The 55,078-nt window shown below is 47.1% G+C and overlaps 1 protein-coding gene across 1 annotated transcript; it reads left to right on the top strand.

Moving 5' to 3' along the window:
• The first annotated feature begins 13,608 nt into the window (after positions 1-13,608).
• Positions 13,609-51,308, top strand: CES1 (carboxylesterase 1). The gene is made up of 14 exons (XM_037815616.1): positions 13,609-13,765; positions 28,292-28,496; positions 31,045-31,189; positions 33,653-33,786; positions 35,445-35,598; positions 37,072-37,176; positions 40,005-40,109; positions 42,002-42,040; positions 44,257-44,397; positions 45,182-45,262; positions 45,534-45,681; positions 49,475-49,603; positions 50,620-50,692; positions 50,934-51,308. Exons 1-14 carry the CDS (start codon positions 13,714-13,716, stop codon positions 51,115-51,117), a joined length of 1,695 nt encoding a protein of 564 aa, XP_037671544.1. The 5' UTR covers positions 13,609-13,713; the 3' UTR covers positions 51,118-51,308.
• Positions 51,309-55,078: the final 3,770 nt, after the last annotated feature.

Here is a 55,078-nt window from a genome sequence, read left to right as displayed (position 1 = left end):
CACTTTTCCATCAATGCCAGTGTGCATCACGCTTTTGCTGGTGACCCCAGCACCTGTATTGGAACAGGTTGACATCTCTTAGTGTCTCTCTTTCTGACAGATAGTTTGGCACAGTGAACAGGGGGTACACAGCCTGACACTGACCCAATTCACTCACTGCTTTCAAATGACCCCTGAAGGTGTTTAAGTTTGGACCCCTGACCTCTCATTTTATAATAAGCTGCAGGGAGGTTAGGGGATTTATCCAAGTTCACTCAGCAAGTTAGAGACGAGTCAAAACCCGGCCTTGGCTCTCTCGTCTTCCAGAGCAGGACTGTTCCTGCCTCCCTCAGTGGAAGGTCGGAAGCCATCAGGTTGTGCCTGGTTTAGGTGGTTGCGGGAGGGGTGGATCAGCAACACTTGGGTAACTTTATGGTTCCAGGAGGAGGGGCCGAGCCATATGTAAGCAAGCTGGAAATTCAACTGCCTCTGCAGCTGCAGAAGACTAATTTCTACATTGATATTTGGCCAAACTAACAACTAGGAAACACCGCTCAACTCATTTTTAAAAATATGATCCTATTAAGTGACATTACTCACATCATTTATATACTGCTTGCAGTCCCAGGGTCCTTGAATATAGTTCTAATTTTGGCAAATGTCTTGCTGGGGGAGCACATTTCCAAGTCATCCAGATACAGGGCTCTCTTCCCTTCTTGTTTCTATCAACATGCAATTGGATGCTTTATCTATTTATAGTTGAAATGTCAATGTCATTTGGCATCCTGCTTTATTCATTTAATTCAGGGGTTTCTATTAGGAGGGAAGTAGAAGAATCACTTGGTGGGGGGGAGGCTTTCCCAAAATTCACATTCCCAGGTCACTTCCCAGTCCAACTGAAGTAGAATCTTCTTGGTTGGACTCTGGAAATTTGTGTTTCCAGTCTTCTGGCATTCTCACACACACCCCTGATTAAGAGCCAGGTACCAGTATTATGGTATACGTATTTTCCAGGTTGCTAGACGATCTCCAAAAAAACTGTTTTAGTATCTGCCTGATGCAAATGTGAAATAGCCTCCTTAGTCATTTTCCTGATTCTGGGAATTTTGGGGCCTAATTGGATGAGCAACTTTGGGAATGAGAATATAGACTGTGTGAAAAAACATGCACTTTCTCAATGTCTCTTCTTATGTGCTACAAATTCACTTTCCTAAAGGCTCATATCACTTCACATACTCACTAGCAATGTCAGTAGATATCATATTTCACAATCACATCTGCTTTTCCATTATTGTAAAAACAAAATATTTAATCACTTTCTGATTGTAAATAAAACATTTTTACTTTTCACAGAAAATCCGTATATTTCAAACAAGCTTCCATCTGGTTCATTAAACCTAGCCAAAATAAAACTTTTACTGGCAAACCAAATCAGTCTTTCCTGTAAATTTCCTCACGTCCTGCAGAGGGCAGCATTACAACGGGGAAAAAAGCTCTCCACTTGGAGAGGTTTCTGGAATGGTGGTGAAGTGCTAGTGTACAAGAACCTGAAGGAAAAGAAAACTATGCAAAATCATTTACAAACTAACACCATATGCTACTGTCCCTTTTCTCTGCCTGTAATGTTTGAAAAGAGGAAAAGGTACAGCCCATTACCTGAAAATTCTGACTGAAATGACTAAACTCTAGGCAGCATGGAGGTTGGCAGTTTTTCTTTTATCTTATTTCTGTTGTTCCCCATCAAGTCCCTTGGTGTTCGCCTCAGGTGAGCATAGGGGTGCCTTCCTCTAGGCTTTCCTGCCCACTCTCCTCTTCTCGCAACGGCCCTTGGGACTCTGGGCCACTCACCCCAACCCTCAAGGCCAGTTCTGCTCCCTCTCAGCCCCAGCCCTGTAAGACACCCACTTCCACCGGTTCCCTCTGGGCAGAGGTGAGGGAGAAGGTGCCTACCAGGTAACGCATCTGCGAGACCACGCTCCTGCAAGATATTTCGCCAAATATCAATGTAGCAATTAGTCTTCTGCCGCTGCAGAGGCAGTTGAATTTCCAGCTGAGACAGATCCCATTTGGTCTGTGCTCTGCTCAAAGCGTGTGTTGAGTGTGTCTCATTTTGTTCCCTGGGATAGGAAGGGACGGAAAGAGAAAACCCTACCTCAACACATGGTTATATAGAAACATGAGGAAATTCAGTGGCAAAGAGCTCACTGTGCCCCATGGATGGGTTGGAGCTCAAGTTGGGCCTTACAGTGTGGTGGAAGCATGGGCAGCGTGGACGAGGAGCCGGCCCAGTGGGGCAGCGGGACAGGTGTTGGCAAGGCTACTGGGCACACTTGGGATGCCACAAGGAATAGCTTTTACGCCTGGACCTGTAGGAAACAGGTGTCTTGCTTTATAGGGGGGATGATGGGATGAAGGGTGAATTTTATCTGTATCACCTGTCTTCTCTCATCTACCTGTTTGTGTTCCTTTTTATAATTGTAGTTAGAGGTATATTTACCTCCTGGGCTTTTCATATATGAAAGCCAGTGTATCCAGTATATGTTTTAGATCAGCTTGAGTTGGATTTCTACTAGTACGTAAAATAGAGTCAAATGTTTTTAATTCAGTTTTATTGAGATATAGTCACATGCCATACAATCATCCACAGTTTACAATCAATTGTTCACAGTACCATAATGTATTTGTGCATGCATCACCACAATTTTTGAACATTTTCATTACTCCAAAAAAAGTAAAAATAAGAATAAAATAAAAGTAAAAAAGAATACCCCAAAACATCCATTCCCCCATTCCCCCTTTTATTCATTTAATTTTTGTCCCCATTTTTCTACTCATCTGTCCATACACTGGATAAAGGGAGTATGAGCCACCAGGTTTTCACAATCACACAGTCACACTGTGTAGGATAAATTGTTACATAATCGTCTTCAAGAATCAAGGCTACTGGGTTGCAGTTCAACAGTTTCAGGTAGTTCCTTCTAGCTATTCCAATACACTAAAAACTAAAAAGGGTTATCTATATAACACATAAGAATAACCTCCAGAATCACTTCTCAACTCCATTTGAATCTCTCAGTCGCTGAAACTTTATTTTATTTAATTTCTCATCCCCCTTTTGGTCAAGAAGTCTTTCTTGATCCCGCAATGCCGGGTCCAGGCTCATTCCCAGGAGTCATGTCCCACGTTGCCAGGGAGATTTACACCCCTGGGAATCATGTCTCACATAGTGGGGAGGGCAGTGGGTTCACCTGCCGAGTGGGTTTAGAGAGAGAGAGGCCACATCTGAACAAGAGGTTCTCTGGGGGTGACTCTTAGGCAAAATGATAAGTAAGCTTAGCCTCTCCTTTGCAGTAACAAGCTTCATAAGGGCAAGCCCCAAGATTGAGGGCTCGGCCTTCTAAATTGGTAGCCCCTAATGCTTGTGAGAATATCAGTAATTCCCCAGGTGGGGAAATTTAATATTCCCCATTTTCCCCAGTCCTTCAAGGGAGCTTTGCAAATCCATCTTTATTCTCTGCCTAAATTACTTTGGGATGTATTGGTACTTCACACTAACCTCTCAAACCAACCAGATCTCACTCCTTATTCAGTTTCATATAAGTATGGTGTTTGAATAAACTGACCATACAAGTTAAATTATATAGAGTGATACAGAAAATATAGATTTTGCACAAAATATAGAGTCAAAATTTGATGGCAAAAATTGATAATTTATGGTTTTCCTATAATTATAATTTATGTAATCCTCAGTAATTTTATCTGTTGTCTCCTTAATGAGATAGTAAGTTTTAAGACCTGGTACAAATTTTTTGCCTATTTAATTGAATATAATAATCATACAGGAAAGCATGCATGCATACACCTAACACAGATATACATATATAATGTATATTTCAATGAATTTTCACTAACTGAATACGTGTGTAACCTAGATCAAGAAAGAGAATATTACAGCATCACAGAAGGCATCTTCAGCTCGATACTAGGCCCTGACCCTTCTCTCAGTCCTGTCCACCCACAATGGCAAGCACTATCCTGATGCCTAGCAGTAGATATTAACTTTTCTGGACTTTGTACTTTATATAAAGAGAATTGTGTACTCTGGCATCCAGCTTCTTTGTCTCAACATTATGTTTGTGAGATTCATCCATATTTTGTATGTAGTTGGTGGCTTATCTCTGCTGTACAGACATTTTTGTGTGAATGTATCATAAGCTATCCATTATATTTTTGTTGGGCATTTGAGTAGTGTCTAGTTTGAGGGTATTACAAACGTGAATATTCTAGAACATATGTTTTAGTGAGCATCCCATGTATTTCTGTTGGATATTTATCTAGGAATGGCTTTGCTGGATCCCAGGGGATTGCGTATGTCAAATTTAGTAGACACTCCAAATAGTTTTCCAAGATTGTTGTATCAGTTTGCCCTCATGCCAGCAGACAAGGCGACTAAGAGATTTTCATATTATTGTCAATACTTGGTATTTTCTCAAGGACTGGTTCACTCTTTTATTCTTATTCATTACTATACATTTCCTTGCTTAGCTGTACTCTGTGCAACAATTGATTTACAAAAGTGCATTCCTGAAAATAAGTTACATAATGGAAAAGTGCTGCACTGATGATCAGTCAATAAAATAAGGGCAGGACAACCTTGCTCATCATCATGACCACTTGTCAGGTGACAAGGCAATGGCTTCATCAAGAGTCATAGCTACTTCTGCCATTTCCGTGACCTACAGGGAAATGCATCCTTTTGACATTCAGATCTCTAGAAAGAAATTATGTTGTGTTCATACCCTGCCGAGGTCCTTGATGTCTGATTGTAATTAGTGTTCAGACTCCCTGGGTTCAATCCAGTCCTAGGGCTGGCTGAGGCAAAGTGCCTGTGGGACACTTTGGCCTGGGAGTGGGCCCAGATGGGAGAGCTGCACTCCTCATGGGTGTCAGTGGGGGATACCTGCACCCTTACTTCCACAGGCACCTTGTACCTCTAATTCCAGAGAACCTCCTGCCTCTGGTTTGAATTTGTTTGCTTGGGGGCTTCCTTCTCCCCGTGTGCTAATTTCCACTTCCTCTGGTCTGAAAGCTGTTGTCACTCCTCTGTTGTCCTTCCAGCTTCCAAAATGCTATCGTCTCCACTCCCATTCTGTTTGTGCATGTGGGATTTTACCTTTAAAAACTTTATTTTACCATCATTTTAGAAGAATTCGGGGAAAGAGTGTAAATAAATGCATGTCTGATCCCCCTTCTTTAATAGGAAGCTATGAACTGCTTTTTAATTAACATTTAAAAACAATATCAGGTAATCTTCTACATTTTTGATAGCTACATAGCATTCCTTAGCATGCATTCTTAATTTTTTCGCCATTTACTAGTGCTGGCCATTTAGGTTATTTCATATTTTTCACTACTGTCAATATCACGGAGGTGAACATCTGATATGTGCATTGCTGGGCTCATTCAGGATTATTCCTAGTTGGGGAATAGCTGAGGCAACAGAAAAGATGCCTCCTTTAGGTGTTTGGAAAGACTTTGCCAACTTGTCCCTAGGAAACTTGTCCTAGTTTACCACATCTGCAGTTAAAGTTCCTGTTTTTCAATATTCTTGCCAGTGCTTGAATATTTTACCAGCACTAAAAGGGTCCTGGTAAAAATCCTTGCCAATTTGATAGGTGCAAATTGGGTACACCAGTTTTACTTTGCATGTCTTGGTGTGCATGTGTATTGGTATGGTACAATGACAGTTTTGTGTGTGTGTAGCTTGAAGACCCCTTGGACCCTGGGTGATACCAGGGTGGAGGGGACTAGAAGATGGACATGCGGACTGACCCATACTTCCCCCCACCCCCACCTGTGCTCACCTCTGATGTGCTCCTGGCCAGTGTCCACAGAAGGACAAGCAGGTACAGAACAGACAATGATCTTGGGAGTCTCAGAAGGTCTCCAACTGCCCCCCAGCTGCCAACCAGTACACTAGGCCTTCTAGAACTTTTATGCCAACAGTGATCTAAACTGAGCCTGGGGTGCGGGGCAGCGACAACAGATCCTGGGATTAGGGAAAATCTTTGCGCAGTCTAGCTTGTGGGGAAGCTTATGCTATTTATGCTTGCCAAGACCTGTGTGAGCCAAAAGACCAAGCTTTCACACGCAGGGGAGTTAACCATCTTTGGAAAGGAGCACTCACCTTCCATCCTCCCAGTGAGTGAGTTAATCCTTAACAGATTAACTCTCTTGGTCCATCTAAATGGTTTGCTTGCTTTTGCCAGATTCTACTTTCGGAAACACCCTTTCCATCTTGTGCCAGGATTAAAGCCTTTCAATGTTTCCCCATTGTCTGGGGAGAAAGTCTTCTCTCCTTAGCTTGCCGTTCAAACCTCCTGTCCTCTATTCACCCTTCTAGCCCAACTGGCCTCCTCAAGAAGCTCTCAAATCCACCTCGCATCACTGCTAATGTCTTCTCTTCTCTTCCCTCCCTGCCTCCCACCCCAAATCCTGCTCAGTTTTTAATGCCCAGTATAGTCAGGAGAAGTCACTGACAATTTGTAACTGCGCATTAACACATACTACTGAAAATTCTTCGCATAAGAAACCACACAAAGCACTTCTGCATTTAGAGGCAACTCTTTTCACTCAGATGACAATGATAAAATCTATAATAATAATTGGATTTGCTGAACCCTTTCCAGATTATAATTCAATCTTATCTTCCCTGGCTTTAAATTTTTACATGTCTTTTTGGATCACTTTTTCCTTTTTTATTCTTAAAAAGCTTAAGGAAGCCTTTCTAGAATAGCCCTAGCAAGCAGGGACTGGTCTTAAAATAAGGCTGTGGTGATTTGTATTTAGGAAATATAAAAGCTCAGAAATTGCACTTGTGGTATGTTTACTCCTGGGGTTATGCAAGATTATTTTAGATGGTTTAAAAACTTTAAAACATTTATAATGGTTCTGTATTTTGCTGTTTATTAGAAAATAATCCCTGATATTGAATCCACAATTTAATGGATGTTTTTTGTTATAGAGATTTCCAGCTGTCCATTAAAATCTGTCCTACTCTTTTTGACAATGAACCAGACCACATTTCCCAGTCTTCCTTGCAATGAGATTGGCCGTACGACGACATTCTCTCCAATGGAACATACAGCCGTGGCCCATATTCACCTCCCACGTTTACTCTTCCAGTCCCTCTGCCTTCCAGCTGCCTGGAATCAACACCTATGGCAATTTCAGAAACCACGAGCTGGAAATGGCGATGGCCTAAGTCAGGGGTCAGCAAACTATGGCCCACAGGCCAAATCTTGCCTGCTGCCTGTTTTTAAAAATAAGACTTTATTGGAACACAGTCATGCCTGTTTGTTTACGCATTATCCACGGCTTTCTTGCTCCAACAGCAGAGTTGAGTAGCTGCCACAGAGACGGTATGGCTCCTAAAGCCTAAATGCTTGCTATCTAGCCCTTGACAAAAAAGCTTGCTGACCCCCGGTCTAGATCCCTTAATGACTGCGTGGGGGTCAGCCACTCTTCTGCTGGGGACAACACCCCAGTTTCCTAAAAAGGCAAGAAAAAGCCACTGAAGTTCTGGGCCTGTTTGCTACCACAGGTTACCCTATTCTCACTAAATACATTCTTACTTGCCAGGAGGATAATGCAGGCAGTCCCAGAGTGATTGCATAACACAGATGGCCTGAATTCCAGGCGCTCCTATCATTCAGGATGACCATCCATGGGGGGTGCAACTCCTCCCTCTGGACCCCCCCCCCCCCCGGCCAAAGTTCAGACCAGACTGAACCCAGAAGTTGGAGCACCTCATTACAATAGGGCATCAAGGTCCGTGGGAGGTATGAACACAACACGATTTCTGTTCCAGAGGTTGGAATGTCAAAAGGATGCATTTCCCTACCAATCACGGAAATAGAAGTAGCTATGACTCTTGATGAGGGCATTGCCTTGTCACCTAATGAGTGGTCATGATGGGGAACAAGGTTGTCCTGCCCTTATTTTACTATCAACAGCCCACTTTTCCCATTGAGTAACTTATTGTTGGGTACAAACTTTTGTAAATCAATTAGATGTGTTATTACTTGTATTTCCTTATTCACTTTTTATCTTTATTATTCACTTTAATGTTTAAAAATATAGTGACACAGTTTCCACGCTTACATTTAATTTATGGCACATTGTATAAGTCTTCCATTTAAGAAATGATGTAAAATTTCCTTTTGGAATGAGTGTGTTAAAGAAAAAGTTAATTCCTTTAAGGAAAACTGCTAATAATAGTACAGATGGGATGCTGATATGGCAAATCTTATGACAATGATATGAAAATAAGCAAGGTTCCAGAAACATTGAATATGTGTAGGCTACACTGGAAAATGTTGTAGAATTCTAGATTCACAGAGTGTCAGGTCAGGGGGGACTGTGCAACCAGAAATCATTTTACTGAAAACCAACCCCTGCCTCTCCCTCCCTTTCCAGAAAGGCCAGCCAAATGGCACTCCCCGGGTTCCCAGACCTCCGGCGTCCACCACGAAGATTGCACCTGATTAATTCCATGAAGAAGAGGCAAAGAGGAGCAAAGAGCCCAGTCAGACATGGGCTCACATTTGTCCAAAGCTTCTTCTAGATGCACTGTCCAAATATCTGTTGATGAAGGACATTTGGGGAGGTTAATTTGGAGCCCCCAGAGGTGTCTTTTCTCCCAAGTCCTTCCCAACTGCTTCGGATTTAAGTCCATTTCCTGGAAGTTTACTCTCCAGTTCATGTAAGTACATGTGGGAAAACTTAGGAATGTCCCAAGGGAAAAGCAACAATTCCAATCAACTGTCATTTAAACAAGAAGGGATGTATCGCTTACAGCTAAAGTGGTCCGGGGAAATTATGCACATTGAGCAAAAATGAGGTCTGACTTGTGGCTTAATAGACTCCAGCCTCACCCATCACTTCTGCCGAATCATCGTGAGCCAGCAATGGGCTTCAGAGGCTGCACCCAGGCAGCAGGGGAAGGTTTTGGTTTGCAGTATTGATTGGTGTCACAAGTGGGCATGTGATTGAATAATGGGATTGTATTTTTTGCTAAGGCAGCACCCTACAATCTTCATAGGCTGAGATCCAGGGTTATTTCCCTGGTTGCCAAGGCAAACTGACTAGGGCAAAGATCGTGCCTTGACAGGTGTGTGTGTGTGTGTGAGAGAGAGAGAGAGAGAGAATAGTGTGCTACGTGATTAGAAACTTCCTTGTAGTATACTTAGGAAGATCACCCAGATTGTCCCATATGACTAGAGATGGGTGTGCTCTTTACTAGGGTGATCTTTGTGAACTCTGTTTCTTTCCCAATAGAAGTAAGAGAGGATCCCCAGCCAAGGCCAGTCTTTGTAGATGCAATCATCTCTGGGGACTGATTCTAACACTGACACAAAGTCCTCATCCCCACCCCAGGACTCTCCCTCCCCAGTCTGCTGTCGTGGCTAGAATGAGTGCTAATGAACAACCCTTTCTAAGTTCCGGTCTCTAGAAGCCTGTTTCAGCTATAGCTGTTGATCTGGGGCTGCCATGTTCTTCCTATTCTCAATATTTGTCTGGTCTGGACAAGGGCAGGCTTGCCAGACAATACTGGGAAAGCATAACACATCTCCTAGCTCCCTGCCTTCCTCTCTGGCATTGAAGCTAATCTCCTAGCTCTCTCCTTTTACCACGGCCAATGAACTGACAATGCTGTTACATGCAAAATCAAGGGTTTTTACTGTATAAGACTGGCAGTTAGAATGCCTTCCTGCTGCATTAAAGCAAGAGAAATGATTGCAAGCTCTGATATGGGGGGAGTCAGAAGCTTAACATTCTGGTCCTGACTTTGCCACTGAGTAGCTGTGTGACCTTAGGCAAGCCCCTCCCCATCTTCTGGGCATGAAAGGAAGGGATTGGGTTGGGACCATAGGGCCCCTCTGCTGAGGATCTTTTGTCTTAGTTTGGGTTCCCCCAGAAGCAGATCTGAGACAAGGATTTAAGTGTGAGTAGCTTATTTGGGAGGTGCGGGGAACAGTAATGGTGAGTGGGAATGTGAGATAGGGTAAGGAGAGCAGCCAATATAGGATCCATTATCGAGTCAGTCACCACTGTGGGTGGCTGGAGCTTAATCCCATGAGGAAGCAGAATGGAGAGGGAGCTGGAGTATTTATACACCAAATCCCTCTAGTTGTTGATCAAGGGCTACTCTGGGGGAAGTTTCAGAGTGGTCCTTGTTGATTCCAGAGAAATCCATCAGGCAGAAAGGGACTGCTGGCAGTTGTAAGTCATCCAGAGAACTCTGGAGTTGTGAGGCTCAAAGGGGATGGACAGGCCACCTCGAGCCTCTACTACACCATCCTAGTTCTGAATCCCATAAAGGAGGCTGTCTGAGTGAGTGTGTGTGCATGCGTGTGTACGCAACTTCAACGGAGGGAATAGGGACCAAACTGACAAAGTTCTCTATGTCAAAGATTGCAAATTATTGGTGGTCAGGTTATGTTTGTCAGGGTAGGCATTCAAAATGTAGAGTGGCTCAAACATAATAGGAATTTCTTTTTTTTGCTCAAAGAAAGTTCTGGATCAAAGTTGTTCACCAAGTACGGATCTGGGACCCAGGCTCTTACCAGCTTATAATTTCATCATCCTCTCGGGCCTTGCAGACTATGCCTCCATCAGGTTGAAAGGGAATGCACGTGGAGCAGGCCCACTGGCCTCTTTAGTGTGCTAGACTGGAGACACCCTGCATCTGTCTGTCCCCATTCCACTGGCAAGAGCTATCACATGGGGGGCAATGGGGGCATGCAATGCCTGGCTGGGCAGTGCTCCCCCAGAAACAAGTTTGCACTGGGGAGTGGGGAGGCATGAAGTTTGGGGAGCCAGCAAGCATCTCTGCCATCTAGTCATGACCCCTCCCAAGAGCTCTAGTACTCCTGTTCCCAGCCATCCATCTCCCTCAGGATAGCTCCACTCAGCAATCAGCCTCCATCCTTCCAAGCAGCCTGGAGGATCCAGCAAGACAGCAGGAAGGCATCTGGCACATTGCTGGGGTGGAGGTGGAGGAGATTCTGGAAGAGAGAGGCCATGCTAGATCACCCACAGTATGACAAAGCATGTGCTTACGGACGGCATCGGCAAAGTTGGATTGTCAAAATATTTTGGACACCCCTGTAGAGTGGCTAAGAATAAGCCACTGTGATGGTTTGGAGCTGTATATATCCCCTGAAAAATATGTTCCTCATCTTAATCCACTTCTGAGAGTGTGAACCCACTGTAAGTAGGATCTTTTGATGAGGCTAATTCAGTTCAGATGTGGCCCAAATGAATCAGGATGGGTCTTAATCCTATTACTGCAGTCTTTTGTAAGCAGAATGAAATTCAGACACACATAGAGAAAGCCACAGGAAGAAGCCAGAACTCAATGGAAACTGGAAGGAAAAGAGAATCCTGGAGAGGCTGCCATGTGCATTGCCATGTGACAGAAAAATGAAGGACCAAGGATTATCAGTAGCCAGCCCCAGAATGACGCTGTCTTCCCGGAGAAATCTTTATCTCGGTGAGGCTTTAATTTTGTACTTCTAGCCTCAAAATCATGAGCTAATAAATTCCCATTGTTTAAGCCAACACGTTGCATGGCATTTGTTTTAGCAGCCAGGAAATTGAAACAGTCATGTGGGTCTTGTTTGGTCTAGGCTTTTCCTTATTGTGTGAACTTGGACAGGTTCTTTAACCATGCTGAGCCTCAGGAGACAATAACTTCACTCTCACAGGGTTATTTTGAGAATGAAGTGAGATCCTGCATACAATACACTCAGCTCAGTGCTAGACATCCCATAAGCTCTTAAAAGATATCTGTCACATGAATGTATGAGTGAATAAAAGTGGAAAATACAAATAATAAAAAACACAATTTTATAGTCAAGAAATAGCTATTGCAATACTAATTAAGTTTATCACTTTTGAAAAAATTTCCTCTCCAAATAAAGATATATTTTTACCCAAATGGGATCATACTATTCATAATTGGATTTTAAAAATATTTACTTTATTGAAATATAATTCCCATACCATAAAATTCATCTTTTAAAGTATACAACTCAATGGTGTTTAATATATTCACAGAATTGTGCAACCTCATCACAATCTAATTTTAGACTATTTTTGTCACCCCCCCAAATGGCTCCTATATCCATAAGCAGTCACTCCTCATTGTCCCCTCCCCCCAGCCCTAGGCAATCTCTTTCTGTTTCTATAGATTTGCCTACTCTGGACGCTGCATATACATGGAATCACACAACATGCAATCTTTTATAACTGTCTTCTTTTACTTAACGTAATGTTTTCAAGGTTCATCCATGTTGTAGCATGTTTCAGGACTTCATTCCTTTTTGTGACTGAAAAATATTCTGCTGTATGAATCGACCACATTTTATTCATCCTTTTGTCTGTTGATGGACATTTGGGTTGCTTCTGCTTTTGGGCTATCAACATTGGAGTGTGAGTTTTTGTGTGGACATGTGTTTTCATTTCTTTTGGGTGTATACCTAGGTGTGGAAATTGCTGGGGTCATGTGGTAATTCTATGTTTAACTTTTCGAGGATCTGTCAGTCTGTTTCCCAGAGCCGCTGTAGCTGCTTTATACCCTGTTTTTTCCCTTACAGGACATCAGGACTGTCTTTCCTTGTCAATAAACAGCGATAAGCATCACTAGTTCAAGTGAATGCATAACATTTTCTTGACCAGCCATACCAGGGGGTTTTAACTAATTCCCTCATTTTGGATATTGAAGGATCCTATGAAAGAAGCTTTGAGCATCTTCTTTGGGGCCCCAACAGGTAAATGACATGTTCCCAGTTGTGCCCAGAGCACTCTGTGTTCATCTCTTTTAGTGCTTTCACATTGCATTAAAATTTTTCCCCAATCTGTCCTGTCCCCTGTATGGTGAGTTCCTTGAGGAGATGGCACAAGTCTTGAATTCATCCTTGTATCCATACACCTAGCAAAGGGCCAAGTATTTAGAAAGTGTTTGAAGAATGAATGAATAAAAGGATCATTGGATGGTTAGAGACTGGGGCTCCGGGGAGATGGATTTCATTTACTGTAAGAACGGTCTCCCCAAAGATCCCTGCCTTGAAAGGTAGTGAGTTCCCTGGCCCTGGAGGTATGTGACAGGACGCTAGGTCCCTTGGCAGAAATATTGACAAGTTAATTTAGGCAGCAGAAGGTGGATTGGATGAAATTTAAGATTGCTTCCAAACCTGAGAGCCTAAAACTCTGTGAAGCATAAGCCCAGGGAAAGTAAGAGATTCGTCCTAAATTAACCAGCTGAACAGTGGTGGGGCTGGGAGTTGCTCTAAAAAATGTTCAAGCTTGTTCTGAGTCCCCCAGCCGGGAAGCATCTTCCCCCAAGGCATCTGTCTGCCACCCATTGCCTGCCTTTGGAAAGTTCACAGTGCACTAAGGCTGGACTCTAGTCCAGCAAGCGAGAAACCCTTACATAACAAGCTGTTTTGCAAGTGGTGGCTATTTGTAATAGGAGAGCTTGGTCCCCGCTGCGCAGGGGCGAGGTTAAACTCTGGTGAGTGTGACTTAGATTAAACCATCAGGCTCCCAGCTGTCTCCTGCTTTGGCCCCAGGCGGCGGGGCGGGAGCTGGGGCTCGGGGGCGGGACCGGCGCGGCCCCAGGAGCGACGCGGAGACCTCAGAGGCCACCGGAGCCGGCGTCCTTCCACGATGTGGCCCTTCGCTCTGCTCCTGGTCTCCCTCGCCTCTTGCACGGCTTGGGGTGAGTCACTCTGAGGTACAAATATAGGGGGAGCGCATGTGGAATTCTTTATCCTGGGAGGAGGTGGGTATGAGGCAAAGGCGCCTTCCTGGCCCTGGGCCGCAGCGGGCAACTGAGACCGCAGCTCCATGCAAAGAAGTAATGAAGAATTTTATTAGTCCAGATCTGGTCAGATCATGGGGAGAGGCTTAACACAACATTAAAAGCATGGACTCTGGGGTCAGAGTGTGGGTTGGAATTCCAGCTCAGCACCCACTGGCTGTGTGTCCCCAGTAGGGTACTTAACTTTTCTGTGCCTCAGTTTTCCCGTCTCTAAAACGGGGGTGATGATAGTAGCTACCTCACTGGGGCCTTTGTGAGGATGAATGGGTTATTGTATTTAAAGCACGTGCAACGGGGCCTGGTGCAGGACAAATGGGGCAAGGGGGTTGATAAAGAAAGGGGTGCAGCCAAGGCCCCCAGAATGCATCTCTGCCATTTTATAGTTGGAAAAATTGAGGTTCAGAGAGGGAAATTTACTTGCCCAAAGTCCACTGGAAAATCATGCCCTGAAACCTGTCTCTGGCTCCTGAGTCCCAGCCAGTACTCTAGCCACTGACACCCATGCCCCAGCTAGAGTTTTTTCTTCTTTCTGGAGCAATAAGATTTGGTGAGTGTGGTGCTGTGAGAGGCCTGGGACTGAGTGTGAGAGCAGAGGAGAAAGGCAAATTTGGTGCAGAACATTCCTTACCACTGGTTACCCCCAGTGCTACCATCCCACCTCCATGTTTAGAAAGACTTCTGTCTGCTTCCACTGGCTCCGATTTCTCATCTGTAAAAAGGACGTGTTAATGCCTGCCTAGCAGGGTTCGGTGAGGATTCACTTAAATGAGCTGGAGTTACATACAACATAAGTGTTAACTGCTATCACGTTTGTGGTTTAGGACCCAACCCCTTTTCCTCCTTGCCAATCTGGCTTCTATCCACTTTATCTCTTTTGAAGATTATCTTTGACCCAGTAAAAGCCAAGCCTATGATTTCTTTTCAGAATTAACCCGCTGAACCTCTGAAGCACTTGGCACTTTGGATCTGCCCCTCCTCTTTCTCCCTTGGTTTCCAGGATGCCACCCCATCACGGCAGTCTCCTCCCCCTACTCTGATGGATCTCCTCACTCTCGCCTGTCACGGTCCTCTGGGTTTTGTCCTTAGCACTTTCTCTTCTGGCTCACATTGGCCTGCTCGGTGAAATCATGCACATGCCTGGGTTCTACCATTGCGTCATGGGGACAGTTCTGCCCTGCCTCCTCGCCAGCTTCCTTCTGGTCTGCAGTGCCCCTTCTTGTGGCATCTTGTCACCTGGATGTCTCACTGATGTCTCAGCTGAGCTGGGCTAAAACAGAACCGGGCATTTCAGGCCAGCTCCTGGGTCCTCACATTTCCCTTCCATGGCTCCCACATCTGGTCAGGTGCCAAATTCTGTCAATACCTTCTTCAAAACTCCTTATATACATCATTGTATTTCTTCATATTTTCCCCTTCTAATTATAAAAAAAGGAATCTATGTTCAATGCAGAAAACTTGAAAGCACAAAAGAAAAAAACACCTGTCATGTCATTGCATTGATATTTTGACATACGTGTTTCCAAGGAAATTCATCTCAGTTTATTTATAATAATTAACAGCAACAACAAAAGAAGAAAAACTTAAATGTCCACAGTAATAACATGAGACTTGGATACTGTTTTGTAATTTGCTTTTGCATAAAGTGTCCCCCATGCCATTGGATACTTATAAGACCGTGTTGGGATTATTTTCTGTTCTGGGCCACACACATTTTGTCTGTGTCCAAACAGAAGCAACTGGGAGGGCAAAAGACTAGGAACGAGGAATGCTTAAACAAATCGGAGCTACTGAGGCTGGAAAAGAGAAACTTGAGGGATGGGCCTGATCAGGTGTCTGGAAGGCCACCTGCCACGTGAAAGGAAGATCAGGTTAGTTCAGCACAGTCCCATAGCAGGTAGAACCAGGACTGGTGGTGGAAGCTGTGGGGAGATGAATTTCAGCTCAGTAAGGAGGAATCGTCTGCTTTGCAAGGGTGGAACAGATAGGAATCTGACCCGCAGTCTCTCTCCCCTCCTCAGAGCCACCAGAAGATTCTTCACCAAGCTTCTTGGGTCATTCTCCCTTACCCCAGGACTCTCCCCTGCTGCTCATCATTCCTCTAGATAAAGCCCAAGCCTTTAGCCTGACATCCAAGGCCCTCCCTGACATGCACCTCTCATTCCAGGATTATTGTCCACTCCTCAAAGACTCCACCTTATCCAAGCGGGCCACTCGCCCTTCTCCCGGCAGGCATTGCGTCTGTCTTCTCTTAATCAAATCTGACCCCTCCTGCAAGTCCCGGCTCCAAAGCCACCTCCTTCACAAAGTCCCCCAGCAGAACGCGTCACTCCCCCTTCTAAATTCCTTCTTCCTCTGGCCTCTCTCCAAGACATTGACCACTTTCTAACTGGTGTTAGGGTCAAATATGTATGTAGCTCGCTTTCCCTATGACGTTCAGAACTTCTGAAAATAGGGGCCACCTCTTGTTCATCTTCCCAGCCAGCAGCCCAGCACCAGGGTACCAATGGATGGATGTTTCCAGACACGTCTAGAGAAGAAACCAAATGACCTCGTTCATTCCCAGTAGTCCTCCATCTTGCATGTGTTTTTTTGTTTTGTTTTGTTTTGTTTTGCTTTTTTAGTTTTTATTGGGATTGTTCAGATACCATACAATTATCCAAAGATCCAAAGTGTACAATTAGTTACCCTTGGTACCCTCATACAGCTGTGCATCCATCACCACACTTAATTTTTGTTCAATTTTTAGAAACTTTTCATTACTCCAGACAAGAAATAAAGTGAAAGATGTAAAAAGAGAGGGGGGAGGGAAGGAAACTCGAATCCCCCCATACCCCTAACCAACTCCCCTCAATTGTTGACTCGGAGGAGAAACTAAGATGTCGGCTAGGTGAGACAGGGCAAAAAAACACCTCCCTGAAAAACACTAGATAAAAACCAGAAAGTGACCCAGAATACCGGTTACAGCGAGGCGCCAGCTGGACAAGGTCTGCTAGTACCACAGGGGCCATATACTTGGTGAAACTGGGAGTCTGCATTCTGAAATGAGTGAGTAAGCTGGTTGGAAGACCTGTAGCCATGCGGCATTGTGGGGAAGCCAGGAGTTGGTGTTTGGAGACCGACTGGTTCTTTTAAAAAAAAAAAAAAAGGGAAAAACCCAGGAACAGCTGCAGTTGTGACAGTGGGAACCACACAGTAAAACACAGCAAGAGGGGGCTGGGCTGGCCTCTTGGTGTCTGGCCTAGAGGATAGTCTGCTGCAGATACCCTTGGGGCCGGGGGATCGGAGGGGAGAGCTGGAAGCTGAAAGAAACCCCACGGCTAGCAGCTGGCCCCCCGGAGGGCTGGATAAACTCCTGCCCGGGGCCGTGCCCACAGCCCAGAGCCCTGCCAGTTGTCCTGGAGCTGGGAAGGAGGAACTGTGCAAGGAGGGGGAGGTTGAGACGCCCTGTTTAGCCATCTTTGCATCAGGCTGAGAGCGCCCTGTACAGCCCAGCGGCCTGGGGCTTCCCTTGAGGGACGGTGCACACTGGTGATGTAGCACGGCATTCCCTTGGCAGAGGTCCTGGCAGATCGTGGCTGGGAGGTGGGGCCTGCTCGGAGAACCCAGGGTCGCTACGCCAAGTCTGGTGGTTTGTGGGACAGCGAGAGAGAGGGTCTGGGGCTGAACTGAAATGAAGGCTTAGACTTGCGGCGGCCTTGAATCTCTGGGAACCTGGGGGATTTGAATATTAAAGCTGCCCTTCCTCCCTGGCCAACCGGACGCACACCCCACATTCAGGGCAGATGGCTCCAGCAACACAACCAAACTGAGTTTTCCAACTGAACCCCACAAGAATCCTTTCCCCACACACTGCAGGGACAAGGTTGAGAACTGACTTGAGGGGTATAGGTGACTCACAGACGCCATTGGCTGGTTAGTTAGAGAAAGTGTATGCTACCAAACTGTGTTTCTGAAAAATTAGATTGGTATCTTGATTTTACAACTTAAAAGAACCTTATCAAGCAAAGCAAATGCCAAGAGGCCAAAAACAACAGAAAATCTTAATGCATATGATAAAACCAAACAATATGGAGAATCCAATTCCAAACAATCAAATCAAAATATCAGAAGAGACACAGTACTTGGCATAATCAATCAACTACAATTGAGGAACAAAAACATAGCAAATTATTTAAAGGACATCAAGAGGACCACGGCCCAGGATATAAGCAACATAAAGAAGACCCTAGAAGAGCATAAAGAAGACATTGCAAGAGTAAATAAAAAAATAGAAGATCTTATGGAAATAAAAGAAACTGTTGGCCAAATTAAAAAGCCTCTGGATATTCACAATACAAGATTAGAGGAAGTTGAACAATGTCTCAGTGTCCTAGAAGTCCACAGAACAGAAAATGAAAGAACAAAAGAAAGAATGGAGAAAAAAATTGAAAAAATCAAAATGGATCTCAGGGATACAATAGATAAAATAAAACATCCAAACTTAAGACTCATTGGTGTCCCAGAAGGGGAAGAGAAGGGTAAATGTCTAGAAAGAGTATTCAAAGAAATTGTTGGGGAAAACTTCCCAAACTTTCTACCCAATATAAATACACAAAGCATAAATGCCCAGCGAACTCCAAATAGAATAAATCCAAATAAACCCACTCCGAGACATATTCTGATCAGACTCTCAAATACTGAAGAGAAGGAGCAAGTTCGGAAAGCAGCAAGAGAAAAGCAATTCACCACATACAAAGGAAACAACATAAGACTAAGTTGTGACTACTCAGCGGCCACCATGGAGGAGAGAAGGCAGTGGCATGACATATTTAAAATTCTGAGAGAGAAAACTTTCCAACCAAGAATACTTTATCCAGCAAAACTCTCCTTCAAATTTGAGGGAGAGCTTAAATTTTTCACAGACAAACAAATGCTGAGAGACTTTGCCAATAAAAGACCTGCCCTACTTCAGATACTAAAAGGAGCCCTATCAATAGAGAAACAAAGAAAGGAAAAAGAGATATAGAGAATTTTAACAGACATATATAGAACCTTACATCCCAAATCACCAGGACACTCATTTTCCTCTAGTGATCATGGATCTTTCTCCAGAAGGGACCATAAGCTGGGACATAAAACAAGCCTCAATAAATTAAAAAAAAAATTGAATATACTCAAAGCACATTCTCCAACCACAATGGAATACAAATAGAAGTCAATAATTTTTGAATTGTAACTCCACTATTTACTTCCTACATGATATAATGGGGAGTTAAGAAATGAGTGTAGTGTTGCTGTTTGAGGTGAAGGGTAATTTCTAGTAATGGATGGTGGGAAAGAGCATTACAACATTCTAAAGGTGATTAATCCCACTAATGGAATGCTAGGGAGGGGGTGGACTGGGAAGATTTAGGCTGTATATATATTTCTACAATTGAAAAAAAAAAAAAGACAATCTAAATAGATGACAATTGAATGTCAAGGATGAACTTGGATGGGATTGGAGGATGAGGACAGGAGGCTCAAAGGGACACAATTGAGACATAAGGAAAAGGAAATATAGAATGTAAACTTTGTATCATTGTTGAATCTCTTGTACTTCTTAGCCGTGCTTAATGGGATTGCATAAAAGAATGTTCTTGTTCATGGGAAGTGTATATGTGAATTATAATGTTTGTTCATGGGTGTGTGCAGCTAGCTCTCATGTTCAGAACACAGAGCAATAGATGATGGATGATAGATAGGGAGGGAGGGAGGGAGGGAAAGAAATAGCGATGTGACAGCATGTTAAAGTTGGTGGATTGGGCTATCGGGGGAGGGGGGTCAGGGTATGATGGAGTTCTGTGTACAGGGTTAGTATTGTTTTTGCAACTGTTCCTATAACTTTGAATTTATTTCAAAATAAAAAAAAATGTTGACTCGTAGTGTTGGTATAGTACATTTGTTACTGTTTATGCAAGAATGTTGAAATATTACTAACTGTAGTATATAGTTTGCAATAGGTATATAGTTCTTCCCTATATGTCCCTCTATTATTTACTTTTAGTTGTATTGTCATACATTTGTTCTGGTTCATGGAAAAGTTTTCTAATATTTGTACAGTTAATCATGGACATTGCCCACCATAGGATTCAGTTTTATACATTCCCATCTTTTGACCTCCAACTTTCCTTCCGGTGACATATATGACTCTGAGCTTCCTCTTTCCACCTCATTCATGTGCCATACAGCACTGTTAGTTATTCTTACATCTTGCTACCGACACCTCTGTTCGTTTCCAAACATTTAAGTTCATCCTAGTTGAACATTCTGCTCATACTAAGCAACCACTCCCCATTTTTAAGCCTCATCCTGTATCTTAGTACCTGATATATCATGTCTATAAGTTTACATATTATAACTAGTTCTTATCTGCGGTCGTCTACAATGGGGGGGGGGTGGCGGCCGGTTGCTAAATCCTCGGCTCTCGGGATTGTTCGGAGGGTACCGGCGGCGGGGGCTCTTTCCCGGAGGCGAGGGCGAGGCGGGGGACTGGGCCCGGTCCCCGGCGGAGGCGTGCAAGGTGTGGAGGGCGGCGAGAAGGAACAGGCGGGACACGTTTCTTTAAAGGTGAAGAAGCCAAGCCAAGCCAGTTTATTAGGGGTGAGCACAGGTTATATAGGCTGGCATAGAGGGCGGGGGTTGTTACAAGCCAATGCTGAGGGGATAAAGGCTAGGATTGGTTCTGAGAGGGTGCGGAGGTTGTTTGAAAAGGGGCGGGAGTTGCTCTGGCAGCGGTGTCTGGCAACAATGTATGCGCACTGGTGGTGATGGGAGTTGCACTGGCAACGGGGAGTGTCCGGGCAAGATAAGGGGGTGGGGAAAAGGCGGTTCCCTCCGGCAAGCCTAACGGTGGTATTTTGGGTGAGGAAATGGGGCCTGCCTCCGGCCTCACTTTCCCAGGCCTGGGGGGCTGTGGAGGGCGCTGTCACCCGTGCCCACCACCCTCCCCAGGGGCGGATCCAGTCCCCTGGCCCAGGCCCGCCAAGTTGAAGCACGTAATCAGTGTCCCGCATTTCCCCCTTCTTTTCAAATTGAAGGAAGAAGCTTACCGGAGAGGTCCGCTAAGGGATGAGGGATGGGGGAGGCCAGGGAGGGGAAAAGGGGTTGACGGTGGCTCAGCGAGGCTGGAGCTTGACGTTGGTGTGGCGCCCGGGCGCTTGACAGGGGCCTCGCTGCTTGCAGGACGGACGAGGGTGGCGATGCTGTGGAGGGTTAGCTTCTTCAGTGGAGGCAAGTTGTTGATACTGGACTTGCACAAATGATGAGAGGACAGCATTGGTATTGGCCTGGCTTTTAGCAAGTTGGCGAAGTCTGCGGATAACCCAGGGTCCTAGGGTGAGAGCTAGAATAATTATTAGTAGAGGGCCTATGAGGGGGAGGAGGTAAGGGAGGAGGGAGGTAAAGATGTGGGACCAATAGCTGGCAGCTTCACGGTCCCTTTTGCGCTGTTCTAGTCCCTCTCGGACTTTCTTTAGGCTGTCTTCGGCGAGACCCGTGGAATTGGCATAAACACAGCATTCTTCTCCTAGGGTGGCGCAAAGGCCTCCTTCTTTGAGGAGAAGAAGGTCGAGACCTCGGCGGTTTTGGAGCACTACCTCAGAGAGGGAGTTAACAGAATTTTTAAGATGGGAAATAGCGTTTTGTAGGTGACGAATGTCCTCGTCAACAGCTGCCCGGAGGTGAGTTAGGGCGGAACCTTGACTGGCTAGCGCAGCGGTTCCGGTGCCAGCGCCTGCAAGACCTAAGAGGGAGGCGATCGTGAGGGCGGTGATTGGCTCTCGCTTTTGTAGAGGGGCAGGAGCTGCAGTTCTTTCCAGACGGAGGAAGAAGTCTTCCTCGCTGTGGTATAGGACCCTAGGGATAAGGACAATGAGGAGGCAAGTTTCATTAGTTGTATTGAGGGTTTGCACATTAAGGCAGGGGGTAAGTCCTGTAGAGGAGCAGAGCCATTGGGAGGAGTGGGGAATAAGAAACTTGGCAGAGCTGCTGGGAGATGAGTAGTTGGCACAAGCTGTGAGGTTGGGAGAGTTACTTGAGCGAGGGCGGACACACTTTCCTGTAAAGGAGACTGAATGAAAGGTTAGGGGGACAGCAGAGGTATTTCAATTGCATTCCGAGGGGCTGTCCTCTGTGTTTTCTGAAAAGGAGAGGTTGGAGGCAATTGGCTCATACAGGGGGGAGGAAGTGGAGAGGCAAAGCCAACAAGAGGAGGTAAGATAGGGGTGGGAGGAATTCACTGAGGTGAAGGCCACTTGGATAAGGTCGAGGAGGGGAGAGGAGTAACGAGAGGGGGGCAGAAAAGGTTGGGGTGGTGGTGTTGGCGATGCGTTGTTTGCAGCTGAGGTGCGGCTGGAGGGCTGTGGAAAAAGGGGTTTCACTCGGACTGGGGTCCAGGTTCAGGTGTACTGTTGTCATCTGGTGCACTAGGTTGCGGAGACGACGGCGTTCTCGTCTCGTTAGACGCGTGGTTGCTGGTGGCGGGCCGGATTGCCCTTCCTGGGATCCAGATTGGTTGTGCTGCATCATCTGGGAAAACACAAGCAAACCCGCGCCCCTGGGCGAGGAGTGGGGAGGGACCCTTCCAGGCATTATTCTCTGGGTCCTTCCAGTAAACCATCGGGGCCTGGGTGGGCCTATACGAGGGCCCCCAATGTTTATGTAGGGGCGAAAGCCCTTCCTTATTGAATGTGAGTAGATTAAGGTGAATAAGGGCTGCTATGATAAGGTCCCCTGGAGTTGCCTGGGGGAGCATTGCCCTTTCTTTTTCAATTTGTGTTTTTAAGCGGCGATGGACTGCTTCCACAATGGCTTGCCCCTGTGGATTATAGGGGATGCCGAAATGATGGGTGATGTTATATAACTGAAGAAAGGCCGCAAAGGAGGCACTGCGATAGGCAGGCCCATTGTCCGTTTTTAGGTCCCAGGGGACTCCCATGAAGAGAATTCCTTGTCTTAGGGCCTTGATACAGTGTTTGGCCGTTTCCCCGGCAAGGGGGACTGCATAACACATGGCCGAGAAGGTGTCAATTATTACATGCACATATTTGAGGCGTCCAAAGGACGGAACGTGAGTTACATCCATTTGCCATCTAGAATTGGGTTTTAGGCCTCGTGGGTTGACTCCCTGAGGTTGCAGGGGGCCAAGCGGCGCAAAGGGCGCACAAGTTGCACAATTGCGGACAAGATGTTTACAGGTATCTAGGGGGAGGCCACATAGATGATGTAACGACGTAGCCGAAAAGTGAAACCTGGAATGCAATAACTTGGCCTGGTTAACAGCATCCCCCGGAGGGGCTGCCGTGTGGGTTAGCATAGCTTGGGTATTCTGAGTTGAGACCGCTTGGTCTACTATACTATTGCCATTAGCCAGGGGCCCCGGAAGGCCTGAGTGACTACGAATGTGGCTAATGAACCAAGGATCCTGTCGATGCTCCAGGATGCTTCTGAGGTTAGAAAGTGCTTTATCAATGGCCGAGTCTCCTGGGAAAAAGGTGGAAAACGCGAGGACTTGGCAGACCTGATACGTGTAGAGGCTGTCTGTGAAAAGGTTTACTGGGTGGTTGCAGTGGGCGTTTATCGCGTATGATACCGCCAGAATTTCCCCCACTTGGACTGAATGAAGGTTGACATAACTGAATAGGCGGGGTTCCGGGTGGTCCTGGGAATAAGAGAGGAAGGCGAAACGGGTTTTGGAGGCGTCAGTGAAGACGGTAGTGGCACCCGGGATGGGTGCAGAGGAGGGGAAAGGATGGAAGGGGCTGCGGAAGGAAAGCTTGGCGAGCCCCTGTAACAGTCAATGGCTAGGATAATGGCAGCTGAATTCCCCCTGAAATCATTCTAAGAGGATTTGCATGTCCGGGTTATCACGTATAAGCAGGCGGGTTTGGCCTGCGTCCAGGGGCCAAACAATTTTTTCCGGCGGCTCTCCAAATACATGAACAGCCAGAGTGACTAGATCTGAAGGTAGGCTGATCCAGAGCCGCACTGCGGGGCAAATTTTCCTAAGCCGGCTTTTAGCAGGGTGCACCCAAAGCAGAGGGCCTGGCACGGGAGTGGGGGCAGGGGCAGCGCTGTCCTAAGGGTTGCCTTGAGGTGTAGAAGGCAGCCAGGGGTTGTTAGTCGTCAGGGTGGGAGGAGTAGCGGCAACTGCCGGTAGCAGCTCCGAGGGGGAGCTTGTCGAAGGGGGAGGCGGAAGTGGGAGGCCCCAAGCGTCGCAAGATGGCGGCGCGGTAGGCGTGGCTAAGACACAAGATGGTGGACTAGCTCCGCCCTGTGAAAGGGCGGGGCTTAAGGCATAAGATGGCAGACTAGCTCCGCCCTGTGAAAGGGCGGGGCTTAAGGCATAAGATGGCGGACTAGCTCCGCCCTGTGAAAGGGCGAGGTCTAAGGCATAAGATGGTGGACTAGCTCCGCCCTGTGAAAGGGCGGGGTAAAGCGCATGCGGTTTCCGGCCCAGCTTAGGGCTGACGTCATCACTAGAGCACTTCCTCCCCTCAGTGGAAGAAGAAGGAGGAAGCTCGCCATTTTGGAGCAGTCTGGGGGGGCGGTTGCAAAGAGGCACACGGCGCCAAACAAAGAAACAAAGACACAAAGGACTACAGCAAAGTAATGGAGGGGAAGAGGGAGAGCTACTGGAGGAAGAGTGTCAGGAGGAATGGGGGACATAGGAAGAGAAGAGGAAAGGCAGTCGGGGGCAATAGCCGGGTTAATATGGGAAAGGAGGAGCGGCCCGGGCGCGGAGCGGCGAGGGAGAGGCGGCTCCGGACGTGGAGCGGCGAGGGAGAGGCGGCTCCGCGGGGTGGCGAGGGAGAGGCGGCCCTTACCTTGCAGGCGAGGAGAAGGGGAGTTGGAGAGGCGTCCGGGCGAGCGGGTGGTTTACTGGACCGCTGCGTGGAGAGGACCTGCCCCACGTTGGGCGCCAGTTGCGGTCGTCTACAATGGGGGGGGGGGTGGCAGCCGGTTGCTAAATCCTCGGCTCTCGGGATTGTTCGGAGGGTACCGGCGGCGGGGGCTCTTTCCCGGAGGCGAGGGCGAGGCGGGGGACTGGGCCCGGTCCCCGGCGGAGGCGTGCAAGGTGTGGAGGGCGGCGAGAAGGAACAGGCGGGACACGTTTCTTTAAAGGTGAAGAAGCCAAGCCAAGCCAGTTTATTAGGGGTGAGCACAGGTTATATAGGCTGGCATAGAGGGCGGGGGTTGTTACAAGCCAATGCTGAGGGGATAAAGGCTAGGATTGGTTCTGAGAGGGTGCGGAGGTTAGGATTGGTTCTAAGAGGGCACGGAGGTTGTTTGAAAAGGGGCGGGAGTTGCTCTGGCAACGGTGTCTGGCAACAATGTATGCGCACTGGTGGTGATGGGAGTTGCACTGGCAATGGGGAGTGTCCGGGCAAGATAAGGGGGTGGGGAAAAGGCGGTTCCCTCCGGCAAGCCTCCCCTAACGGTGGTATTTTGGGTGAGGAAATGGGGCCTGCCTCCGGCCTCACTTTCCCAGGCCTGGGGGGCTGTGGAGGGCGCTGTCACCTGTGCCCACCACCCTCCCCAGGGGCAGATCCGGTCCCCTGGCCCAGGCCCGCCAAGTTGAAGCACGTAATCAGTGTCCCGCACTTATCAGTGAGATCCTGCAATACCTGTCCTTATGTGTCTGGCTTATTTCACTCAGTACACTGCCCTTGAGGTTTTGTCATCAACCCATTTTTTTTTAAGATGGTTTTGTTCAAATGTGATACATTCCGTCCTAAGTAAACAATCAATGGTTCTCTGTATGGTCACATATTTATGTGTTGACCACCTTCATCACTATCTATATAAGAACATCTACATTTCTTCCACAAGGCAGGAGGGAGAGTCAAAGAAGGTAGAGAGGCAAAAGAAAGAGGAAAAAAAAAATGACAGCTAGGAAGTAGCAAAAGGAAAAGTAACCTTAAATCAAAGTAGAGTAAAGAGTCAGACACCACCACCAATGTCAAGTGTCCAACATGCCTCCCCTATCCCCCCCTCATATCTGCATTTACCTTGGTATATCGCCTTTGTTACATTAAAGGAAGCATAATACAATGATTCTATTAGTTACAGTCTCTAGTTTATGCTGATTGCATCCCTCCCCCAATGCCTCCCCATTTTTAACTCCTTGTAAGGTTGATATTTGCTTGCTCTCCCTCATAAAAGAATATATTTGTACATTTTATCACAATTGTTGAACACTCTAGATTTCACCAAGTTACACAGTCCCAGTCTTTATCTTTCCTCCTTTCTTTGGGTGTCTCACATGCTCCCAACCCTCCTCTCCCAACCGCACTCACAGTCATCTTTGTTCAGTGTACCCACATTGCTGTGCCACCATCTCCCAAAATTGTGTTTCAAACCACGCACTCCTGTCTTCTCCTATCACTCTGTAGTGCTCCCTTTAGTATTTCCTGTAGGGCGGGTGTCTTGTTCACAAAGTCTCTCGTTGTCTGTTTGTCGGAAAATATTTTGAGCTCTCCCTCATATTTGAAGGACAGCTTTGCTGGATATAGGATTCTTGGTTGGCAGTTTTTCTCTTTCAGTATCTTAAATATTATCACACCACTTCCTTCTTGCCTCCATGGTTTCTGCTGAGAGATCTGCACACAGTCTTATTAAGCTTCCTTTGTATGTGATGGATTACTTTTCTCTTGCTGCTTTCAGGATTCTCTCTTTGTCTTTGACATTTGATAATCTGATTATTAAGTGTCTTGGCGTAGGCCTATTCATATCTATTCTGTTTGGAGTACGCTGCGCTTCTTGGATCTGTAATTTTATGTCTTTCATGAGAGATGGGAAATCTTCATTGATTATTTCCTCTATTATTGCCTCTGCCCCTTTTCCCTTCTCTTCTCCTTCTGGGACACCAATGATATATACATTCTTGTACTTTGTTTCATCTTTAAGTTCCCGGAGACGTTGCTCATATTTTTTCATACTTTTCTCCATCTGCTCCTTTGTGTGTAGACTTTCAGGTGTTTTGTTCTCCAGTTCTTGAGTGTTTTCTTCTGCCTCTTGAGATCTGCTGTTGTATGTTTCCATTGTGTCTTTCATCTCTTGTGTTGTGCCTTTCATTTCCATAGATTCTACTAGTTGTTTTTTTGAACTTTCAATTTCTGCCTTATATATGCCCAGTGTTTTCTTTACAGCCTCTATCTCTTTTGTGAAATATTCTCTAAACTTTTTGAATTGATTTAGCATTAGTTGTTTAAATTCCTATATCTCAGTTGAAGTGTACGTTTGTTCCTTTGATGGGCCATAGCTTCGTTTTTCTTAGTGTAGGTTGTAGTTTTCTGTTGTCTAGGCATCTGACCTCCTAGGCCACCCCAATCAGGTTTTCCCAGATAAGAACAGGCTCAGGTCACAGAAGGAGGTAATATTCAGTATCTGGTTTCCCTGATGGTTTTTTTTAGAGGATTGAGACACCTGTGCTTTTCTGCCCGGCAGATGCACCTGTCAGCCTGTCACCGCCTGTGTAAGAGGGTGTGCCCTGTGGCTCTCCTTCCCCAGGCTTTGGGGTCTGGTTCCAGAAAGGCAGGCAGTAGAGCTTGGCCCCTCCCTTTCTTCTTGGGAAGCTATGCCCCCTCCAGAGAGGTCAACTGCGTATCAGTAAGTTCTTTGTTTCTCTGAGTCTGCTGATCAAAGTGTTTTGATTTTAAAATGTCTGAGGCTGTCTTTACTGCAAAGGGTTGTGGGCTGAAAATGGCTGAGGTTTTCTCCACAGAGAGAGAAAGGGACAGAAAAACTCCCAGGTTCACCCGTCAGCCAGAGATAGCACCCGATCCTCTGGGCTCCCCGTCCTGAGACAGATATGTCCTCCGACTCTCCCAAGGTCAGTTGTCACCAAAAGCCTCTGTTTGCTTGTTGAGGATTCGCTGTCTGTATTGAGCGGTTAACATTAAAACCCCAGTTGGGGCTCGGCTGAGAGAGGGCTGCTCTCTAGCACTGTGAGGCTTCCATGAGGGAGGGGCTCTCAGTTCTCGGCTCTCAGCACAGGTCCACAGTTTTACTTACAGATTTTATGCTGTGATCTCGGGCATTCCTCCCAATTCAGGTTGGTGGGTGATCAGTGGGCAGTCACGTTTGTCTCCCCACAGTTATTCCAGGTTATTTACTAGTTTTTTGGTCATTTATGAATTGTTCCCGGGGGGACTAACAGTCTTCCAGTCCTCTCTATGCCACCATCTGGCATGTGTTTTTAACCTGATGCTTTTGTATCTCCAATTCTGATATACTCTTTAAAAAAACAGCTCTATGAGTTAGGAAGGAAAGTTATTCTCGTTCCTATTTTACACAAGAAGAAACCAAGGCTTTGGTGACTTGTAGAAAATGGCAAACCCACCTGGCATCCAGGCCAAACCTTTCATGTCTGATGCAAACTCGTTTCCTCTCTGTGTCCACCAGGGCACCTGTCCTCACCGCCCGTGGTGAACACCGTGCATGGCAAAGTCCTGGGGAAGTTCGTCAGCTTAGAAGGATTTGCACAGCCCGTGGCCGTTTTCCTGGGAGTCCCTTTTGCCAAGCCCCCTCTTGGATCCTTGAGGTTTGCCCCACCACAGCCTGCAGAGCCCTGGAGCTTCGTGAAGAACACCACCTCTTACCCTCCTTCGTAAGTTGGCAAGGGGTGGCTTCGGCATCTTTTAGGAAGAGTTTGTCTCAAAGTGATGCAGGAGAAAGCCAAGGCAATCCCTCCAATTGGCTTCTAGTTTGTTCTGGAATCCTCAAGGCAACTAGATCCTCAGCAATATTATTGATCATAATTACTGAACATCTATCGCGTGCCAGGAGTGTTCTAGGTTCCTGGGATCTTTAAATGGCTAAAACAAAGATCCCTGCCTTCACGGAGCTTGCATTTTAGGAAGGGAGGCAAATGGTAAACACCATGCATGTTAATAAGTAGATTATGTAATATGTTAGAAGGTGATAAATGCTTTGGAAAAAAAGAGAGAAACAGGGTGAGCAGATAAAGGAGTCAGAGGTTCTGACCCTAATTATTCTCCTATCTTGAACCATGGAGTGGTTGGGGGGTAGGGGGAGGAGAAGGTGGGAAGGGGGCTGTGTTGACCAGGTTTCTCTAATCCCAGCTGACTGCTCATGAGCAGAGCAATGGTCACCCTGGCCAGGATACACACAAAATAAATAAATAAATAAAAATAAAAATTAAAAAACAAAAAACAACTCAGCTCTCCCAACTGGCCTCACAGCTGCCCTCAGACAACCACCTGCATCCCTTCAAGCCTTGTCTGTCTCTTCTGGGGGCTGCCAGTGCCCACCCTCTTGCTGCCTTGTTTTTACTTTTACCTTTATTATATATATATTTTTAAAAATATTTACTGTTTTTATTTCCTGATTATAAATGTAATACATATTCATTACAGAAAAGTTAGAAAATACAAAATTAATGTAAGAAAACTAAAATCATATACAATTCCACTACCCAGAGAGAACTGCTATTAATATTTTTGAATTTGCTGTTCCACACTTTTTCTATCATGTTCTTTCTCCTTTAAAATACAGGTAATTCGGCTGCCTGTTCTGCTCACTTATAAATATATCATGAGCATCGTTCTGTGTCACTAAATAGCACAGTCTGCATTACTGGGTGTTTGAGCGATAACTGGTTTATCCAGTTTCTTGTTTGGAGAAGTACATTGTTCTTTTGTGTTCTTGATGATATAAGTAGCACTGTGATGAACATCCTGTAGCTAAATCTTTATGCACACAATATTTCTGAAGGACGTGTTCCAAGGAACAACATTTCACAGTCAAAGAGGGTGCACCTTTTCTTAGCTTTCCCTCCAAATATGTTCCAAGTACCCTCTATTAATACATGAAATTATCCATTCACAAGACCCTTGCCAATGCTCAGGGTTATTTAAAAAAAAAAGAGTTGTGGTTCTTGGATAGGCAAAATAATAATTATTATAATTATTATGTATGTAATTTTGCTATTTATTCTGCAGTTATCTGAATACTAGTGGAATTGAACTCTCTCCCCCCTTTTTGACATTAGAAGTTCTTCTGTTATGAATATCATGCCCATTGCTTGTGGTGATGTGGGGAGCCGTGACCCAGGATGGAAATCAGAAAGTCGTCTTTGCTGGTTTAGCCTCTCCCGCTGGTCAGCTGTGTAATCCTGAAACTTCAGTGCCTCTCTTACCTTATCTACATACTGGGGGCAGTGACACCTGCCTTGTAGATGTCTGGGCACATTGAGATCTGGGAGTGTTGCTTATGAAATACTTAGAGATATAGCCTTGATCTTCCTGGCTGTGTGGCCCTGGGCAGGTTCTCTAATCTCTCTTTGTCTCAGCTTCCTCATCCATAAAATGGAGATAATTGCAGAACCCATGCCATGGGGCTGATCTGAGGATTGAGTGAGTTGAACTGAAAGGAGTACTTTAAAAAGTGCCTGACACACCAGGAGAACTTAATACACGTTAACAATTATAATTATGGTCTATGCTGGATCATCAGGACCGCTCACAGGGCTGGGGATGGCACTTGCATGGGCAGGTTGGTGGTGGAAACTGAGCATGGCAGGGCTGCAGGAGCCTTATAGAAATCACATGGTGGATTGGAGCACACAGCAGGGATTCACCTGAGGTCACCCAGCATTTAGCAGCTGAGCGGCACTAAAATGCAGTTCACCAGGGGTTGCCCCTAAACTATCTCAACCCGACCTGTCTCAGGCCCCAAAAGCTCACCATTTGAGTGACTTCTCATGGTTTATGGAAGTCTCCTGTGGACTAGAACACGGTTACCTTGTGGAGGAAGAGAGCTGGGCCGAGTCCAGGGTACACGGGAAAGGGTCAGCTCCCATGACAGGTCAGCAGGTGCAGGGCCCGCCCCTCCTCTCCTGCCCCACCTCCTTTGACAAAGGACATCCCAGAGGCTCAGGGAAGGGGAGATGCCGAGGCCTTCTCACCATACGTGTCCTGGGATGCCTTCGTGAGTCCCTGCCACCCCTCCCTCCTCTTCTGGGCTCCCCACAGAGCCCCCACTCCCCACCCATTCCAGTGTCTTGGAGTCTGGTAATAAGTCTGCCATTTACAGGCTTAAACCTCCCTGTCCCAGGCTGGCTGGACTTCAGGGGGCATCTCCAAGCTTAGACCCAGTGGAACCTCACCAACTCTTCTTTCCCTCTCCCCTCCCAGGTGCTCCCAAAATGTCATGGCTGGGCAGGTGCTCTCGGAACTCTTTACCAACAGACAGAAGGACATTCCCGTCCAGTTTTCTGAAGACTGCCTTTACCTAAATATTTACACTCCTGCTGACCTGACGAAGAAAAGCAGGCTGCCAGTAAGCAGTGAGAGCTAGGGGTCTAGGCTGGTGAGACTCAGTTCTCCAGGATCCTCTGGTGGAGAAAGGGAGGGGTGAAGGTAGCCCGGGAGAGGGTGTTGCAAGGTGAGGGCATTCCGTGCCAAGGGCCCCGGGGCGTCCTTTTTCCACCACACCAGACTGCATGACCACGGGAGACTCAACAAATTTTCCATGCCTCGGTTCCCCCCCAGTGGCATATGGCACTGGGGGAGTTGGCTGCATCTGTAATGCACATTGGAATTTTTCCAAGTTCGTTTATGCTAATAGGAGGACAAGAATGATCACTCTAAGTTGCTGGATTGCAAATCTGATACCAGAGCAGCTAAGACATAATTGCAAATACAGTTAGAACTGGAAGGAATCTTCTAGATAAGCAAACAACTCTCCAAGCCTTTCTTTACAAAGGGAGAAGCTGAGTTCCAGAGAGGAGAAGGGAGGTCGTACAGTGAGCTGGCAGCAGGAGAAAACAGGTCTCCAGGAGTTCAAACCCCAACTAGGAAACCAAGCACATTGTGCAGCCTTTCCTCAGTGCGCAGAGATGGGCTGTGACTGTGTTACATAATGGGCAGGGCATGGGAATGGAACCTGGGGCAACGTAAGTTGCACTTTACCTTTGGACTTCAGTTCAGGGTTTTATTATGGCTAATTTCCCTTCTAAATTTTCTCTGGCACAGGCTGATGCTCCAGTGAGTTAGCATTTCTGAAATAAACAGAAGCCCAGAGATGGGGCCCCCTGCTGGGACTTAGAACCCACAAGGGCCACTGGGGAAAGGGAGGTGACCCCTGGAGTGGTGGAGGGAGGGATTAGCACCAACCAGCCTCCCAGGGCTGCCCTTGCATGGTGTCCAGGGATAGCGGTAGGTGTCTTTGAACTTATACCCACAAGCTGGCCCTACATGTGCCTTGTAAGGCCAAGCAGGTGGGGACAAAGTTTCATGCATTCATTTTGCCTTCCTTCCATTATGTACTCGGTGCATAATATATTGTAGTTAGGACTGGGGTGAGGGGAAAGGAGGAACCTAACCCCCTTGGCGTGCTATATCTGTCTTCAAGCATCTACCTGGGCTGGACAGACATATTGCTCACCAGGTTTTGGGCTCAGGCTTCACTTGGAGATGATGATAAACTCAGCCCCTATCCTGGAGGTGGGTGGTGATCAGAGGTGTTGGAGAAGCAGGGGCTCTGGAGGCAGACAGCACCTGAGTCAGGGTCACGGGTTCTAGAGCCACAGAGTCAGGGAACAAAGCCTGGCTCTGCCTCCTACTAGTTGAGAGACTCGGGCAATTTCTTAACTTTTCTAAGCCTCAGTTTCCTCTAAATAGGAATAATCCCATATGAGCAGAGCATTAATGCTGGATACAAATCCTTTATCTCAGTGCCTGATGAATACACAAAGCAGGTGCTCATTAAACACTAGCATTGAAGGGAGGGTCTTACTCCCACCCCCACAGCAGACTCATTGTGCTGTGGCCATCGGCTGCAGTGTGCTGGGCAACTGGACATGTGGACTCTGGAGCCAGACTGCCTGGGTTCCAGTCCCTTTCTCCCCCTTACTAGCTGCATGACCTCGGGCAAGGCAAGTGCCTCTGCTTTCCTATCTGGTAAATGGGATGATATCAGTACCTACCTCATAGATGATTTATTGAGTATTAAATGATTTGCAATGCTTGGAACAGTACCTGGCCCAAATGTGTGTTATGAGAGTGTCTGTTATTTTTCTTACGCACAGTATTGTTATTTTAGCCACTCCCACTTTTCCCCTGCTGTGTGAGCTCTTTAAATGCAAGAACCTTGAATTGTGAATTAGTTCCTTCATTCTTAGCACAGTCCTGGTGTATGGTAGGTTCTCAGTTAATATTACTCAAATGATTGAAGATTTCTTGGAGGAAGTGGCTTTTTGGTTGGGCTTTGGAGGCTGGGTGAGATTTGGGAATGCAGAGGAGACAGAGGGAAGGCATATGGGGAAGAGATACTATCCAGAGCTTGTGTGCATCTTGGGGTAATAATCATTCACTCAGAAGTTTAATTCACCCCAAGAGTTAAATCGGAGGCAGCTGAAATACAGGGGCTGCCCCATGTAGTCTCTGCTAAGCTAGACAGGTAGTCCGGGCATGAGGATGATGGGAGTGTTGGGGAGAACATGTGTCCTGAGCTTTGGCTGGTTCCTTGGCAATGTCTATGGCATAAGGAGCCAGGGAAGGAGGTGGCACGTGGGGCTGGAGAGAGAGGCAGGGGCATTGGGTGGGGTGGTGGCTGGGCTCCAGCTGGGAGAAAGGGGGAGGAGGGTGAGTGCCTGCTCCAGCCTGGCAAGGGACTGGTGGACTTTGGGCCATGGTCTCCTTGGGTTGGAGCCAAGAGGAAGGCTGCCAAACCAGGCAACCTCTTGAAGTCCCTCTCAGCTCTGTTTCCCAAAACCAATGTTGTTGTTTCCTCCCTGCCCAGGTGATGGTATGGATCCACGGAGGTGGTCTCTTGGTGGGTGGGGCATCAACCTATGATGGGTTGGCCCTCTCTGCCCATGAAAATGTGGTGGTAGTGACCATTCAGTACCGCCTGGGGATCTGGGGATTCTTCAGGTAAGATATTGGACTCTCCCCACTGCACACTGGCTCTGGCCATGTCAGCCCCCAGGGAGACCTTTGCCAAGTTCCTTAGTAAGCAGTCAAGTCCCTTCATAAGTTGGCCCCACCTACCTTCTCATTCTCCAGTCACACTGGTCTGGTCCACTTACTTCAGATCATTTGCATGTGCTGTTCCCATTGCCTGGAATGCCTACTGTAGCAGACAAACTCCTATTCATCCTTCAAGGCCCAGCTCAAATGTTACCTCCTCTGAGGTTTCTACCCCCACACTCCACCAGACTGGCCCCATCTGGGTCACCAACCACCCTTCAGCCCCCGGACCAGCTTTACATGCTCTCGCGGCAGCACCGACGCAGACGAGCGCCCACGCTTTTTGGAAATGCTCATTTTCTGGGTTTCTGGCTCCTCTCACGCCCCTGGCTGTTCTTCTCAACCCCTTCACTGGACCGTCCTCCCCTTCCACCCTCCAGCCTCCATCCTCAGGCCTCTGCTCACCTTCATCCACCAAATCCCCAAGTGATCTTTCCAGTCTCACTGTTTTCTAGCCCCAACCTCTCCCTGAAACCCAGATGCTCATGTCGAACTGCCTCTTCCATTGCCCTGGGTGTCTAAAGGGCACCCCAAACTCAAAATGGACACACTCAACCCTTGGCTGCCACTATCTCTTCCCTCCAGCACTCCTGATTCTCTCCCTCAGCTGCCACTTTCTCAGTTGGTGGACATCCTTCCAGTTGCTTGGGACAGAAGCCTTGTGGTCAGCCTCAATGCCTCTCTTTTTCTCACCCCACCGCCCCATCCACTCTGCAAGCAAATCCTCTTGGCTTTACCTTTAAAATACATGCAGACACCAACTTCTTCCTTGCACCCATGCTAATCAAAACCCTCTAAGCTCTTGCCTGGATCACTATAATAACTACCTACATCTCCCTGCTACTTTTGTGCTTCAGCTGGACCCACAAGTAGATACAATGAACCTTTAAAGACATTGAATCGTGTCATTCCCCTGCACAAAACCCTGCAATGGCTTCTCATGTTACTTACAATAATACCCAAAGTCCTTACCAAGGCCCACGGGGCCCTCTCCAGCCATCTCTCCTACCACTCACTCGCTTGAACACGGAGCCCCAGGGCCTTTGTTTGCATTTGCTTTTCCTTCTGCCCAGAGTTCCCATCCTGTACACTTGCAAGGCTCACGTGCTCATTTTGTTCAGGTCTCTGTTCAAATGCCACTGTCTCAAGAGGTTTCTGGCCACGCTTCCTGAAATAGCACCCCACTTCCCCACTTCTGCCCTTTCCCTTACCCTGTTTTATTCTTCTTCAAAGCACTTTCACCACCTGGCATTATATTTTATATTTATCTGTTTATTTATAGTCTGCAATGCCAAGTCTACGCAGTAAGAAACTTGGCCTGTTTTGTTCTCTGCTATGTTCCCAGCACTTAGAACAGTGTCTGGCACATAGTAGATGCTCATAAATATTTGCTGGATGAATGAACTTCAAGTCCAACAACAGAAAGAAGCTATAGAAATGGAAGTTGGGTAAAGACCCCTGTGTCAAGGATGTGGAGGCCCAGTTTTATTCCGGAAGGCCCGCCTACGAGCCCTGCCGTGGGGTCTCTGCTCCCCAGCTCCACTCTGTTCTCTCGCTCACAGCACAGGGGACGAACACGGCCCAGGCAACTGGGGGCACTTGGACCAGGTGGCTGCACTGCACTGGGTCCAGGAGAACATCGCCAACTTTGGAGGGAACCCAGGCTCTGTGACCATTTTTGGAGAGTCAGCGGGAGGTGAAAGTGTCTCTGTTCTTGTAAGTGTCCCTGGCACCAGGCCCCATACCCAGCCTTGGAGCAGCTGCTGCTGGAGCCCTTTGGAGACCGGCCAATCCAGCCGTGGGCTCTTTTCCTTGCAACACCAGGAGTTAGGGCTGACCCTGCCCTCCACACAGCGTCAGATGGTGGAGAGCTCGTGACCAGACATGCCTTGGCCGCTGGGAAGCTCAGAGCTCAGCTTAGCACCCTGGGACCAGAAGGGTCTCCAGCCACATCTGACAGCAATGATCTTTCTCCTCTCCTAGCTTGGTTACACACTCTTTCTCTGTCCTAATTTTTGTAAATTAGGACTTACCTCACTTCTCTTGGGAAGTAGGGATAGGTATAGATAAGAGGGGGCAAGGAAAATAGAGCCGGTCAGTGTCATTGTATCAAGGGCAGTGGAACACAGAGGATGAGTCAGGAGCCCCCTCTGAGGTGGTCTGATGGCTCCCCATGCTGAAGCAGGAGGACACAGTCTCTGGGGCTAGGGATGAAGGGGGTAAGTGGAGGAAGATGAGAGGGAGGAGGGACGGGGAGGTGAAACAGGGAGGAATGGGGCAAGGCATGTGGGACACAGACAAAACCTGGGGGCGTGGCTGTCTGGCTGGCATGGCACTGGGACTGGGGCAACACTGGAGGAGGCGAAAATGGAAAGCCAGATCAGAAGGGGTGCCGGCAGCCATTAAGAAACCCTCCTGCTGCCTCACGGTTCAGCGGAGGGTCAGTGCTAATACTGTATTTTTAAAACATGTATTGGTTTCATAGTTGAATGCTCAGAGGAAAATCTTTTTATATATTTTTAAGTGGAGAAAAAGGAAAAGCCCAGAGAAGAAAAAAGTCATGTATCATCCCACCACCTAAGGATATGCATTGTGGATATTTTGACATGTATTTTTCTAGTCTTTTCTCATGACTTTCTCTCTCTCTCTTTTGTTTTTAAACCAACAAAAACTTTCCTTAGCCTTACAGATTCTTACATGTTATTTTTTATGATTGCGTAGTATTCCATGGTAAGAATGAAAATTCATTTGTTTCACCAGTATCATAATCTTGCACATGGGTTATTGCCAATGTTTTGCTATTAAGAATGGTACAACGTGAACACACTTAGACATCTTTGCAGGCAGGCCTCTGTGACCATTTTTCTTCAGATAAATCGTGAGTAATGGAAATGCTGTATCAGAAATGTGTCTTGAAAGTGGTGTAGAAATTACCAAGCAGCCCTTCAGAATACTCCAGATTGCTTATTGTCAGGGTGTGCCACTCGCTTCTATCCTGGCCCTCGCTCCATGCTCCTGGCTGTGCCCCCTGAGGCTCACAGCCCAGGACGGGCGAGGGCTGCCAAGGAGCCGGGGTGTCCCTGGAGCCACAAGGTCTGTGAGCTCCGATGGAGGGTGCTTTGGACAAACAAGCGTGTCATTGACCCTGCCCTGGGAGCATAAGCTCTCCTGTCTCCACTCCCCTCCCAGGTTCTCTCTCCTCTGGCCAAGAACCTCTTCCACCGGGCCATTTCTCAGAGTGGTGTGGCCCTCACAACTGCTCTGGTCAAGAAAGAAGTCAAGTCTATGGCTAAGGTAGGTCTCCCATTGGGCAGCTCCGCTTGCTTGGAATCTCAGGGCTCTTTCCTGCTGTAGGATCCAGCTGTCACCCTCAGAGAATCCCGGAAGTGAGAATGGCTGAGCGGGAGGGACAATGCGTCCCCTCACCTGACCTCCTTCTTTCACAGCGGAGCAGACTGGGGCAGGGAAGGGACGTTGTTCCCGAGGTCGCGGAGTGATGGGCGCAGCGCTGGGACTCAGGCTCGCGTCTCCGGAGACCAGTGCAGTGTGCTGTCCGCTGACCAAACTCTGCAAGTGTGCCAAGGCGGAACGCCAGGCAGGAGTGGCCGGGGACTGTGGTCGTGTCTCGTCTCTCTCAGCGTCTGGCGGACCCCCTTGTAGGATGTGGGGCTGGAGCAATTCCTTGCTGACCGCCTTGCCTGGAGATTGGGTCCTGGAGGAATTGGTTCATCCTTTCAACGAATGGTTTTTTGAACCTCCTGTGTGCCAGACACCTAGCAGCCTCATCAAGCTCCCACTTCAATGGAGGAGGCAGATAAATTATTACACAAATTATTACATGTCAGCTGTGACAGGGGGCATAAAGGCGAGATACCTGATGTAAAAACAGAATCCAACAGGAGCCTTTAGTGTATAGGGGGACGGTTATCAGGAAAGGCATCTTTGAAAAGATGATGGACAAGTAGGAATCACAAGGGTGAGCAGTAATTTACTTGATGAGAAAAGAATATTCCAGAGAGAAGAACAGCTTGTGCAAATGTCCTGTGGTGGGCAGAAGGCTCTTGAGTGTGAGGGACTGAGAGAAGGCTGCTGTGGCCAGAGAAGGGAGAGCAGGGGGTCCTGGAGGGAGCTAAGGGCAGGGATGTTGGCAGGGGCTGTATGGGACCCTGTAATGACTCTGTCTTTATCTAGAGAGTGGTGGAGAGTCCAGGGAAAGACTGATCAGCAGCACTGGCTCTGCTGAGGGGACCCAGTGGAGTTAGTGACGTGCAGGCTTAGCTAGGGCAGTGAGAGCTGATTGTGGGAGAGTGATGGAGGCAGCACCCAGACTGAAAGGGGCTGAGAAGCAGGAGGGGAGAAAATGGACACACAATGTACGGACACATTTTTTGGGAATTTTTTTTCAGAATCCCCTTATGTCAAGAAGGGGGAGCTTAATTTAAGCAGAGGTGGCAGGGATGGGGCTGGCTTCATGAACAAACAGGAACCAAACGGAAGGAAATCCAAGACTCTCTGGCTTTTGCTTTCATTCTTGCACTCTCTCTCTCTCCCTTTCCCTGTCTCTCTTCCTCACCCCTACGTCTTCCTGTGCTTTCTCTGGATTCAACAAATACATGCAGAGCCTTGATTCTGTGCCAGGCTCTGGGCTAGGTTCTGGGAAGCAGCGTGCACCCAGGTGGCCCCGCTGACACAGAGCCTGCCTTCCATCCATCTGCTGCTTCTCCTGGCTAGGATCCCACCCCCAAAACAAACCTGTTCCTGAGCCTAAAAGCTCCCCTCTGGCTCCAGAGAGAGGTCAGGCTTTCTCCTCTGTCTTCAGAAACGAGACTTTTCCTGTTAGAAGTGCTCAGATCCCTTAAGAAATAGCCTCACTGTCCAGCTTTGTTTAGACGCTCACTCTGTCCCAAACGTGGCTGGGAGGGTGGGCTTCTTACACGGGGCTGTCAGGAGTCACTGAGGGAGCCACGTGGCCCGGAGGAAGGGACCGTCCTCAGAAAAGCTGGGGATGAAGGTGGGCTCGGCAGACAGACCCCCAGCGTCCAAGACAGGCTAAAGTGAGCCTCTTCTTCAACAGGCTTTATTTTTTACTTTTTTTTTTTTTTTTTTTAAAGAGGCTTTGGGATTAATCGGTGCCACCTCAGTGGCTTGCCCTAGGTGAGGGATGGGCCATTTTTGGCTTACCACCTACCTTTATATGGCCCCTGAGGTTTTAGAATGATTTTTCCCTTTTTAAATGATTGAAAACAAAATCAAAAGAAAAATAATCTTTCATGACCCATGAAAATAAGAAAATCAGATTTCAGTGTTCATAAAGTTTTATTGGAACACAGCCTTGCCCATTCATTTACATATCCTCCAGGGCTGCTTCTCATTACAGCAGCAGAGTTGAGTAGCTGTAACAGAGACCATATGGTCTGCAAAACCTTAAATATTTACCGTTTGGCTCTCTAATAAAAATTTGACCGACCCCTGCCCTAGAGAGCCTCTACTACATGACTTCGCAGATGGAAACTTAGCTGTGACACAGATTCCTCATTCAACTGCAAAGCGACATATGCTGTACATCAGAAGGGACCCTCCAGGGCTCGCTTTTAAATCACAGTCCATGCTTTCCAAAGGGCCTTTGTGTGGGCCATGTTTCCTGGGCCTCTGGCAATTGTGCAACTATTTTAGTGTGTGTGAGACTTAGTGTCCTACCTAGCACTTTACATCTGTTAACTTGTCTTATAAGCCAGGTCCGATCATGACCCCCATCTTTGGGGGACGAACGTGAAGAACAGAGGAGTCGAGTGTTTTGCCTGAGGTTGAGTGGCTGGCAAATGGGGGAGATACGATCTGAATCCAGTCGCTGATTCCAGAGTCCATGCTCTTAACCTCCACTCCATACGGCTTGTCTTTACACATTCAGCTCTGAGTTTTTAACAGAGTTTAGGAAACAGAGACAGAGGGGTTGTGTAATATGCTCAAGTCACACTTTGAATTAGCAACAAGGGCAAGACAGGGACCCGGGACCCACATCTGCTGGTCAAGACGCCTTCAAAGTTTGGGGTTGGGGAGAAGGCCTGTTAGTGTTGATGGAGGACATTGTTCTTGAATTCTCATGCTGCCTGTGATCTCTGCAGCAAATTGCTGTCTTTGCTGGGTGTAAAACCACCACCTCAGCTGTCATAGTTGACTGCCTGCGCCGGAAGACTGAGGACGAGCTCTTGGAGACGATGCTGAAGATGGTAGGTGCATCCATTCCAGAAAGATTGTCACAATGTATTTTGGTTAATTTAGAAACTACCTTTATTATAATTCTGTAGTAGCCCCATTTTCTAGATTTTTCTGAGAACTTGCCTCAATTTGGATTCTAACATAGCCATCCATACACCTATTCATCCATCCATCATCCATCATCCATCGTCCATCATCCATTCATCCATCCATTCATCCATCCATCCATCCATCCATCCACACTAAGTGTATGGTGGGAGTGTCCAGGGAGGTGATGTGGACATGGATCAGACACAGTCGCTGCTCTCACAAGGAACGATCCAAGGAGAACTGCACCCATATTCTTAGTGGTTAAGTGTGATGGGAGGTTGGAGAGGGGAAGTACCCTTTATAACCAGCAGGGATGCTTCACAGAGAAGGCAACATTTGAGGATTGTTGATGGATGGCTATTTCATCTATCACCACAGGGAAACTACTGCAGGGCAGACACCTGGAGGATACAGGGTGTAGGGCCAAGGAGAGCTATTATTCTCTTTATGGGGAAAGGTGTGACTGTGAATGCCAGAGTAGCCAGAGCCCTCGGACTCTCTGTCTGAATCCCGGCCTCCTGAGAATATTCCTAGACTTCCAGGGACAGGATCTAGCACTGGACTCTGCCCGTATCCCCGTAGGCTGAGCCCCATGTGGGTTTGGGGCTTTGTTCTTTGTCTCTCAGCCAAATAAGTGTTTGAAGAATTAAAACACAAGTATTTTCTGTTGCCTGAAAGAGCAAATATTTAAGCAAGTCTCCATGTGGCACAAGGGGACCAAGTTTATAAGGGGAGAGTTGGTGACTTTGAGAAAATCCAGAGAATTTAAGAGTCTAGGATATCTTTCTGAGATTTTCTGAGATTGTGTGGAAGTGCCTTCTATGATGATCCACTCCCCCTCCCCAATACGCACACACACACCTGTTAGTGGAGCCATGACCCATATTGGCAGGAAGCTTACTGGTGACTTCCTGTGCACTGCTCAGGCCTGTTGGCTGCTATGTAATGTAACATAAGTACAATCTTGGTGACTGCACAGTGAAGAGAACCATGGGGTGGGGTGAATTTCAGTGAGCTTGTATGAGTCAGGACATTTTAATACAAATGAGAAAACTCATCTCAGAGTGTCTTAGCAAAAAGGGGATATTACTGTAACATAATCTTCAGGTAACTGAAAAGTCTATGAGTACACAGCTTCAGGCATGGCTGGATCCAGATGCTTATGTGATGTGATTGGGAATCTGTATGTTTCTCTCCTTCAGCTTCATACTCTCAGTTTGGCTTCACTCTCAGACAGGTTTTTCCCCTGAGGGGTGGGTATTAAAGACAACACTGCCCTCTAGACTTACATCCTATCTGCTTAGAATCCCTGGTGGAAAGAGATGGCTCTTTCACAAAAATTCTAGCAGAGGTTGTGGGATAAACTCTGTTTGATTGACATATGCCCATCCCTGAACTAATCACTGTAGTTGGGGAGATGGAAGACCCCAAATCACATATACATGCCTGGATTCATGAAGTGAGAATGGGGAAGAGGGAGGCCCCCCAAAGGAAAATTGGTGCTGTTCCAGGAGAAAAGGAAAGGATGGGAGACAGGGCAGACAGAAATAGCAGAGGTACACTCTGGAGTTCAGCTACCCTGGCTGGGGCTCCCTCGGGCCTGTCCTTGCCTTGTTAGTGCCCGTCCCTGCCCCATCTCACACCCTTACCCTGCGTTCACGCCAGGGCAGCCAGTGTCCTGCCCACCTCCTCTCCGTGCAGCCAGGGTGGCACCAGGAGGGAGAACCTGATACCCCCGGTGCGCAGCTCACAAAAGATCAGCTTCTCTACCAGGAAGCTTTCTCACCCACATCCTCTGCCTTTGTCTTTACAGAAACCTTTTGCTCTTGATTTAGTTGGAGACCCAAAAGAGGTAAGGCCTTTGGTTTCTTTATTATAGGATTTAAGTCTTGGCACCTTTAAGCTCCAGTTAATTGGAGATGAAAGAATTCTCTCTTGCAGAATCATAATAACTCCTTGTGTTGATATTACTGAAGCCCCAGAGAGGGCCAGTGACTTGTCTGGGAAACACAGCCAAGAGGACCAGAGGCAGGACTGGAACCCATGCCCTAGTCTCCCAGTCCAGTGCTCCCTGTCACCAAGTCTGTGTCCTCTAGAACCAGCCTGCACCCAAAATGCCCCTGCAGGAAGAGGCTGAGCTAGGATCTTCCTCTGTGGGGAGGCAGAGACGCTAACTGGATAAGGGGTTTCTTGATTGGCAAGCCCAGATCTCCACGGCTGATTAACTCGGGCAGCTGCACTGTTGCACAGCTGTCAGGAGGGATCTGGAATCTTAGCCACACAGGAAACTTTTGTGGCATCTTCCCCATTTCCTTCTCCCTCACCTCTCGCCTTCCAGTGGGCTATGGGGTTCCTCAGCATCTCACAGTCCTGGTCTCTCTGTGCCCTCCTGGGGATAACAGCCCGTACCTTAGAAGGCTGTTGTGAGGATTAATGAGATTCATTCAGTTATTCAGCAGCTTTTTAATAAACGCTTACTATGTGCTGGGAGCTCACTGAGGAACTGGAGACATAGCAGTGAAATAGACAAAACAGTCAAAATTCCCTGCCTTTTTGGAGCCTTACAATAAACATATAAAATACATAATATGTTTGATGATGGTCAGTGTTATGGAGAAAAATAAAGCGAGCAATGGGAGTAGAGCTTGCTGGTAGTTTGAATTTTCAATAGAAGGGGCAGAGAAGGCTCCATGAGAAGCTTACCTCTGAGCCACATCCTGGAGGAGGGAAGGAAATGAGCCCTCGGGAGCACTCGAGGAAGAGTGTTCCGAGCAGAGGGAACAGCAGATGCAAAGGCCATGGGGCAGTAGGCCAGTGTGGCCGGAGTGGGGTGAGAGAGGGAAGAGAATGGGCTTGAGGCTAAAGAGGTAATGAGAGGTACGAGTGGTCACTTAAAGGACTTGGATTTTGATTCGAGTCATAGTGGGAAACTTCCAGCGATTTTGGACAGAGGACTGAAATAATCTTCGATTTTACAAAGGGTCTTTTTAACTACTATGTTGACAGTAGCCTGGAGGAAGAGAGCAGGGCATGGCAGGGAGAGGAGTTGGGAGGCCACAGTGCTGTATTTACCCGGGCAGTGGGATGAAAGCAGTGGAGGTGGCGAGAAGGGATGGGTCTGGATATCTTTGAATGGCCAGCTGACAGGGTTTGCTGACCCTCTCTCTAGTTCACACCCCATGACATCCCTGCAGGCCCAGGACTCTAGCATTTGAAGATTCACAGTGCCCCCTCTGTCCCATTGCCCACACTCTGCCTGGAGCCACCACAGATGGCAGTCCCCTCCTCCACGTGGCTTGCCCTGTGTCTCCCTTCTGGAACGAGATGCTCTCTTGCTGGTGTCCCACAGGCAGCAGTAGGTGCCCCAGATTCTGACAGCTCTCGAGCCCTTTCCAGGTACCAGGTGCTGTGCTGAGCATTTTGCATGTGTTCTGTCATTGAGTCTCCCCAACAACCCATCTGATAGATGAGGAAACTGAGGCACAACCAGGTGACATTACTTTCTCAAGACACCTGGACTAAGAGCAGAGCCAGTTTTGAATCCGGATAGTATTCTCCAAAACCACATCAGGGTGGCCAAGTATAGAATATAACTCTACCTGGAAACAGCTTTCTAGAGGGTGGCATGGGAGTCTGCTTGATTTAATCTGTGCCCATATAAATATCTCTGCCCATCCCTGATTCTTTTATTTACAGTATTCCTTTCAAATGGGGGAAATCAAGTCTCAGTTTAAGCACCTTGAGTGATGAGGAGCTTGCTACCTCCTTGGAACAAGCCATTTATCAAGAATAGCTCATGTTTAAATGTTGATACACACACACTTCAGATTGAAATATATATGTATTTCAAATATGAGTGAAGACTCCCCCCCCCATCACTGTACCACTTCTAGCACCTGATGAAGTTCTGTCCTCTGGGGTCACACAGACTTAGCCCCCTTTGTTAGGATCCTGAGCATCTGTGGCCACCACCCAAAGCCATGCAGGTCCTCAGTGGTGGCCTTGTCCTCAGACAGGCAGAGAGGGGGCGGGGGTGTCACTTGGCTGTCATGCTGCTCTCCTCCCCAGAGCTGTCCCTTCCTGCCCACTGTGGTGGATGGCGTGCTGCTGCCAAAGACACCCGAAGAGCTGCTGGCTGAAAAGACTTTCAACACTGTCCCCTACATGGTCGGAATCAACAAGCGGGAGTTTGGCTGGATTATTCCAATGGTGAGAACACGGAGGCCTCTTAAACAGCCTCGCCCCCCACCCATGGCTCCTCCCATCTCCGGTTCTGGGGTTTCTTTATTCTCCAGGCGCCTCTTTGAGCCTAGGGCAGTTTCTCCCCTTCGCAGAAGTTGACATTTTCATGGAAACCTTCTCGGAATGGCCGGACAGTCAACTGGGTGGCTCTGCCACCCGTATCCTCTCTGTGCCCTGCTCATCAAAGAACCCTGGCATGTGGGTGCTGGGAGAGCATGTAGAGATCATAATTGTTCAGATGGGAAAATGGAAGCTAGAATAGGAAGGAGTTTGGGAATTAAGGAGAACTGGTTTGGTTTGAGAGTGAAGCGCTTTCCCTTCAGAAGGATTCCAGAAGTTGTCCCAAAGGCCAAAGCCAATTGGGCGGGACTGTGGGCTCCCTCGGGCATCTGAGACAGGTGGCGTGTTTGTGAGGTGTGTGTTGTCAGCCCACAGCCTTCTGTGTCAACACTAGCCTGGCTTGCCCCTGCCCAGTCCGACTCACTGGCCACCAGGTCCCAGCACTGATATAATGTCACTGTGGACTGCAGAGGTTTGTGGCAGCTTCTGCTAAACATGTTTTTATCTTCTTTACACAACTTTTGTTTCTGGGTATAAGTCCATTTGATTCATTGGTTTTTCCCAATTTGTCCAAGACCTGTGCTCACTGAAGCATAACAAAGTAAGAGGATCTTCAGTGTGTTGGTTTGGTTGGTTGGTTTTCCCTGTTAATTTTTAATGATTCACAAATGCTTAATCACTTTTTAAACAGCTGATGGGCTATCCGCTCTCTGAAGACACCCTGGATGAGAAGACAGCTGAGTCACTCTTGTGGAAGTCCTACCCCCTTGTTGTAAGAGGCTTTGGCATCATGGGGATGGGCTGAGACCCTCAGAGAGGAAGGGGCTCACCCCAGATCACACAGCATTTAAATGGCAGCACAAAGATTAGGACCTCAGGATTCTGCCCCCATTTTTCTGCCTTTCCCACCTCACCACCCTGGGGAAGTATTGCAAAGAGTCGTGCACCTTTAGTTCAAGCTTTCTTCATTGGGTGGAGAAGCCACATCAGCTCACCAGGGGTGGGGAGCCTGGTGGTCACTTTTTACTCTTGACCCATTTCAGTCAGTCCCTGAGGAGCTGACTTCAGTGGTCATTGAGGAGTATTTGGGAGGGACAGACGACCCTGTCAAAAAGAAAGACCGGTTCCTGGACTTGATGGGAGATGCAGCATTTGGTGTCCCGTCTGTGAGGGTGGCCCGTCACCACAGAGGTGAGTCCCTGAGGTTGGGCAGGAGGGGACTGGGACCCCTCCAGCTTCTGTGCCTGTCTGGCCCACCCCCAACCCCCAGCATAGAAAGTGCCTAGGGTCCAACCTCAAGGACCGATTCCATAAGATCTGGGGTGGAGCGTTGTCCTATTTGCATTTCTGGTGGAACCAGATTCTGAGAAATGGAACCAAGTGGGTTATTTGGGAGGTGATCCCAGGAAACACCAACCGGGGCATGGGGAAGTGACACAGGACAGGGAAGGAAGACCATTCATGATGCATTGTCGAACGATTATCCACTGTGGACAACTGGAGCTGGGGAAGCCCAGGAAAGGAGCAGAATGCATGTCTCAGGGTTATCCTGTCTGAGCCACAAGGGAGCTGGGGCACTTACCCACCAACTTCCCTTAGTCACGGTTTGAAATCCCTTCCCAAGGGGCTGCTAAACCCCTGGCACTTCTGATCTGCTGCTCACATAGAGTAGTCTCCGGTGACCATACAAAGCCCTCAGCAAAGAGTGGTAGATGCTAGAAGGGGGTTTCAGACTGGCATGCCCAGAGAGAGGGGATATGGGTGAGACGCCGCAGCCTCTGCTACAGGTGCTTCTTACCTGATGTTATGGAGAATGTGGGCCTAGAAGACAAATATTGGAAGGTATGTCTGGGAAGGGGGTCCAAGGTCAGGGACAGCTGGAAATTAGTCTGTTAATCATTGGAGCTGCTGGAAAAGTGGGAGCCAGGCATAGGATCAGGAAGGTTGACAGGGACCAAGGCAGACAAAAGCAATGAGCAGTGGGAAGTGTGTGTGTGTGTGGGGGGGGGGGGGTCTGGAGAAATGTGGGTGTCTGTGACAGGCTTTCGTGCACCCCAGTGTGTGCTGATGTGAGCAAGCTGGGCACCAGGGCAGGGTCGACCTCGGGGCTTTCCGACCGTGATCCAAGGCTGTGTGGGTGGGGATGAGGTTGGGGATGGGCAAGTTCACCTGGAGAAGAGGTGTCGCCTTCTGGGAGCTATTTTGAGGGTCTTTTGAGGACCTCGTTCACCTGATCTGCAAGCTGGAGAATGGGTCCCTGGTCCAGACCTCTCCCTCTAACTGTGCAGCAAGGGTTTTTAAATTCAGGACTTTATAAGCAAAATAAAAACTAGCTACAGCAGGAAGCGCACTGCCCACAGCTGACCTGCTATGCACCCAAGAACATCTCTGAGCGATAATGTGCAGGTGCTAATTACCACTTCCTCCTCACCAGGGCCCCTTAGGCAGGGGCCGCCTGGGGTCAAATCTATTTGTTCACAAATTTGGTTTTGCCTCCTGCTACAAGTCTGATCTCCAGTGTCCCTTTCCATATCTGCTGCTGGATATTATGTGATGTTAATTTTAGGTGCTTTTTGCCAGGACTACACAGATTTCTTCAATTTTATTCTTTCGTTCCTGTATTTGTTTCATTCTATTTTGATAAAAAGAACTCTTCGAGTACAAAATTAATGTTACAATTGTAGAAAGTTTTGACAATATGGAAACTCGTCAAGAAGAAATGAGTTATCACTCATAATTCCTCCACCCGGAGGAATCTGCTGTAAATTTGTGGTATATTTTCTTCTAATAGTTTTTCCATGGTTTACATATAATTAAAAATCAATTTTATACTATGGTTTTTGTTCATATAACACTATATTGTGGGAATTTCCTCAATATCATTAAAAATCCATCAAAAACATATATTTCACTGACTGCATGTTATCCCACGGAATGGATGCATTATCATTAACGTTTAACGTCCCTGTCCTATTGGATGTTTTTAGGTTGGCTGCTCATATTTTGATGCTACAGACAATATTATGAGCAGCCATATGTGCATAAACCTTTGACCACGACTCTAATAATTCTCTTCAGATTGTTTTTTAGAAGTGAAATTACCAGAGCTGGATTCTGGGAGCCCTTGACACATATTGTGAAATTGCTTTCCAGAATATGAGTATGGATCTCTTAACTCTCTTTCCCACGTGGGATACTGATATCAAAATTAAGAAATAAAAATAATGCTGCCAATTTCATAAGGCCTACCCCACATGCCAAAAAGAACATCATACTGTGTTTTAATTCACGTATCTTTGATTATAAGCTTTCTTGTTGTTGCTGCTTCTCTTGTTGCCAGTTGATATTACTCAGTTTGTGCCCAGCTTTCCCTTGAAGACATGGGTTGTGATTGTAGGAATTTTATAAATCTCAATGGGTTTAACTAGAAAGTTGAAAGAAAAATAAAAAGAATTTCGTTTGGGCAAGATGCTGCCTAAAATAAGTATGACCTTTCTCCTATGGTTAGGTTCTAAGTTCCTTTCCAACACTTTTGAGTGACAGAGGCAAGTTTAAACCATCTCCTTTCAGCAAGATCTGCTTGAGTTGGAAGCACCTGTTTAAGAAGTGGATTTCAGCGCCACAGGAGGAATGCTTGTTCAAACAATGCTTCTGTTCAAACCAAGAGTTCAGTGAAGGAGAAGGGAGACGATTAAATCCATTAGGCTACATCCTAATTGATTTAATGTTGCTTTAATATTGATTAAATGTTGGGAGACATTTATTGTTATGTCATTTTGTGGATGAATACTTATCAATGTGAAGAAATTATTACAGTATATTACCAAATAACATGTACAATGTTATCCCAATTTTATGTCTGTAACAGGCCCTGGGCTAAAATACCAACAGAGGCTTTCTCGGAGTGGTATGGTTACAGGCCATCCTTCCATTCATCTTTCTTTTTTCTGTATTTCTCAAATTTCTTATTGCACTCAGGGGAGGAAAAAGTTATGAAACTTCCCCATCCGCCTGGCCTGGGGCCTGATGGCTCACTCCCCCGAGGGCTCCCCAAGCCGTGTGGCCCAGGATTAGTCCCGCTGTGGCAGGGATTGGATGAACCAATTAGCAGAAAAACTGATTATCTCTTCTGGGGCCTTGAGCAGAGAGCCTTGCGGGTAGAGAGGCGGGCAGGGGAGAGGAGGAGGGAGGAGGGATCTGTTTGTCCTTCCGTGGTTCCTTCTCTTTTCCACCCCCACCTTAACACTCCCTGAGCCAAGCAGGAAGCAAGATAAGTGAAGTGACAGGTAAATATGAAACTGCTGAGTTTGTGGTTTCCTGAGACACAGAGACAGATTGTTCCTTTCCTGTGAATATGGTATTTAAATAACCTTGCTTTCACAAGAAACTTGGATTTGAGTTGCTCTTCTCAGAATGGGTTCTTAAAATCAGGCAGAATAGAAGATAACCAAGAAGGCTGCAGATATTCTCCAAAGGAGTGCAAATTGTCTGTTATCAGTGAAGCACCGTCGTGTGAACTGGATGTCTATAGATTTGTGTGTGTGTGTGTGTATGCATCTTAGGTAAGAGGGATTAGATGCACTGACCTAGTGCCCCTATAATGGTAGTCATTTTGAATAGATTGACCCCGGGCTTTCAGCATCCATCCACCCATTCATTCATCCAGTACTCATTCATTCATTCAACAAAAGACCTGGTTAAATCCTGTTCCACTTCTACTTGCTATGCCTTAAACAAGCTGCTGAGCCTTCCTGGAACTCCGTTTCCCTCCTGTGCTGATAACCAGAGGCCTCCTGCAGAGCCACACAGGGTTCCTAGCACAGACAAATGCAGCAGTTATTAATGTTGTTGTGTACTCAGGACCCAGGTTTGCAACCAAGTCCCTGAGTGTGCAACCAAGTCCCACTCTCTCCCCCACCTTGATCTTGATGCCATCCAGGTGTGCCTGGCAAAATGAACTGTGCATGAATCCATGTCTTCCCAGATGCTGGAGCCCCCACCTACATGTATGAGTTTCAGCATCACCCAAGCTTCTTAGACACGGAAACCAAGACCACGGTAGCAGACCACGGGGATGAGATCTTCTCCGTCTTCGGGGCCCCAATTTTAAAAGGTGATGGTTCTTGGTTGGCTATAACTTGGAGTTAGGAGATCTGGGTTCAAGTCTTGGTTTGGTGGCTTTGGGCAAGTTCCTCCTCCTTTCTGGCCCTTAGTTTCCTGAGTTCACCCAAACAGGGTTCAACTACATTGGGCTGTTCATGGCCTTTCTCCCGCTCTAACATGCATAAGAATGATTTTCTCAGAATCCTTGCCAGGGGTATCAATAAGACAGGTGGTGGACCATGCCACCCCTTTGTCTCTTTATCTCCCACTGGCAGAGAATATCAGAATGTAAATGGGAGTAAGGTTAGGGCTGATGTTAACCTTGAATCGGGTCTTATGTGTGTCTGTCTACCCATCTATCTAACCATCTACCTATAACTCACATCTTTTAAATGCATGTCCGGTTGTCTACCTGTCCATCATCTATCTCTATCTACCCTACCTATCTCCCTAAAACCCATATCTTTTAAATATTAATATATTTAATCATACAATATTTTAAAGAAACTCTTTCATAAATATCTTTAGTACCTTACATATTAGCAGTTACAGATGCTTTATGACCTCCCCCATGGCTAACAACTGACATACCAGTGCTTCTGGGCATCTCCTGGTTGGATAACTCCTCAGGACAATTTCAGCTCCATTTCTGCAGACTCCTTGAAAATGTGGGTGGGTGAAGGAGATGGAGAAAAGACCCAAGAGAGAGTGAAATCCTGCTGTAGCAGAGACCCTGGGGTGTGGCATTTCCGTGCTAAAGGGTAGGGGAGGAACACATGGGTACAAAAGGCAAATGCAGATCGCTTTGGATCAACTGCAGGCCCATCACCAAATCCTAGATCAGCCCTTCTAAATTTAAAATGCACACAAATTACCCAGGATTTTGTTGAAATGCGGGTTTTGGTTCACTTGGTCTGGAGTAAGGGCTGAGATTCTGCATTTCTAATGAGCTCCCAGGTGATGCTGAGGCTGTTGGTCCATGAACCACACTTTGAGTTGGCAAAGGCTTTTCCTTTTCTTCCACAGTGGGTGCCTCAGAAGAGGAAATCAAGCTCAGCAAGATGGTGATGAAGTTCTGGGCTAACTTTGCACGGAATGGGTGAGGCTGGTGGCAGAGGTGGAGCAGGTTTGGGGAGGGGGTATATCTGCTGGGAAGGAGTAGCTTCTAAAGTTTGAGTGATCAAACTCCTGACCCAGGAGTCCTAACGCTCTGACAGTGGGAGCTCTCTACAAACAGGCAGGCTGCCCCTGTCTCTGGGGGTCTGCAAGCCTCTTGGTAGAGATGCAGCCAGGGGATCACATGGTGGCTTTGTGGAATTTCTATGTAATTCTGTTCCCAGGAACCCCAATGGTGAGGGGCTGCCCCATTGGCCGGCATATGACCAGAAGGAAGGGTACCTACAGATTGGCCTCACCACCAAGGCAGCCCAGAAGCTGAAAGACAAGGAAACAACTTTCTGGACCGAGCTTCTGGCCAGGGAGGCAGCAGAGAAGCCACCACAGACACAGCACATTGAGCTGTAATCGGAGGCCCCACCAGCCTCTTGGTCCTGAGGAGCCGAGACCAAGGCATCTACAGAAGGCGTTTGTAGGCCAAAGAGGCATGTTATTGTAGAGGCTGGAGAATCATCTGGTGGGATGGGCAGAGGCCAGGGAGGAGAAATTTTTGTACTCATGGCCTCAATTTTGGGAATAAATGTTCTTTTGGAGACCAAGTCAGTGCCTGTGTCTTGGGCTGGAGATTAACCCAACTTCCTTAGAGAGAGGGCACCATCAACCAGCAGAAAATAACCTCTGCTGGGGATGGCTGGGCCTCTGGACAAGCAGAGTCTAGCAGGAGGGCTCTGGTGCCTGCTGAGGGGGTCTCTAGGTTCTGTTCCATTTCTCTGGGTCCTCAACAACTTCCAACAGCAGGATATAACTGTGATTAATATGTGAAAGTTTCTAGTGGAAAAGTTGCAAGAACAGGTGGGTAATTTCAGCAGAGATACAGAAACTATATGAAATAACCAAATGGGAATGCAAGGGGAAAAAATAACAGAGATGAAGAATGCCTTTAGTAGACTTGACACAGCACAGGAAAGTATTCGTGGACTTGAAGACAGGTGAATGTAAATCACCCAACTGAAACAAAAAGAAAAAAAGAGTTGGAAAAACAGAACAGATGATCCAAGGGTGGAAAGACAATATCAAGAAGTCTAACATGTATGTAAATGGAATCTCAGAATGAGAAGAGAGAGCCAGTAGGAAAAAAAAATTGAAGATACAATAGTTGAGTTTTCTAAAAGCAATGAAAGACATCAAAGCATAGATCCAAAAAGATCAGAGAACCCCAAACATGATCAAAGAACCACTACAATATACATATCCAGACACAAAAAGAGAAAATCTTGATGGAACCCAGAGACAAAAGGCAACTTACATAAAAAGGAACAAAGGAAAAAGAAACAACAGACTTCTCACTGAAGCCAGGAGGCAACAGAATGGTATCTGTAAAGTATTGAAAGAAAAAGTTTTGAACCCAGAATTCTTTATTGAGAGAAAATAGTTTTCAAAAATGAAGGAGAAATAAAGATGTTTTCAGATGGAGAATTTATTATGAGCATTCCTGTGCTACAAGAAAAAAGTTCATTATGCAGACGTTTTTATCAGACAAAAACGTGGATTTAGGCCAGAGATGCTTTGAAAAATTAGCAAGAACTGGCAAGAACATTTTTCTAAAAGATCCAGAAATGGTTAAAGGACATCCATTGCAGGTCACGCTCCGAATTAAGAAAAAGTCCGTTTAAAGGCCCTGCTGGCCCCTCCCTGTCCCCTCACTGGCTCAGCGTGGATCCAGCCCAGGCTCCCAGTGCGGGTCCCTCCTGGTTCCAGACGGAGCAGAGTAACCTCCTGCTCACACCGGGACCGTGTATGCCTGGCCCAGTCTCTCTGGAGGGGGCCTGGGGGACTCGCTGTCCCAGAACTTGTCCTGCATGTGGAAGGCAGCTCACAGGGCTCTCCTGCAGGACACTGTGGGAGAGAGGTCAAGTTGTGCTGCTTGGGGCAAAGGATTGCTGGCTGCAGGACATACAGTGCAGTGCCCGGGGCCATGAGGAAACTGTTTCCAAGGGAAGAAAGGACATTCAGAACCGGGTAAATGGGGTAATATCTAGGGCCACACACACATGCCCAAAACGAGATGCATGTGCAGAAAGGATCAGGGAGGCCCCTAAGCTTTCCCCTGGAGCTGTTCTCCAAATTCATTGTATGGATAGGCTCTGCAGGAAAGCTCTCCAGCAAGTCAATCTACAAAGACTTGGAAAGGTGTTTCCTTTTTTCCCTTTTTTGTTTTTTTTTTCGTTAGTTCCTGCCATTCAAGGAAAGCTCTGTCATAACACTAGCTGGATACAAGCTTAAGAAACATCCTTTCTTCTCTTCTTCTTTCAGCCCAGTTAATCTACAGCTTGGTAATGAAGTCTTTCTACTGTATCTTTTATTCGCCCGATTCATTTATTTTCTTCTGAGATCTTTTAGGACTCAGGTATGTCCTAGAAGAGAAAAGAAATGACTCTGATTCTCTGCTCTGCTCTGACATCCCTTTCCTAAGATGGTAATTGAGGAATGCTCTGGATGACTGACTGGGGAAGACCCAGGGAAGCAATGAAATGTGGGTGAGGGAGCAGGAGAAAAGAAACAATTCCTGGTTAACATTTCAGTATGCTACCCACCACACCTGGACGGAAGTGAAAGACAGTCCTCCAAATCGCTGGAGCATCAAAAGACCAGGGGGGTGGATGTGGATAATTTCCACCCCAGGAGCTGCAGAAGGGGGTCCCCTGTTTTACCAGGAATATGGAATCCTCCTGCCTAGCCCGGTGCTGCTCCAGGATAAAACTCAGAGACCTGCCAGCTCTGGGTGCCAGGGGCGAGCCCCTTTCCCTGCCATAGCTCAGTCTCCTTCTACTACTGGAGAGGGGCGCGTGAGCAGGGAGAGAGGGTAGGGGTACCCCCGTGGTGATTGATGAAGCATGTTCATGACCAATTTTCCCTTTTAATCTTCCAACCAACCTGGAGCAGGGGCGTGGTGATTTTTATGAGGCTGAGATTGAGAGAGAGGAAGGCCCTGCCCAAGTTTACACAGCTGGTGCCTCCAAGCAGAAACGCAGACACAGACCTCTGTTTCCCTGTCCTGGTGGCCGTGGCAGTTCAGGGCTGCCCAGCCGTCCGTCCTGGTGGCCATCGGCTCATTTGTGTTCATCTGTCATAAGTGAGCTGGCGACCAGAGGCTCTCCTATTCGACTGTGGGCTCCTCTGGGGCGGCCTCAAGGTCTGACTCAGTTTGTGATCCCCTAGCAAGTGCTTGGCCATCGGGCTAGATGGATGGACAGACAGACAGATGGATGTTAACAAGGTAGAAGTGGTCATCAGACTTTGATCATCTGCTCAATATACCTTTGAACCCTGTAATAGTATAATCATATAATATAATAAATATAACCATAGCAGTAACTAAAAGTTATTGTATATTTATTATGTGTTTTTATGTACTTTTCATATAAATTTGAATAAGCCTCACAGTAACCTTATGAGGTGAATAGTTGGAGGTTAACACAAGACCTGGGAACTCTCAATTAATGAGTGACAGACAGGACCAGCTACATAATTTGTGGGGCCCAGTACAAAATAAAAATGCGGGATTCCCTGTTAAAAAAGTTATTAAGGATTTCCAGGCAGTACAGCAGAGCATTATACATACGCGGGGCCCTTTGTGACTGCACGGGTCACACACTGTGAAGCTGGCCCTGGTGACAGAGCTGGGACATGAACATCAGTAGTCTGGTTCCAGAGCCCAAGTCTTTATGTGCAAAGCAATCCCGCCTTTCTATTCAGGAAACTTTAAAAATTTTTACCAGGGCCTGCAGTGATCTCCAACCTCAGGCCAGCCGAGTTGCGGGATCCCAGCCAAAGGCAGCCCTTCTGGTGGACGGTCCTCTGCTCCCCTCTGGTGGCCAGTGCCCAGATAGCAACCCCTGCTTCAGGGTGGGAGCCAGAACCACACAACCTGAGCCCGGGCTCCCACTAAGGTCTCCAAAGAGTGGAGGCTATGCCCCTGCTGACATGTTCAGGGACAGCATTCTGGCTGGTCTTTTGGCTCTTTCAGCTTCAAGAGTCCTAACTGTGCAGGAGCTGCTTGGGTAAGGAGCTTCCCAAATCTTACTTCAAACCCAGGGTGACTCCCCTAGCCTCCAAAGCAGAATTAAGCCAGGGTGTGGTGCCTCAAAAGTGCTCAGGAAACTTCACTCATGTGGCACTTCTCTGCAGAGGATCTATCCTTTGTTTCTCACCTGGTCTGGTCTAATAGATTCCTCACTTGTCTCCTTGCCACTACCCTAAATGGCCAGAGTGTTCCATTGAATGGCCACAGTTGTTTTCACCCCTCCATATCCATGCCTTTGGTAATGTGACTTTGCAGCTCCGTTCCTTCAGAGTCTGGGCTAGGATC

This window comes from Choloepus didactylus, chromosome 22 (genome assembly GCF_015220235.1).
Source record: "Choloepus didactylus isolate mChoDid1 chromosome 22, mChoDid1.pri, whole genome shotgun sequence".
Taxonomy (NCBI): Eukaryota; Metazoa; Chordata; class Mammalia; order Pilosa; family Megalonychidae; genus Choloepus; species Choloepus didactylus.
Note: the sequence above shows the minus strand (reverse complement) of the source record. Positions and strands in the feature narration are given on the sequence as shown.

Bases quoted from the DNA above. Each gene is read 5' to 3' on its own strand.
- CES1 (XM_037815616.1), top strand. From the start codon at position 13,714: ATGTGGCCCTTCGCTCTGCTCCTGGTCTCCCTCGCCTCTTGCACGGCT. The intron at 35,599-37,071 runs GTAAGTGTCCCT...CTCCCCTCCCAG, and splicing joins GTGAAAGTGTCTCTGTTCTT to GTTCTCTCTCCTCTGGCCAA. The intron at 44,398-45,181 runs GTGAGAACACGG...CTTTTTAAACAG, and splicing joins TTGGCTGGATTATTCCAATG to CTGATGGGCTATCCGCTCTC.